Raw genomic sequence first — 64,063 nt, 5'->3', positions numbered from 1 at the left:
TGTGGGAGGAAACTGGAGTGCTCGGAGGAAACCCATGCAAGCACGGGGAAAACATGCAAACTCCGCACAGTAAGACCGGTAGTTGGATTTGAACCCATGGCCTCAGAACTTTGCTACGGACGCACTTACCACTCGGATGCCGTGCCGCCCATATGTAATATAATACATATTAATATACATATTAAAAGTTATTTTCCCTTATGGAGCATACCCTTTTTTTGCTCAATTGTTTTTCTTTTCTGAACTGAAAATAACAGAATTATGTATTTCTTATTCATCTCTAAATTTGACTTTTCCCTAGTAATTTAGGAAAATGAATTAAACTAAAATAATAATGCCATACGTTAATATATTAAGGGTTACTTTTCTTCACCTCATTCATAATACTAAGGGCCCGGTCACACAGCCGTTTGCGGCTGAATCACGGCCAGAAATTTCTGCCTGTGAGGCGGACGCTATTGGACGCTATGAGATCGCCGTACAGACGAGATACAGCAGTGCTTAACACGCGGTCGAAAATTCACGCTCGGTTGGCAGCGCGAAAAAGTTTTGCGCTGCTCAACGCTTTAGAGCACGGGTACACAGCCTTTCACGGGCGTATCGAGGCTGAATCACGGCCAGAAATTTCTGGCCGTGAAGCAGACGCTGTTAGGCGCTGTTGGACGCTTTGAGACCGCCATATAGACGAGATACAGCAGTGCTTTACTCGCGGTCGGAAATTCACACGCGGTTGGCCGCGCGAAAAAGTTTTGAGCTGCTCAAAACTTTGAGCACGTGTTAACCGCGGGCGGCACACGAGGTAACGACGCGGAAATGACGCGGAACGACGTGGAACGACGTGCTCTGGCCGCGGCCAGGGCGTGGTTACACATGGGTAGGACGGGAAATTTCAGCGGGTAATCGTGGGTGGAGCATGGTAATAGCATGTTCTGCGCCTGTATCGCGGTGTTATTACGTGAAATTAGCGTGTTACGCGTGTGACGGTCAAACGCCTTTCTCCGCGTATATACAGCGCGATTTGCCGAGCACACGTCAGTTGTGCTCGAGACGTCAAGGGGTGGACATGGATCCCTGTCACCGTAGTGACCTCGTCTTAATCCATTTTTATTTCTTGACATTTCTTTTCATTTCATAACAAGATAATAAAATCCAAATGAAAAACTATTACAATAATAACATATTGGCTTCTTCGGTGCCATAGCTTGAAATCTTGATCTTCACGGGACTGTGTCTTGAGCGGTTATGATTTCTACAGCCCGGTATTATGCCGAGAAATGCATCCCTGCCGAGATTTGCATCCCCTCGCTACTACAACCACTTTTACCTCGTTTTATCTCACTTTTATATCACTTTTAGGGAATGTAATGGCGAACATATAACCAAAACCACTTCGTCTTGCATTTGTTGGGAATGTAATACAACTTAAACCATTCTGTCTTTGTTTTTGTTGTGAACGTAATCGAACAGTAATGCACACCGTATATAAAATCCTCCCTCCCTCGCGTGAACGCGCATTCTGCTGCGCTTCCAACAAAAGCGATCGTATTCTATATAAAACGCTTATTAAAACAATAAAGCGAGCTAATTATAACAATTGGGAGATCCTAGTCTATATAACGCGTTTATTTAAACAATAAAGTGCGATCGTATTCTACAAAATGCGTTTGTTAACGCGGATGAAAAAGTCACCAACGTCAATGCACGCTTCCAACAAAAGCAAAGGAGTCGGATTTGGACACAACACCGGCTCGGGAGCTTTTATACCCGTGGTCCACACGAGAAAATGACACGCAAATGACGCGATGAGGAAGCGGAACAGTCGCCGGCGTCTGTTTTGCGGGCATACCACCGATGAACAGCGGGTTGGCCAATTTTGCGCATTTTCCATCACGGGCAACCACGGGCAAAAAAAAACGCAAAATTTTACCCGCGATACAGACGCAAACGGCTGTGTGACCGGGCCCTTAGCTGCATTTATAGGATTTTAGTAAAATATTCGGACGTTTTGACTGTACACAGCATCGCGATAATAGTTTCTAATGGTGAACAATTATTGTTATTAATATTATACCAAGGAGATTCTTTCATTTTCAGTAATTTCCCAAGCATTCTTTATTCAATGGTATTTAAAGAGGTGCCTCTCGTACCACATGACCTGCCTTAATTCATTTTAGCCTGCAAAGAAACTGGATGTGTGCCACAAAGCTTTCTGGAATACTAATGAGTTCACTTAGTGAGTCAAAGTTACTGACCTGAGGTGTCGAGATGGAGCACAGAGCAAGAAGTGGGGGTTTGCAAGAAGTGGGAGCTTGGGGGCCACAGTCGGGTTTCTATGCAAATGGACTCAAGGAGAAGATGACGGGTATTGTTCATGCACCAAGTAATGGCGGAACAACAGTTTTAACTAAATGTCACAATATAGGTCTATGTAGTAAAAAGTGTTTTTGGTTAATGAGAATGGAACACTAATAGAATGTGATTTTTTTTCCTGATATGCCGGATGGATATCAGAAGTATTTATTTCATACAAATGTTGGAAAATACTTAAATACAAACTACCTGGGCTCTGTTTATAAATCCTTTTACGGATCTAATGTGGTTTGTGAAAAAGGAAAGTCCAGTCAGAAATGTTCAGACGAAACTTACTTTAAAGCAGCTTTCACTCAAAATTTAGAGCTTTCAAACTTCTTGAATTTGAAAGAGTTAAATATTTTAAGTTAAAGCAGCTTCAAACATTTAAAAAGTTGAAGCTTTAACTTCTGAGGTAAAGCAGTTTTAACTCTGGAGTTAAAACTTCAAAGTTTCTTCAGGGATGAAGCTTTAAACCTGCTTTAAAGAAAATCAGTTAAACTACAACTTCAAAGCTGCTCTAAATGTTTAGTTAAAGTAGCTTAAAAATATTTTCACCTTTTTTAAAACCTAAAATATTTCACCTTATTGGCAAAAAAATGTGCTTATTGTGCTTGTATTTTTTTTTAACAGCAAAATATGTGTAAACTAAGCAAACGTGTCTACCGAAGCAAAACAGGAAGTTTGACAGTGCTTTATTCAATATTTACAAAGTACCTATGTCCTCAATTTATGCATTCAAATTGAACAGCAGGGAAAATTACAGGCTACAGTTCCCTTAGATATCATCGGACTTAATGTCTAACCACTGGAGCTCCCTTTAATCGTTAAAGGTGCTGTACGGAATGTGAAAATGTTCTACTTGGTTACGCTATCACCTTGCTTAAATCATCATTGCAGACTCTGTCAAGCTGCTTGTGTGGCGCGTGCTGGTACTGTTCGTGCTTTTCTTAGACACGCTAGAATAAAGTCTTCTTCTTTAACCTCTTAGGGAATTTGGGTTGGTTTTTGTACTGTATTTGAAAGAGTTATCTTCTTACCTTCACCATTATGATGCTAAACTAACAGAAAACCGCAAGCACGAGCATGAAAGCATCCGCTACTCTCCCCCTGCCCCCTTTCCTACTTCCTAATGTGTTGCAAGTCCCAAAAAGCTCTGACTAAAGTAAGGTAAAAATTAGTTGTGCACGGGGCTTCAGCCTCAGCAGGCATGATTTTGGCTATATTCACATTCCCATCTCAATCTGAATACCGTAGAGTAGGAAAGAAATATATTTGACGTGCCCTTTGACTGGCCCTGATTGAATTTGCTGGTGACCACTCCCATAGCGGCGCAGTTCAGAATCTTGAGTCTTTCAAACAACGTGTGTCTTTGTGTGAAAGAAGAAAATGAAGAATATCTCCAACTTTTGATGCCCTCATCTCCCCCTACCCTCGCTCATCCCATATTGAACCAGAAAGATTGCTTCGTTGCTTGTTTTCTCATCTACCAACTCTAGTTTTAATTCTCACCGAACGTACGACTCCCCCATTGTCTGACAGCAGGTGGCAAAGCCAAGATTGAAAACATGAACACATGCATTCTCTAAAAAATAAGATTAAAAAAAAGGGAATGCTCTCAGTTCTATTCTAGTGGTGCTTGTGAGCTTGTCGGGCGATGAATGTAGCTCCTTGTGGCGATGAAGAGACGCTCGATTATAAACAAAGTCTATTCATGAGGAGGGAGATAACCTCTGTGCCTTCATTTGTATCAGGGGAAGAATAATTACCTACTCCGTGCAACTCATTTATCTCTGCAGCTACTGTGTGGCCGTGCACTCCATCTGAGTAAGGAGCTTGCGCCGACATTCATTGAGGATTTCTTTAAAAATAATTTGCATTGCAAAGAACTGTTGGACCAATGTGCCATTATTGGAGACTTGCTAAAAAAACTCATTACATATTATCATAATTACAATATTGTGATCATCCCTGTTGAACTTGGCTGATTTAGAATTTATACATTGCATTGAGCTGAAGTATTTTATCAAAAAATTGTGTATTATGTTCTCATCTATGAAATAGGCTATTATATCAGAGTCACATTGGTTTAAAGAGTTTTTACAACGATGTAAAATTGCAGTAGTGAGATTTTCTTGGAAAGAGCAGCATTGCCATCTAGCATCTGGACAAAGAAATGCAATTTTTTCAAATCTCTGGATGGGACGAACGAGAATGGGTTTTTGGTGGGTTGGCTAATTAAAGTAAAGTGATGAACAGAAGTGCCTCGAGGTTTTTTAAACTCGAGTGAGCTTCCATAATTTTTTTGGAATGCAAATTGTTCTGAGATTTTCAATGTGAGTTAAGAATAGCAAAAAGTATCAAGGCACTTCTACACTGAAAAATAAAAAAAGTACTGGTCCACTGTCATATACATATGTTTAATTTCATTATTAAAAATAATATTTTACTGACCCTACATAACAGCATAAATTAATACATTAAATGAGTCAGAGTTTGGTTTTATTTTATATTTTGAAATATTCATCCTTCAGTTTTACGATTCACTTCAAATAAACGTTTTCAGTTAAAGATAATTTATCTCAAACTCTTTCATTTCAAGTATGATTTTGCTTTTTTTTTTAGTTTTATTTTTTACCAAAAAAAAGTTAAATATAAAATAAGAACAACAATTTTGAATTGAATTTTTTTAATGAATGTATTTGTTTTACAATTCAAAGTATTCTTAGTAAAATATGTAAGATATTGTTTTTCAAATACACATATACATTTTTAGGTCGTGGCTCTTGGTAAAAAACAACAAATCTTTTTTAAAATGAGTTTTTTTTTCCATTTCAGATAATTAATTTCAAAATTCTTAATTTTAAGTATTAAAAAGTTTTATAAAATGAGCAAAATTATTTTCAAAAATAAACGTTTTTATAAATGCAATCATGTTTGTTTCACAATTCCTGAGAGAGAGCAAAAGCGACTGATAGCTAAATAGATTTTTTTCTTGAATCTTGCACTACAGTTCTTTGACAAAAAGCCTTCTCAATGTCTTGACTGTACTTTTTATTTATTTTGCAACGCATTTGATTGACAAAACAGAGGTTGACTTTTAATCGATAACACACCATTGCCAGGGTGACTTCCAAACCTGTGGCTGCCCCGTTGGCGCCAACAGCCCTGGTCGCTGACTGGCTCCTTCCCGCTTTTTAACGCGCCGGCTCCCTGTTACTGGCATCAGACCGTCCTGCCAACCTACGCTTTTGCTAGGCAAGCACCGTACCCTCCGACAATCTCCTGCTCTGTTTTCTCCTGCCTGTTACCCGTTGCCGACCTGTTTTTGGACCCGTTTCTGCCCTGTTCTTCCGTCCCGGCCATTGACCTGTTTTGCCCTGTTTACTCCCTGATACTTGTTGCCGACTTTTTTTTCTGGACTCGATTACCACCCTTGCTCCCCTGTCCGGCTGTACCAGCTTTCCTGCCATCCACGACTATCCTCACTCGACGCAGAAGTGCCACTTCCGCTTTCCTGCCATCAGCCACCCATGTCCAACGATCATCGGATCGTGGAAGCAAGCACTGCTCTCTATTTTAAAAAAAAATTGAGTTTAACGAACGCTATTGGGGGCAGCACGGCGGCGCAGTGGTTAGCGCTTGTGCGGCACAGTTCATGTCATGGGAACCTGTCGTGGGTTCAAATCCAGCTCCAGACTTCCTGTGCGGAGTTTGTATGTTCTCCCCGTGCTTGCGTGGGTTTCCTCCGGGCACTCCGGTTTCCTCCCACGTTCCAAAAACATGCATTTCAGGTGAATTGGCCGGTCCAAATTGTCCCTAGGTGTGAATGAGCGAATGAGTTGTCTGTCCCTGTGTGCCCTGCGATTGGCTGGCAACCAGTTCAGGGTGTCCCCTGCCCACTGCCCGGAGATGGCTGGGATGGGCTCCAGCCCCCCCGCGACCCTAATGAGGATAAGCGGTACGGCTGATGAGATGAGATGAGATGAACGCTATTGGCTCTTGTCTCTGTTTCTGGCTTGTGACAAAATCCTCTGTTATTTTTCATTTGCTAGCCACAATACAAAGATGCAAAGAAGATCTGAAGATGCAATTGTGTCTCTACGTAAAGAAAAAAACATATATTTTGTATGCGTTGTCTTCACTGCGATCCTTTGTCCAAATCTCAAGCAATCCTTTTTTATTTCTGCAGTCTTGCCAAGCTCGCCTCTATCTTCCCTCCCCTCAGCTCTTTGCTCTTGAGCACTAACAGTCCCTGACAGCTGGAGATGAAATAGAAATTTTGATATCAAACACCTACAGAAAGGAGCTATGACCTTTGATCAATGCATCGTTTGATGTGCTGACGTGAAATTTGCATTACAGGAGCCCGAGCAGCGGACGTTACCACAAAGGACTGGCGTCAGAACTTAGACTGTCAGGGAGCCGCGAAGGTCAAGCAGCTATTAGAAAAGAACAAGCCCTCCCATCCCGCACAAGAGACCGCTGCAGCATTTCATGTCCGGGACGTAGAAATAAAATAGAAATTTGATCTGGGCTTACCGAGTCATCCCACTACGACAATGGTTCAGTGTTAGACGATGTAAGCCAGGATGTAAGCCGGGTGAGACACTCACAAAAACACCAGTCGTGTTTTCAAAGATGGGGTGCGTCATTTGAGGTGTCCTTTAAAGGATTCCCAAATTCTAAAACATACAATATGTAAGAAAATATTCATTTTTTGCACGCTATCTCTCTCTATATACATATATATTATATTATGTATATGTATGGCATCGGTATATATTCCAATTATTTTCCCAGATAATGCATTTTGTAGAAAGTCTTTCTCATTTTTGACTTCCTGATCTGTGACATAATGTGAAGAACACCAACCAGCAACCTAGCAAGCCAGTCACCCTATTGGTTTACATGCTAACTAGTTGAAAAGGTTTTGAGTGTTTTGAGAAAAGTTTTGGTAGTTTTTGTGGAGACGTTGCGTCGCAGATGGGTGCAGCAAAGATACAACAAATGAAGAAAAGCCAAAATGGGGCGAACTGGTAAAAAATAACACACAAGGAGCTAACGGTGTGAACCAGCCAGAACATGTCAGGCTAGCTGGCTGCTAAAGAGGACGAACTGGGACCAATCGGCAGAAAAAAAACGTGAGGCTGGCTGACCAAAAAGCTGTGGAGTGACGTTTTACTTGTCCCCGCAGGTTATTTTTAATTTTTATTTGGCATTGTAGCATGAAAATGTGGTGGTAAGAAACAGACGCCTCCCGACTTACGTACATTCAACTTACGGATACCGGCAGATTTTATCTTTTTTTTTTCGGGACGTCGAAAACTATCCGGACATTGCTGTAGGTTAGATTTTGTAATGTGTGCACCTTTTTCAGAGTATGGGACATTACTGTAGTGCTTCTTTCCGCCGCTACCGGCGTGTGGCGCTGTGAGAGGTCACCAAGCATCCACACCGAAAAAGAAATCCAGCTTCTACCTCCTGGTTCGTGTGTAATCATAACAACGTGTACTGTATTGCTAGCGTGCTAAGAACTGACTTTTTATTGTTTAATATCTTGTGCATCCATTCAATATGGTTGGTGTAAAGTGTAAGGAAGAGGAGAGACATTTTCTTTTGAAATGAACATGGAATAAGAAAGCTTGATGCGTTTGAGAAAATGGTCGGAACGCTTTTTTTCGGCCACTTTTTACCACGGAGGAGGACCTCTTGAGGCGTGAGTAAAAAAGTAAGAAAAACCTCTATTTATCTTTATGGAGGCTATTATTTTATTAAATGTTTATTTTTAGTACAAAACAATACAGGTTACTTATACGAGCCTTAAACATACTTATATTAATTAAAACAAAGCATCGCGATGGCCTTCGGAGCGTGTTGACGCGATCAAAGCGGCGCTGCCAAGAGCGGCTGCCTTTTCCAGTAGCTGCCCTGTTGTTTTATTGTCTGCTCCTATCTTCGGTGTTTTTTCTTCCCGTTTTGACAACTACACTATGGATTACTTCTATCCTATGGACATGGGTTTCAACGCACAAGAAATGCGTGTATTTCAACTCCTTGCCCTGAGGAATTCTCGTGCCGGCGTGATGAAGGGGCCCATGGTGGAAGAAAAGCCGAAGCTAGCGAAGCGGCTAGCGGCGTTATAAGTCTTCGGTACCATCCGTAATCATGGTAAATGCGAACTCACGACCAAATAGGATCATCGAGTGCTTTTTGAAAACATCGAAGCGCACAGGGAGCGCAGTTGCTGTGTTTTGCGGAAACGTGGCTCACGTTTAGCATTCCGGACGCTAACGTGTAGCCACCCGGAGCCACCTGGAGAAATCCGGCTTCAACGTCGCTAAACAGAGACATGAAAGCCGGGGGGAATCGGAGAGGAGGCGGACTTGCTAACACGAGGTGGTGTATCCCTGGATTCTCACAAAGAAAAGATTTCCATCTGCCGCAGGAATGTCGAACTTTTGGACTGGCGTGACGTCATCCACTCCGCTACAAGCACCCTCGGGCATCATGTTAATCTGTTAATAAACAACGGGGTAGACTGCTGGAAGTGTGAATTTCCCTACGGGGATGAATAAAGTATCTATCTATCTATCTATCTATAAACCTTAAATATACAAAATATAGCACTGAAGCAACTTACTAACAAATTCAACTTACGAATGATTGTCTGGAACCTAACTCGTTCGTAGGTCGGGCAGTGTCTGTAGTCTAAAAGCCAACCTAAACCCCAAACAAAATGAAAAAAGAAGAGACGATTTGACCGCATCAAAGAAATACACATACTTGCACGTCCATCATGAATGAGGTGACTGAGGCTGCAATTATCACTTGAAGCCAGGAGATGGCAGTAAAGAGTAACAAAATTAAAAATACGTACAGCTAAAGATAAAAAACTTTTTTTGTTGATTTCAAGTATTAATAAATAAATAACTTAATATAGATTAATATCTAAACTAATTCTTGTTTTAGTCGTTTTTTTACCACCATAATCTCAGAAAATGTATTTGAAATACCGTAGTAATCATTAAAAAGTTGTTTTAATAATCTTGCAATATTTTTGATGATTTTTTATTATAAAATAAGAAAATACAGCATATCTGAAATTTCAAATGGCATATCATTTAGTTAATTCTAATATTAAGTTTTTGCTTTATTTCCAATTTAATGAAAATACACTACACATTACACAATTACATAGAACTACATTTTCATTTTTTAATATATTATTTAATTGCATAAAAATTATTATAAAAAAATCTTAAGTACAGCATATTGCTTATGTACAAGAAATCGCCTTTAATCAGTTCTTAGCGGAGACTAAACTCTGCTCTATCTGTATGTTGTCTATTGATTGCACAGACAGATGGATCGGTCGGCCGATGAGAATGTTTAATTATTCACAGCAACACATCATTTTTCATACGACCAAAATAAACCGGTCGCTTCTAGTGTCCATCTCTCATCCGCTCATCATTTTGCAGCCTCATTATTTACGCAAAGTACACAAAGTGCGGAAGGGGGGTGAGGAATGACTAAATAAGGGTGTGTGCCAATGCCGGAGTGACTAATCGTGAAGAACAGGAGATTTCCCGAAGGGCCGGCTTATGTCAAGGTCAAATTTGGGCTGGCTGAATGAGAAAAATAATTTTAACATGTATCTGTCACTTGCACTATCTAAACCAGGGGTGTCAAACTCAATTATACAGAGGGCCAGAACTCAAACCACACCTTATTGAATACACTTTCCTTTCTTTAAAAAAATAAAAAAATAGTCAGTCAGGTATATTATTCCAGAATAAACAAACTTAAACATTAAATGAATTAAAAATCGTTGCGCTCCATAGAAATATCTCCTGTCAAAACTATAAAAATAAAAATAGGGAAAAACGGAAAATATAAATGAAATTTGTTCTTTTCACTTTGGGAATTTGCTTTAGTGAAAAACATCTTCATATTCTTCTTTAATTCTTCAACGTTCTGTATCTTTTCATTGGATTCAAGGTTTTTCAGCTTGCTCTGAAGTTTAGTCTTGTAGTGCCGTTTTACATTAAATTCCTTTTTTACGGACATTAAATTCCTTAATTACGGCCACAAAATCTCCACAAATAAGACACACGGGTTTACCGGCAATGTCAGTTAACATAATTTTCTCGGCCATTGTGGTTTTTAGTATCCGAGAATAATTTGAAAGTTATCAGGGTTTCATAGACCCGGGCCATTATAGTAGATGTATATAAAAGGGTTTCACGGGCCGGATATAATTGTACGCCAGGCCGGATATGGCACATGTGATCTAAACCTACTCGTGCATTCATTCACTACTCAGCTCTTTGGCTACATTCAGCGCAACAAATGAGGTGAGTTTTACCATCGAGGGGAATTCCCCCCTTCCAAATTTAAAGTTGGTTCGGCCAACCACCACTCTTTTCTGTAGCAGTTAAATTAACAAAAAACGGTACGAATGATAGGGGTCAGGTACGATGGAGGGCGTAAAGGTGCTAGTAAGAGCCGAAAAAGGCCAGGAAAAGAAAAAGAGACACATTAAAGGAAGGACTTTTATCAATTATTACACTCATCTTGCCCTTTTTGCCTGTCAACTGTGTGTCCTTAGCTGTGTGTTATGCCAAATGTTAGCAGAATTTAGCAGTTAACTGCCTTTACTGGGTAGTAGATCCTCTCACTTATATACCGGTAAGCTCAAAGTGATGGGAATTCCGTCTATCTTTAGAGAGACGGCTCTTTCAACTCAGCTCACTAAAAAGAGCCATGACCTTTGGCTCCCCAAAGCCTATTCTGAATGTTTTTGTTGCTTTTATCTATTTATGAAAAATGATTGTGTAACAGGCAACCAGTTCAGGGTGTCCCCTGCCCACTGCCCGGAGATGGCTGGGATGGGCTCCAGCCCCCCCCGCGACCCTAATGAGGATAAGCGGTAAGGCTGATGAGATGAGATTGTGTAACATTATGCACACAATTGGAGGACTAACAAAGCTATAAAAAAAAAAAAGACGAAAGAATGTACTGGGGGCGGTTTATAATCCGGTGGGCTCTATAGTTCGAATTTTACAGTAGCTTACTTAAATTGTGTGTAGTGAAGCTACTTCATAAGAGTTATAAGAGTTTAGTGTAAAGTCTAACAATCTGTTGGGAAGACAAATTCAATTTTGATTTAAGATTACTGATACTGTACATATGTATGTATATATGTTTTTATCTATATTGGAATTGTTATGTAATTTTCCTTTGAATTAAAACGATAAAGTGTTTTCTGTTAACTTATCAACATATACCTGAATTTCTTCCCTATAAAAATGCGTTTCAAGAGTTCCCAACGGTTCCATTCATTCAAATTCCTTCCCCATAGCTACAGTAAGTGGGCCGACTTTGGGTGTAAAAGTCCCACTTCGGCCCTGGTGTGTGCAATTTTGCAAGGAGAGGCTTTCTATTTAGCATTGTGACATGAAAATGATATGACATCATTTAAGACCTTCGCATTGATTGCATTTGGATTTCAGTCATTCCGAGGAATTTGGTGGCCATTTTGGACGACTAATTAGGCGCACTGCAGTTATTTGGATCTGGGACACCCTTGAAGGCACAGTCAAGTCAAGTCATGTTTATTTGCATAGCCCTTAAACACAAAAAGTCTCAAAGGGCTGCACAGACTTACAGACTATTATTACACCATCCCTGATCTAAAACCAACATGAGGGCAGGGAAAAACTCAAAGCCATCTCTGAAAAATAGTAAAGGACATTGCAAATCCTTGCAAATGAGGGGCGGCCATCCTATGTACTCAATGTACTGCTACATGTACTACAAGTATTCAGCATGTAGTATTCCCTACACAGAAAAAGTAGCTGGTGCATTATATATTTTTATGTTCTATACATAGTCAACAGGAAAGATGATGATGGTATTTATTTCATTGTATTTTTTCAACTGCAGCTTTTACAATATTTAATTTTGGACTCCTCTCACTGTTTAATAAAATACTGTAATCCAAAAGGCTGAACTTCTCTCAAAATACAGTGCTGTAGTCTCTCTAAAAATATGTTTTTAAGTAACAGACATCGTTTCAATTTTTTTTTTCTGATATCACTTTCTTTTATTTAGATCTATTTCTGTTTTATTTTCAGGGTAACTGATACTGGTATTTGTCAGGACCAGAACGGAGACAGGACCCACTTGCGTTACGTTTCTCTCAGTTTTATTGGAAGAAAGGAAAGGGTTGCCCCACGATCCGGTGATCGCTGGGCGCGGGAAGCAGGTCGCTCCGAACGCGGGAGTGGGACTTCCGTGGAAAGGGATGCCGGTGTCCGGAACGGAAAAAACGGGTCAGTGGTCGGAAGCGAGTCGTAAGCCAGGAAGGGGTGTAGACGTGGTTGGGGACAAAAAAGGTCGAAAGCCGGGACGGGAGAGTAGACATGGTCAGGATCACAAATGGGTCGAAGCCGGGGGACAGACAGGAGCAAAAAACAGGTTGGAGTCAGGGTCGAAAAAAGGCTTGCCTAGTGTAAACCGAGGTTCGCAGACGGACTGAGCACAGGGGACGGATAGGAGTGGGTTTGATTAGGGACAGAGAGCCAATCAGAGTCCGGGCATAGGTGAAACATATAGGTAATCATGACAGTATTGACCACTTTTGAAAGTACCGTAACTTTGTAAAGGGTGGCATCAGCACAGACACCAACAACTGGTATCAGTAATCACCCATTCTTAATTAGAATTTATTGGTAATGTTATTTAAAGCAGATTCATTCACTATTACATTTTATATATTGTGATGACATAAATATATGTCATTTCCCCTCTGGTATTTCTGATCTAAATCATAATAATCTACTGTATTCCAAACAATCTCCTGGGATAAGCGGTTGAGAATAAGAACAAATGTGTCTGATATTACCTCACTCCACATATTTTTGCCACAATTTTATGAGGCGAGGACCAAAAGGCCAGACGCTTTTAAGACTTTTGCTGCCCTGATCGATAATCTTGTTGCCTGTAATTATCTCACCATGGAGCTCATTAATTACACTTTCAAGGCTCATTTCTTGGCCGCAGATGTCCACTGGATAGGAGCGTTTGGCGGGCCGGGGGAACTCATTAATTTTCTGTCTCTCTTTCTCGAGTAGCTCACCATTCATACAGAGTGAAGCTCAAAAGCTCTGTCATGCGAGAACTTACCAGGTGAAGTGAGATGTTAGGGGGGCAAATCGATAAAAATCCTCCCATATAATGAAAAAAACAAAACAATTCAAGATTAAATTAGCTTGTACTGTTGGGGGAAAATGTTGCTTATTTCGAAGATGATTTTTATTTTCTTTTGTCAATGATTACGGCTGAAAAAAGGTCTAAAGTCTTAAGAAAAAACATGGAAAAAAATACTCTGCGATTTCATCTATTTTTTGTCTCCTCCCACCGTAAGAAAAAAAAACAAAAAAAAATATGAAAACTAATTCGACACGTTATCTTAATAGTTCTACGTTTATTGTAGTTTAATGAAATTTAATTATTTGTGTTTTTAATTTTTTTAATTTATATTACATAAGTAATTTTTTATGTATTTATTTATTCATCTCATGTCATCTCATTAGCCGTACCGCTTATCCTCATTAGGGTTGCGGGGGGGCTGGAGCCCATCCCAGCCATCTCCAGGCAGTGGGCCAGGGGACACCCTGAACTGGTTGCCAGCCAATCGCAGGGCACACGGGGACAGACAACTCACTCGCTCATTCACACCTAGGGACAATTTGGACCGGCCAATTCACCTGAAATGCATGTTTTTTGGAATGTGGGAGGAAACCGGAGTGCCCGGAACATACAAACTCCGCACAGGAAGTCTGGAGCTGGATTCAAACCCACGCAGGAGGTTCCCAAGACCTTAGAACTGTGCCGCACATGTGCTAACCACTGCGCCGCCGTGCTGCCCATTTTGTTTCTGTCGCATTTTATTTTAGTTTTGCCGGAGATCAAAGAGATCAAAGCCAGGAGAGGAAGCTTACCACGTGTTGTGAGTCATAATTGTATTCATATTTAGTTTCTTTTGTCTTTTATTAGCATATTTGGTATTGGAGTAATCTAAAAGTAATTGAAAGTAATCCAGTTAAAGTAACCCTACCCAACCCTGCAATCTACGATGACGATGTCTTTACTACCATCGACCGAGAACGATCCGGATTAGAGCCGGAACGAGAATAGAATACAATAGTATATAATTGTCTTTATTGTCATTTTGTCAACGTTGTGAAACATTGTATGCAACAAGATTAGACAAGACACTCCGGGGTAAATCGTGTAATTGAGTCTTTGGAGAGAAATCAAGATGAGAGTGTTTTGGGCCGGCAGTAGTTCAGGAGGTAAAGCTCTCGTCTTGGGATCAAGAGGTCGCAAGTTCGAATCCCAGCCCCTCCCCATGTTATATGTTGAGGTGTACTTAGGCATGACACTGAATCCCAAATGCCCCTGATAAGCAAGTAGTTGCCTTGCAATTGCTATTGGTGTATGAGTGGCAGGGTTGGGTAGGGTTACTTTAACTAGATTACTTTTAATTACTTTTGTTACTTGTTGTTGACCATGTCCATCCCTTTATGACCACAATTTACCCAATTCCTGATCGCCACTCTCAGCAGGATAATGCGCCATGTCATAAACAGGGCTGGGTAGGGTTACTTTAACTTGATTACTTTCATTTACTTTTGGATTACTCCAATACCAAATATGCTAATAAAAGACAAAAGAAACTAAATATGAATAAAATTACTACATTTTGTGCAGGCTTGGGGAGTAACGGAACACATGGAACGGCAAAAATTATGTTGGCAAGCTGTTTGGATTTATTTTCATTTTGTTTCTGTCGCATTTTATGTTAGTTTTGCCAGAGATCAAAGAGATCAAAGCCAGGAGAGAAAGCTTACCACGTGTTGTGAGTCATCATTTTATTCATATTTAGTTTATTTTCTCTTTTATTAGCATATTTGGTAATGGAGTAATCCAAAAGTAATTGAAAGTAATCAAGTTTAAGTAACCCTACCCAACCCTGATGAGTGGGTAAGTGTGAAGCGCTTTGGGATGGTCTTCATTGACTTGAAAAGCGCTATATAAAAGCAGACCATTTACATTGTGTAAAAACGAGAAAAAATAAATTAAAAAATAATTATACATTTCCCTATGCATAGCCAAGATGATTATATATGTATATTTATAAATATATATACAGTATATAGATATAGATATATACAAGATGGTATGTATGTATGTACATATTTATATATATAGATAGATGGATAGATGGATAGATGGATAGATGGATAGATGGATAGATAGATGGATAGATAGATGGATGGATGGATGGATGGATGGATGGATGGATGGATGGATAGATAGATAGATAGATAGATAGATAGATAGATAGATAGATAGATAGATAGATAGATAGATAGATAGATAGATAGATAGATAGATAGATAGATAGATAGATAGATAGATAGATAGATAGATAGATAGATAGATAGATAGATAGATAGATAGATAGATAGATAGATAGATAGATAGATAGATAGATAGATAGATAGATGGATATACATTTATATGCACACATATACCTGTACTTATTTTTATATAATTTTATACAATCGTGTGTGCTTGTCTCGGGCGCTGATTGCTCTGGGCAAGAAACTGTCTCTAAGTCGGATAGTTTTTGTTTTATAGGATCTGGGGTGTTTTGTGACATTAAACCAAATTGTATTACCATTTTGTCTATTTGCTTGCCAACGTCTGGTGGGTACCATCGTGATTACCTGGTGTCAACAGCCTAAATCCCCCAAATTGAAGCACAATGGAGGAATTGACATATATGAAGTGCACTCTGATGCCATCTGCTGTTCGAAAAATAATTGAGATTGAAAAAAAGACGTTTCGATTATTACTAAGAAAAAAATATTTAAAAAAAAACTTGCTGCGTTTTGAAAACAAGAGAACACAAAATCAAATACAGTATGCAGAATGAGCGAGGGCATTGTGACGTCATAGTGGGATGCACGGATACTTTTCTGCATTCCCTCCTTTGATTTTTCCCTACAGCTCGCTCATTGCTATCCTGCAGTATTACTTTTCCCCCACAGGGTGGCAAACACTAACCATTATTTGCATAAACAACAGTAATCTGATTTTAACCGTAGTTGATTTTCCAAAGGCGACAGCAAACCTTTAATTTACGAGGATAATTTGACAGTGGGCAAACATGTCAAATATGAATGCAGGGGGAATGAAGATTGAATATAATCCAGTCCAAAAGAAAATGTATTTTTTAATGTCTATTCGTGAATAAAATGCATGTCAGATCTGTTTGTATTGATCAAGGAACTGACATTTTCCATCAACAGAAGCTTTTATTCAATCTTTTATTTTATTAGTCAAGTTTGACCTCAGAAATTAATTTTCCGGCCCAATAGACAAACTTGGCCTGTTCATCCCCTTTTAAGCCCCCCCTTTTTTCTTGCTTGAGGCAGGAAGTGAACACAGGAGGTTTTTGTCCTGTTCCCCCCCAACCGAGTACCCAAACCCCTTCCCCTTTTTTTCCGGCGAATCAACTTGAAGTCGGGAGATGAGACGGGAAACAGGTGTCACCCATGACCTTCAGTTTTCAAACACCGCGGGCCTCGCAATGTGGGGTTCTCCAACATCGGGGAGGCGGGTTGACTCACATCCTGCATACTTCATTACACTCACTCTATTGCCACATCAACCCTAGCAATAACTTGCAAATTAGGTTTAAGTGACGTAACAGGAAGTCATTTCTGAAAAGGATGGACCTTTCCACTTTCTTAGCACACCTTAGATCACAGGTGTCAAAGAGGCGGCCCGCCAGATCAGGCCCACCAGTGGTTTAAATCCGGCCCGCAAGACAACAGTGAGAGAAACGCAAGAGGAAAATGAGCTGTAGTTTTAAATATTATAACCGGATGTCACCAAAGCCAGTTAACACTTGCAAAACAATTGTGGTAGTATTTGTCCATTTCTCTTTGACTCACTTCTTTTTTTTTTATTACTCCCTCTTTTTATTTATCCTGTTCATTCTCTCTTTCTCTCTCTTTTTCTCTTTTCTCTATTTCTCTCTCACTCTCTAACTTTCTTTGTCTCTGTCTTGCTCTCTTTCTATTTTCTCTCTCTAATTTACACTTTAATACTCTTTCTTTCTATTTATCTCTTTTTTCTCACCCTCTTTCTTCCCCTTTTTTGACCGCTCTCTCTCTCTCTCTCTCACCTCACTTTGTCTCTTTTTCTCCTGCTGACTCTTTTTCTTTCTGTCATTTCACTTCTCTTATTCTTTTTATCTTTCTCTTTTATCACTTTCTTTTTCTCTATATATTAATTTCCCCCTTCTTCTCCATTCATATCTCTATTCTGCTCTCTCTTTTTCTCTCACTGTTACTCTATCGCCCTTGTTCTCCCTATCTGTTTATCACTCTCTATTTCCCTCCCTCCTTATTTCTCTGTGTTTCTCCCACTCTCTTTCTCTTAAACTTACTAGTCCGGCCCCCGTGAGATTTTTTTATATTATTTGTGGCCCCCAGCTAGAACGAGTTTGACACCCCTGCCTTAGATGTTCCAAGAAGAAATAGAAATAATTCATCTGCCAATTAAGTGTTTACCTTAAGTCAAGTCAAGTCATGTTTATTTGTATAGCCCTTAATCACAAAGAGTCTCAAAGGGCTGCACTGACCGGATTATTGCAAACCACAGACTATTATTACACCATCCCCTGATCTAAAACCTACATGAGGTACAGGTGGCCATTTGTGAGATTATGATGTTACATGTGAGAGCAAGAATGATGTACTTCTCAAACAGCTTTTCATCGAAACACGTTAAATGAAACAAACGGAGAAAGTGCCATCCTATGGTACAAGACAATTTACATAACATACCACAGTTTAAAATAAAAAAAAGTTAAGGGTAACAGAATAAAAATGAGTAATATTAAATTTTAAGAAATGAGAACTGAATGCTTCCTTGCATTATTGAACATTACTATAGTAACCAGCGTTTTATTTTGCAGGCTTGAGGGTTCTTATTGCCTTAGGGCAGAGGTTTTTCAATATTTTAGTTGTAGACTAAAAGTGGTCCTGAATTTTCTTACTGAGGGCAACAATTTGAAATAAGTGTTGTTCGGTTGAAAAGTCCTTCACAATTTTCTGAACTCTCTTGACACAGTTAGCTCATTGCAGTTTATTAAGTGATGGAAGTGATTTGACAAAGTTCTGTTTCGCTTTTAGGTTGGACCCAAGTAAAGGGAAGCATGAACTGAGAATGTATTGCTTGGTAGGAAAACCTTTAAAACTGCTCAATGCACCAACAATAAAAGTTGAAAGAACTCATCCTCGAGATGGAAAGAAAATATTTGGTGTGAGACAAGTCTGTATTCTCTCAACTCTAATCAACATCTAATCTTCCTGGAGAGAATCACGACGGAAGCCCTGGATCAAAATGATGGTACAGTTAGCATTGGGGAACACAACATCCCATTTTGCTTTTGATCAGTGCTGAAACAATATATCGACAAAATCGATGAAATAAAGCGCCGGCAACTAATTAGATAATTGATTTGTTGTATCACGTGATTTATGAGCTACCAGGAACATTAAATTAATGCAAACTAGAGTGCACGCTATTTCGTTGTGACGATGGGAATTGTAGTACCGCTTTGGTCCGGCAGAAAAGACAGTTTTATAAAAAAAAAGTTGAGAAAGTTGTCCAGAGTTCTGTCCTCAGTGGTACCGCGACGACCCAGGCTGTTAAACGATGAAGGTAAGTCCTATGTTAACGATAACCCTCATTTTGATAATTTTTCAATTCAACCTGACCTTTAAGAGTTCCCTAAACTGGGTTTACTAACAATATTATCTTGTAGGGGTATGAACCATAAATTTGGAAAAAAAGAACCTAACCCTAAATACGTCTACCAATTACAACAAACACAAAAAAATATATTGTTGATTCTAATTTAAACAACTAGAAAAAAATCTTGACTCTAGACTAGTATTTTAATCTTCGGCTGCTTTAGCTTGAAGCAAGACTGAGTCTGTGCGTGAATAAACCGCTGCAATGATCGCATCAGATTTCCGTATTGGTAGAAGTTTGCCACTTCTGGTTTTAAACAAGCATGTGTTGTTTCTTTGTTGTTGTTGTTTTTTAATATTTTGGAGCCAAATTGTGTTTTGCGCGTGAAAGTAGAGTGCACAATTACAACTGGCGCTTTTTAATGTCAAAAGGTTGACATGTATGATTACCTGAAAAACACAAAAGTATAATTATCATTAAATTGAGTCAAAATTTGGCTCATTTTTCCTTTTCTATTTTGGCTCTTTTCATTCTCTGTTGTAAAGTGAAATTATTTGCATTTATATAGCGCTTTTCAAGTCAATGAAGACTTCCCAAAGCGCTGCAACGCTCATTTAAAGTTGCAGTAATTTAGTTTTAATGTACAGTAAGTGGTCTCATACCTGTCAATCGCCGCCAATTGCTAAGATCGGCGGTGCAGTGGTCAGTGCGTGTGCGTCACAATTCTGAGGTCATGAGATCGAACACACTCAGAGACCACACTACGCATATTGCATACCTGTCAACCTGTACGGTTTTGCCATACAAAGTACATTTTTTTAATGCTTTTTAAGACGAGTACGACGTACAAGGAAATCTATACGGAAAAACGCAAATTTGTCAATGATGGTTACCATCCGGTATACACCGACTATCACGAAACGGCAAATCAATCAAGTCGCCGGGGTAGCCTCTATCTCGGTATCGTTTTTTTTCGTTGCAAACGAAGCGAGCGGTTTGATGCTAATGTGCGCATGCGTCTGCCGCCTGGGTATTTCCCATCATGCATCATTCTGAAAAAAATATGTGGTGTAGGGTTATTTTGTATTTTGTTAGGCAAAATACGTCAGTTTGTACAGGCATGGAGCCGTGGAGCTTGACAGGTATGATATTGACCAATCACGTGCACCTTCAAAAAAAAAAGCGTGAGAGAGAGAAAATATCCGGCCGGCTCTTGATTGTTGGGGGGGCTGGCTCCCGCTGTTCACTTCAAAAAGTGGGATCATAAAGCCATCACGTTTGCGAACGACACATTACTAACAGGGTTGGGTAGGGTTACTTTAACTTGATTACTTTCAATTACTTTTGGATTACTCCAATACCAAATATGCAAATAAAAGACAAAAGAAACTAAATATGAATAAAATTACTAAATTTTGTGCAGGCTTGGGGAGTAACGGAATACATGGAACTGCAAAAACGATGTTTGGCAAGCTGTGGATTTATTTTCTTTTTGTTTCTGTCGCATTTTATGTTAGTTTTGCCGGAGATCAAAGAGATCAAAGCCAGGAGAGAAAGCTTACCACGTGTTGTGAGTCATCATTTTATTCAGATTTAGTTTCTTTTGTCTTTTATTAGCATATTTGGTATTGGAGTAATCCAAAAGTAATTGAAAGTAATCAAGTTAAAGTAACCCTACCCAACCCTGATTACTAATAGTGAAGATGGCTGTATGTGCTCTACCGGGTGTCATATTGCTTCGCTATGTGCAGATACAGAGCCCGAGGCAAAGAGTCACACCTGGCGTGTGAGAGCAGTTTTCCAGCTGCCCGTGATTGAGTGTCACATGCAAACACGCGTGCACGGAAACATGCGTTCCATGCTCACGGTCACAACTGTAAAGTTTGCTCAGTTCATTCCTGACCAAATTTGCATGAATGTTTAGGTCGAGGAAAGTCACTGTTTGCCTGTCAGTGGGTACATGCAGGCGATACTAAAAATAAGACATTGGAAACAGAATCTTGCCTGTATTTTGATTATGTAAAGACATGTAGACATGCACAAAAATCCAATAAAGGTCTTAGTGCGGGGGCCAGTAGCAAGCAGCTCTTTGGCACTCAGTAGTGAAATGAAATGATCTGCATTTATATAGCGCTTTTCAAGTCAAGACTTCCCAAAGCGCATTACAGTGTGCTCCACATTTCCAAATAACGGCCTTGCAGCCATGTAAGGCGCTAACCTGCTTATTGGGGGTATTAGGGGTTCAGTGTCTTACCCAAGGACACTTCGACATGGAACACGGACGAGCCGGGATTCGAACTGGGATCCCTTGATCTCAAGACAAGCGCTCTACCTCCTAAGTGTAAAAACATTTTAAAACAAAATTCTACAAAACTGGCAAACCTGCTTTCCAGACAAAAGCGCTTTTGTTTTCACTTTTTGATGTTTGATGATTTCCTAAAATATACATATTTTCAAAATGATATTAATAATAATGCCTGAACTCTATATAAAAAACACTTAAAATTTGTCTCCTGCAGTTACTTTAAGGGACACTGCCTAATGTTTTGACTAGTACACGTCGTTGTAGCATGTATTGCAACAGAAAATTAGTTCTACAAAGCACAAGGAAGAATACAAACTGTGGAGACTCAAATTGAACAAACTGCACCATTTCTCCTCATATTTTTTTCTACCCAGCTTTTTGCAATGTTTTTGGACGTCAGCAGGTACCCGCAGGAGCAAGATGGCGGTCAGTCATGTATGTTCCCTCTAGGTGAGCCTTACTTTAGGTAAAATCGAAACAAATTTCTTGACCTACAAGTCTTTAAAAATGCAAGTTTATATGATATTCAAAACAATAGTGCACACCAATTGGCCATGAGAACCGGGCATGCAGTGAGGACAGGGGTTGGCCAAAATCGCGTCTCCTCCTCCAGGGTCCTCAAATAAAATATGAAATTTGGGGTTTGCTTCGGGCTCCGTCCTGCATATAAAGTTAATTGGTCGGGCTCTGGCTGGGTCGGGTTCCGGCTGGGTCGGGCTTTCAAACCTGCCAGTCCGGGTCGGGTCAGTTTATTTTTTTTAGACCTAATCTTACCTGTACTATACACTAATAAATACTGTGTAAGCAAAAATGAGGCACTTTTTTTTTCTTTCCATGCGGCCCGGTAACATTTCGCGGCCCTGTGATTACCAACTGCTGCAGTATTCTATAAGATTCTGTACAACACGTATCCATCCGTCGATCCATCCATCCACACAGTAGTCTGTAATAATCTTTACTGCATCCATCCATCCAGAATATTCTGTACAGCATGTAGTCATCCCTACTGTAATCTATGATACTCCGTACACCAGCCATTCATCCATCCATCCATCCATCCATCCATCCATCCATCCATCCATCCATCCATCCATCCATCCATCCATCCATCCATCCATCCATCCATCCATCCATCCATCCATCCATCACTCTATAATACTTTGTAAAGCATGTACCTAAACTCTCCAAACTTTGACGGGTTGAAGTGGGGGGAAAACGTTCTCTTAAGTAGGATGCATTTTAGAGTTAGATGGCCAAAGAGCAGCTGGCTCCCCTATGCTCCCCAAAGATTCGTTTTTCTCACGCCACTTTGGTGCTCCGTGGCACCTGTTAGTCCAACCTCGGGCAACAGATGTTGAAGTTACATTCCTTCCAAAAAGCATGACTATTGATTTGGACCAGAGCCCATTACACTTGTATGCTTTGAATCACAAATCTGCTTTCTCTCTTTCCATTTCTTACTACCTAAAAAGGAGGAAGGCATGAGCCAAAAGCTAGGGAACTTTTTGAAACCTGTTTATTGTACAGCGTGAAACTTCAGGGATGGATTGCGCAAGCTGTCTTAGAGGATTTTATGGGCAATTAGTCGCTGCGGAGTATAAAGATACATATTCAAACTCATGTCTGTGAATAATTTCTTTTTTTTCCCTTTTTTCTTCTTTTTTTTATAAGTGGCTCTGTTGCCAGAACTGAAAGTGTTTTAATTTATACTGCTAAAATATGGTACGTTTATATTATTAATATTTTTTTTCAATCTTTTATAAGTTCTACTCAAAGATAATCAAGGTACTTACTTTTTCAAAGGGTAAGAGTTGGGGGACTAGCTCGAATGATGAATGACACTTTTCCTTTTGTGACTCCAACGGTTAAAAAGACAAAATGTGGCAGCCACAATACACATGTATTTAGTTTTTACAGATCACAATGCTGTTTTGTCCAAAAAGCAGACATAAAAATGGGTAAGTAAATCAGTCAGGCAAGTTTTCCTCATTAGTTAGCATGCCAAAGAAGCGAAACCCAGGCTAAAGTGAATAACGCAGGAAGATTGCCAATTTAACCAAGATGAGAGGAGAACAATTAATTGGAGATGCTTTTGTTGCATTTGTAAGCTTGGAAAAGGGGAGGCCCAGTCCTCAATCTCTTTCCCCTTATCTCCTCTATTATGGCCACTGTCCGAAACGGGGCTCTTTCAGACAAGTGCCATTGCAGCTGCAAGTTCTAAAAGACCGTCGGACAATTGTAGGCCATAGCGGTTGCCGTGGCGATACTGTCCTTTCCTTTCTGCCACGCAACTTGTCTTGTGTTCAAGCAATAGTCTGAATAACGGAAGGAGAAAACCAAGCAACAGCCGTTGCTCTACTTTGGAGTCCTCAATGCAATTTAGCCATGAAAGTCTGCAAGTCTTTGATTGACATATTGTTGGGTGGGGAGTTAATCTGTAGGTCCTTCTCTTGTTATAGTGCTGATTTTTTTTCTGGGGTTTGAGGGGTCGTTTGTGTGTAGTGGGTTATTTTTGCATACAAACCCCGCTGTGTGCTAACTGGACGTGGTATGGGAAAGTGCGCATTCACACGCGGCACAAAGGTCCAATTATCAAGCCCCACCGACAAGGAAAATGACAAATGAAGGCGTCTTGTAAGGCATGATATGTTTCTTGACTTCAGCTCAGCTCTCCTCCCAGAAAATAATTATTGATATGGCGGACCGCTCCGCGGCGGCAGCAATGCGGGCTGGGAGGGGAACAAAATCCATCGCACAGATCCTAAACCAGGCGTCACTTAAAACCTGTCTTTTGTACAAAATCTGATTTTAAAAGACTGTATAAACATTTGCTTATTTTTCATTTCTTCGTCTGCAGAAGATGTATGGTGAAATGTCTAACAAACAGTTTTGGAGCATAAAGAGTAAACATAATGACATGTTTGGCTGCCCTGGGGCTGCTTTACTCTGCCAGCCCTGTATTTTTCTGCCAATATACCAGCATGTATGCCAGGGGGTGCAGCAGCCCTTGCTCCAAAAAAAAAAGAAAACTAGACTGAGGAACTGAAGAATTGCAAAACTTCATTCTAAATGGGCAAAATAACCAGTCAAGAGACTGCTGGGTATGACTAAAGCTAGACAGATGAAAAAAATGCATAATATCATGTTCTTTAATGCTTTATTTTCCCATCGTGGTATCGTGAGCTTGATCTTGATCAGATGTGGACGTTTGCAAAGAGGTATGATGTTTCACAGAGAGGGAATTGTAAAGTCCAGTTGTTGGTTTTGACAGCTTTAGGTAACAGCTGGTCTCTGCCTGTGAATTAGTGCAAGTGTACAGCCGATGCATGCTTGTCAAGTGGCCAAATCCCTTTTATTTTATTTCTATTAAGCTGATACAGTGCAAGTGGTTGGGATTTCTGTCCATCAATCTTCACCAGTGCACAGTACTGTACACCGCCTCATGGATAACTCACTCTTTCTCTTTTTATGTAGCTGTCACTCTATAATGCAGTAAAAAAAAAATCCCTCGAGTCAAATCGATATCATTCTCATAGGAAATTTCAACCTCTTCTAAAAGCCCACCCCTGAGCCCTTTCTTTTCAGTAAATCTCCTAGGATACAAAAGCAGATCCGCCCTTAAGGGTTTGGGAATCAAAGAACAGCAAGAGGATTGGCTGATAGTGACAACAATGCAAACAGTGCATTCTAGTCAAAACAATGAACAACAATGAGGTAGAATCGTGAAAATAATAAACTGGCACCCTATGCAGATGTCCAATATTAAAATCAGAATAATCTTATCACTTCACATCTCATTCGTCATTATTAAAATGAACAAGACTAAAACACAATAATACTTTTACTGCACAGAGATCCTTCGGTTTTCGCGTTTAATGGGGTACCAGATCCACCCGTGAAAGGTGAAAATCTACGGAGTAACGTCGCAACTTCACGAAAGACCCTAATAGTTAAATGTACCTCGAGATAATTTCACTACTGACAGGGAATATACGACTGTAACAAAGTAACAACTCAAATTGAGACAGTTTCCGCAATGATTAAAATAAACACGTCCTGAATGTAGAGGTTTTCCACGAATTGTAGCTAATGGACCTGGCGTTTGGAAGATACAGGGTCTGCAGCGGTGGCTTAGGTTAGTCGTTAGCCTAGCCGTAGCAGTGGGCCAGACCTGCAGCACCGCTCTTCTACAGTGAGTGCTGTCGCGTATGCGCCAATGGCCGATTTGCAGCACCTGGTATTCCCATCCAAGTTCTAACCAGGCCTGAGCCTGCTTCACTTCCCAGGATCCGGCGTTCTCAGTGTCGTATGGCTGTAAGCAGGTCGGCCGTTAACTAGTCTAATATCAATGACAAGATAATTTTGCTATTTGTAAATTATTTTTGTTTGTAAGAGGTTTGTAAACTAAACATATTTTCTGTACTTACAGCTCTTACTAGAATAAGCGATTGGACACTGATTTAGTTGTTTTTTTTTAAACTTAGTTTTCTTTTAAAATGAGAAAAAGTTCTTTAAGTGAGGAATCGCTTAATATGGATGATGGGAGAAAGGTTTGCTCATATCAAGGATTTTGTTTTAATCTTAGTAAAACCTAGTTCATAAAAGAATAATTTTTCTCATTTTCAGAAAGAACAAGTTGAACATTATGGTAACATGAAAAATGTTCCTTAAAATGGGCAAAATTAAATTCCTGTGGAACGTGTAGCCCTGTCAACTAGATTGTTGAAGCTTTTACCAAAGAACACATCCATCAATGGGGCGGCAGTAGCTCAGAAGGTAGACCCCTAATGTCCCCAATAAGCAGGTTAGCGCCTTACATGGCTGCACGGTCGCTATTGGAAAATGTGAAGCACACTGTAAAGCGCTTTTGGAAGTCTTGACTTGAAAAGCGCTATATAAATGCAGATCTTTTCATTTCATCCATCCATTATCTGCACTGCTTATCCTCAGTAGGGACGCGGGGGTGCTGGAGCCACTCCTAGCTATCTTCAGGCAGTGGGCAGGGGACACCCTGAACCGGTTGCCAGCCAGTCGCAGGGCACACAGAGACAGACAACTCACTTGCTCATTCACACCTAGGGACAATTTGGACCGGCCAATCAACCTGACATGTATGTTTTTGGAATGTGGGAGGAAACCGGAGTGCCTGGAGGACAACTACGCAAGCATGGGGAGAACATGCAAACTCCGCACAGGAAGATCTCATAATTGTGCCACCCCCAAAGAACAAAACATCAAAATAAAATTGACAGTATTTATTCAATGTCCTTCAAATTCAGTTCAATTCATCATCAGATACACTAAAGAGTTGTTTCCCTGTGTTGTGTTTTTTTGGTATCTTCTTTCAGGACGTTCCTGCTTTTTAAAACAGGCAAAAAATAATCCTTAAAATGAGAAGCTTTAGTGCATTTTTTCTGTATTTCTTGGTCTATCCCAGTCAATGTTTTCACTTATGTGCCTATTTGTTCCATACAATAAGATTTAAATTAAAAGTAGATTGTTGAAGCCTATACCAGTCATTTTTGGTTCTCAGTAGAAAGGGGACAAACGTTTTATTGCACGCTACAAAGATAAAGTACTTACAAAGTATCATGACATGCTGCTGGCACGCCATCAGAACAGTAAGACCCTATGTTAGCCTGCGGGAGGTCCGTCAGGGTTATCTTGCTTTCTGTCAACTCCTCCAACGTTGAGGAAGCGGTAAGAGCCCAAGATTTGATGATGCTACGTCCAAGCAGATTCTATTACCTTTAAAACTGATAAGTATCGGACAAATGACGAGGGGGTTGCTGCTTTTCAGAGTGTCACATCAATTGTTGACTCTGTAGCTTTATTTTGTGTGGTGTAATCTGCAAATCACTTCGAGTGAATGTGGCCCATATAGTGTTACTGAACGCTTGCAGTGTTGACTTTGAAGAGGAGACCACTGTGTATCCTCCCTATTACCTTACTTCATCTATCACGGGCACATAATCAGGACTTCTCCCAGGTGCTCACCTACTGATGGCAGAAGGTGAACACCATCAGTGGCCTTAAATGGGGCCCATAATAGCCAGGGGTCTGCAGGGAGGAAAGAAGCCACATTGGCACAATAGAATCCGTACATTTTAGACCCCTGAGAGAGCAAAATCGGTCTAACCCATTGAATTTCTCCTAGTCGTAGACAATAATGTAGACCCCTGGTATACTACATTTTATACATTGATCTGTTCTGAGGTGGGGAACGTAAAGTGAAATTCTTATTGGGTAATTAGACAATTACTTTCCCAAGTAAGTACAAAATAAATGTAAACACACATTAAACATTTGTTACAATATAGTATATAGTATATTGCACTAATACGATCCTGTCAGAACCTGATACAAGACCCAATCGCGTGACGTTCTCAGACAAGCCTTTATTTTACGGGAAATGGCGAGTTATGCATTTTAGGCAGCCGGTCTGCCGTGGAAAGACGGGAATCCAGAGACCGACGAGATCGATAACAAATCAGGATAGCAAAAATAAACAGGAGAAACTGACGGGAACAAAAACCGAAGTAACTAACAAACAGGACAAAAACAGATGGAAACAAAACTGGAAGCCGAAATTAAACAGTACAAAAATAAACGGGAACAATACCGGACTGGAGTTATCACAGGAAAACAGGACCGAGTCAGAACCCACGTCTTGTGGGGCAGAAGTTTGTTTGACGGGCTGACAACCCAAGCAAGAGAGCGCTGAGCTTTATATAGACAGAAAGTCAATCTCTCAACGAGCCACAGCTGGCGCCACGTGGGCGTGGCCAATTGGGCACCATGGCAACCGTGACACACACGGGCGGGGCCAATTGGGCACCATGGCAACCGTGACACACATTCACGGGTGTGGCCAATTGGCCGCCATGGCAACCATGACACGATCCCAAAACTGAATGTAAACACCCAATGTAAATATCTTCTGCCTCTACATGCCCACACTTTCTTGTGTAAATTATCTTTTATTTTTTTTGTTTTTTTATCCTCACAGTAAAATGTAAAGCTGGAGTGCCACGTCCAATTTAGTTGTCACAATATGTTCATCCCATTTTGTAACAATGATAATAAAGGTATATTCTATTCTATTCTATTCTATTCTATTCTATTCTATTCTATTCTATAGTAAGTACAATTAATCTGTTTGAATAACATTATAAATAAATATGAAGGAAAAACAAAAAGTAATTTAACTTAATTTAACTGGAGTTAATGGGTGGATGTAAAAGGGGAGGAGACAGTAGATTAAAATTAAAACACCCACCCACTGAGGACTGGATAAAATTTAAATGCTGTGTTCGCCTACTTATTCTTAATAATTGTCTCGATCAACTAGTTATGGCAATGTTCCTTAGAAAGGATAACGATGCGAGTGCCTTCTATGTATTTCTCGATAATTGAAAGCTTCATTTCCATGGTTATTATGTTTTGCTTCTCCAGTTAGCATCACTGTAAGTCTTGGACTCCTAGGTGATAGTAACAGAACAAAAATGCTATATAAGTCCACGAACTCTAATAAATGTTTTATTTTTTAATTAGCTCTTTCGGACATGTATTGTTACATAAAAAAAAACATTCTGAAGTACATCTCCTGATGCACCTGAACACATAATCAGGAAACATTGCTAATTATTTTTTTTACTTAGCACTTTAGGAAAACTATTGTTGCACAATTAAAGTTCTAAAATATATCTACTGAAGCACCTAAACACATCATCAGGAAAATTAAATCAGCAAACATCCTTTAGCGTAGAGGTAAGAATGTAATTAATTAAAAAAATATTGATTTGAATAATAATAATAAATAATAAGCAATAGTAGTCTTTTGTTTTGCAAAACTAGCTCTTACTGTAATTTTAATTACATGCAGATTATAGTCCAATGCGCCCTTTATAATGATAAAGTCTATTTTTTTGGGGTGGTGGGCCTTATAATCTGGTGTGCCTTATAGTGGGGAAAATATGGTAAATACATTTTAACTGGAATCTCCTCGCATTCATATAGTTTCATTCGACATTTCTATCAGTTAATCAGCATTTAGCTTCTTTTAAGGTGGCATTTCCTGTATCCATTTGTTCAGGACCACCCTGGAAAGAAATGTGTCAGTTTGGTGAAAGCCACAGGACAGCTGGGGGTAAAAATGCAACACACCTGTTTTTCAACCTTGTGTGAGGTATTTTTTTGGTGGTGGTTCTTGGTCCTAAAGGGTGAGGACAGTGGAACTGTCATCCATTTAGAGGATGAAAGGACACGTGGCTCGTCTTTTGGAATGTTTGTAGGGCCAAGTGTGAATGAAGCCCCGCCCGGGTTAGGTCGGGGTGGCAGGTGCTTCGACGGATGCGGCGCGGGTGCCAATAAAAACAGCAAGGACGAAATGCGGTCATTGCGTGGCTGCACAAGAATAAAATTGGGAAGGGTGAACTGTGCTTGTGCAATGCCCACATTTATGCTGAAAAGCTTCTTTTTGATGAGTGAGTACGGATACATCAGTATCGCAGTTGATATTCTAAGGCAGTGGTCATTAACCTTTTTGAAGTTTAGGGCTACTTTTTGTTACTGATTGAACGGCTGCCAGTATATTAAACATTTCTTAAATAAAATGTTATTACTATGTTGTTACAATGTTATTATCAGTTGTAATTATTAGAAGGTAAAATAGGATTTGTCATCCACCAAAAATCATGCCTTTTAGAAATCATATTTCCTAGAAAATCACAATGACCCATGACATATATTAAGAACCAGTTACAAGTGGTGTTTAGGGTCTATCTGGTGCCGGCAGTCACCACGTTGGAGACCCCTGTTCTAAGGTATTAGTACATGCAATGGTGGCTAATGCCCCAATAGAAAAAACATTTTCTAAATAAAATAATACTGCTCCATTCGTAGACAATTTAGATTATTTTAGGTATTTTTTCTGGTTTTTCATATTTCTCTTGTAAAAATGAAAAAGAAAAATTATGTTTTATACATGTTTTTTACTATCAAAAAAATAAATATATAAAAGATTGCATAATGATATAAATATGTATACAGTAATGTGATGTATAAAAATATGCAAAACGGTCATAGATGGACAAATTCTCAAAATCCAAGTTAAGATTTTTTACTATGAAATTCTCTAATATAGAAAGTAGTGGATATTTTTTCTAATTTTAACCATGATATTTCTCTTAAAAAAAGAGAAATATCTTATGTCAGATCGTTTTGCCTATTTTAGTTATATATTTTTTTCATCAAACAGTATTTTCAATTGATTTGACTACTTGTTATCATTATTTATATTTCATATTATTATTATTGTTGTATTATTTATTAACTCATTTCTTTGGTAAAATGGGAACATTTAAAATTTAATTGAATATTAACCTATATATAGAAGTTTTTTTGTTCTCTTTTAGCAGTGGAGAGAAATAATGTGGAAGATTTTCTTTTGTCTGTCATACAAGTTTTCTCAATTATATTTCTTTGCTTATGAATATAGTAAAATTCAATGAAAAATACTTGAAAACAAAGGGAAAAATGCCAATGGGATCAGATTTTGTTTTGGGAGTATATAACAAAGTCTGAATCAATAAAGAGGTCAACCACAGGCGGCTTTACCTTTTTTTTTGTATCTTAACTTTACATTTCTCTCAAAATAATTCGACAAAACTAAGTCTGTTTTTAAATCAAGTCAGAAGAAACACAAATATAAGGAAACCTGAGGAATGAACTCACAGCTGCTCAAATAAAACGAACAAACTCCTACATTTGCGACTGTTGTATTTTAATCATCAGAAGCACCTGGCTCAATCTAAGGATACCCGGTGCTGGCGTGCGGCTCGCCGGGTGCTCTTTACATTGATTCTAGCTCTGAAAGGAAAAAAAACCCCGAATTCAGTGCATTATTGTATAATAAGAATAAAGACCATTCATTCATTCAAATATTTACACTTTATTGAAACCAAAATGAAAGATCCAATTCTGTTGAACTCTCTTGTGTATGGCTGGCAACCACTCCAGGGTGTAACCCAACTCTCGCCCAATTATCAACCAGGATGGGGACAGGCTCTTGCTTTCCTTGCCAAAGTGCAGCCACGAGTGCAGCAACAGGCACAAATATGACTCCGCTCAAATTTCACCTGTTGAATTTGATTGACTGGCCCTACGAGATTTGCACGGAACGTGTGCACAAAAACTTTACAAGTTATGCAACAGAAAGCGATTGGGTCCATCTCCTGCCCTCTGTACCCTCACGCTGTAAAGAGGGTGATGAAAGATGGGCGGAACTAAAATACCAGTCTTCAACCTATTCTGGGACCAGTACATATTGGTCAGCTTGCCACCCCATGTGAGTGTAAATCAAGCGCATGAATGAACTTTATTATTTTAAAGGCTTTGGCCCATCCATCATTTGAAATGAGACTTGGAAATGGCACATTTGTACCTTAAATCTCTCTTTCTGAACTTTCTGATGCAAGGACTACTTTTGCATTCTCTGCCTTTTTCTTTTCCTTTTTGAACTTTTTATTGTTGTTATTTTTACAATCTATCCTGCCAAACACATGTTAAGAAGATTACTAGAACAGCTTTTTTCCATCTTCGCAACATTGCTAAAATTTGTCCTATGCTGACCCAGTCTGATGCTAAGATTTGTTACCTTCCGTCTCGATTACTATAATGTACTACTCTCCGGTGTCACAAAGTCCAAAATCAAGAGCCTTCAGCTGGTACAAAATGCTGCAGCAAAGCTTTTAACGAAGACAAGAAAGTTTGATCATATTACTAACTTGCATTAGCTCCCTGTTAGCTCAAGATGTGATTTTAAGGTTCTGTTGGAATGATACAAAATCATGCATAAACTTGCACCCTCATATCTTTCAGATCTAATTTCCCCCTATGTTCCGGTCCGAAAATGCTCGTGTACTAGTGATCCCAGGAGCCAAGGAGATATCCTCAGGTTCGATAGCGTTCTCCATTCGGGCCCCGGTGCTGTGGAATGCTCTGCCCCCTGAGATTCCATTTGCAACCTCGGTGGATCTTTATAAATCTAGGCTTAAAACATACTTCTATTCTATTGCTTATGAATGACCAACATTTCCTGTTGACAATATCTGTTTATTATTTGTTATTGCAACATTAGTTGCAGCCTGGTCATTCTTGAAGGGGATTACCTCATGTGCGATCCCTTCTCAAGGTTCATTTACCTTATGTTGAGGTTTTGAGTTTTTCCTTGTCCTCATGTAGATTTTAGATCAGGGGATGGTGTAATAATAGTCTGTAGTTTGCCAAAAAAATTTGATCTGTGCAGCCCTTTGAGACTCCTTGTGATAAAGGGCTATACAAATAAACTTGACTTGACTTGACTTGAATATTTTAATGCTATTTTTTTAAAACGCACCAAACTCAATCAAGCCAGAAATCACACTGTGTGTTTACTTTATTATTGTTGTTTTGAAGGCTTGTTTCTTTGATCGCAGTTGGGATTTAATCATTTTTTTCTGGAAAATTATTCGTTTTATTCACCACACAACCTTTATTTGTAAGTATTTTTTTTCACGTTTTATGTATGTATTGCTATTTTTGATACACATATCTATAGCCTATTTGTAATCCATTATATTTATTCACCAAAGTGTTGTTAAGGAAAGTAATTATTTCCAAACCATTTATTTTTGTTTCACAATTATTTGTTTTATTTATAAAACAATATATTTATTATTTACACATATATTAAAAATTAGAATTTTTGGATTGTAAACAGTTGTTATGCATTTACATTAATTTATATATATATATATATATATATATATATATATATATATATATATATATATATATATATATATGTATATATATATATATATATATATATATATATATATATATATATATATATATATATATATATATATATATATATATATATATATATGTATATATATATGTTTATATATTTTTTTTATCTATACATTTATTTATATTTTTTCTGTGGTTGAGAAACACTCTTAGAATCAATTTTCTGTATCTACCAATTTAAAAAGAAAAGTTAAACTAGCCCTGCAACCCTAGTGAGGATAGGTGTTTCAGAAAATTAATGAATGAGTGTTAAAGAAGCTGTAGGGAAGTATGATTTTTTTTTTTACTTGTGGTTGTCATCTGCTGGTCTGTGTCTTAGTTGCACCCTATTTTAAGCTCCTTATGATGCTTGTGCAAGTATGTGCATTTTTAAGGTGCGCTCAAATAAACTTTTCATCTTTCTTGGAGGTTGGGTTGGCATTTGGACTGTACTAGGTACAGGCTTTAACCTTCTTTCACCATTTTCATGCTACACTAACAAATAGAAACAAGCACAACCACAGGGAAGAGCATGAGGTGACACATAGCACGTAGTACAATAAAAGCAGAAAAAAAAGCATGAAAGTTTTTTTTACTCAGTTGGGCATTGTTATCACATACTTAATAGAGCTAACATTCTACTTTCAACTTCAAACTGGTGCTTATCTTCAGTAGGGTCGCGGTGGTCCTGGACCCCATCCCAAGTATCTTCGGGCAGTGGACACCCTGAACTGATTGCCAGCCAGTCGCAGGGCACACAGAGACAGACAACTCACTCGCTCATTCACACCTAGGGACAATTTGTACCGGCCAATAACCCTGACATGCATATTTTTGGGAGGAAATCGGAGTACCCGGAAGAAACCCACGAAGGCATGAGAAGAACATGCAAACTCTATATGGGGAGGCTGTGGTAGCTGGAATTGAACTGTTGACGTTTGCACCGTGGGGCTACACGCTGACCACCCAGTCGGCATGCCGCCTGGTGCAAACCATTTAAAAATGATTTATAAAATTTATAAAACAAATATATAAACATTATATTCCACTGAGTGGGACAGGCTATCCAGAAATGGGCCATAAATCCCCCCTAGGCCAACACCACGAAGTAACGAAATCCTCTTATGTCGTCTGTTACCACGCAGGCTAACAGCTCAACTCTCGTCACACTTGGATCCATTCGGGTCAGTTGCGAATGAGGCCCTGCCCACAACGGAATCAAAATCACATTGAGAGATTTACGGCGTATTCGCAGAAGCCACCACCTATCCCCACCACTCTGTTCTCGCAGCGCCGTGTACCGTTCCAAAACTGGAATTTGCAAGCAGTAAACATGGGCTAGGGAACGTCTGATAGAAGTTCAGAGGTTATATAGAAGCATGCCTTGGCAGGGACGGAGGGACATAGCCACCTGGTCATCCAAGTTAATTATAAATGAGGCGAGCCACAAGGGGGGAAGATGAGCTGGACAGCTGCCTCTTTACACTCAAATTTTAAAACACACACATGCACACAAAGTCCTGACTACAGACCATGTGCATTGTCCACTCCGCTGAGCACCGGATCCCAGGGGCCCAACATGGCTGAGAAACCCTTCAAAGCAGCCAGGTGGAACTAGGAAGAAGTTCAACAGAACAGCCGCTAAACTCTTTTCATTCCACCGTTGAGAAGAAACAAAATATAGAGTGTTCCAAAAGACTCTGGCACAAATGAAGCCCCAATATTTCCTTAAAATTATTGGTAGTCAAATTAAAGTTGTGCAGTTTTAAATCTGATTTAATTTTGGTTCTTTGTAAGGTTATTGATTTTATTATTTCTTTTCAGACCCATTAATTGCGTTCACTCAACCAGAAAAGGAGTTTTGTGTGCTTGAATGTGCAAAAACTGAATCACACTGTTGTGCATTCTGCAGAAAATTTGGAAAGAGAGGAAATCCATAGTAAGATGGCATGCTAAATTCATAAAGGACGGGTGCTTAATCCTAGCTAAAATAACAGAGCACCCCTAAACTTTAGAAGTTAAAGAAGCACAAGTTCAAACACCCCCCCATGGAGTCACCGTAAATCAATAAGAGGAGCCAGTAAGGAACTCCAGTGTCCTGCATCAACTGTTAAGAAGATGACTTCACATGGCACCTTACAAGCTACAGTTAATACAACAGTTGAAATACACGTCCATTGCAATGGAACAGAAGATAAAAGGTGACAGATTTGACAAATGGCTTGTTTTTAGCGACTTTTCACATAAATGGCAAAGTTTAAAGGCATAATACTCCCATATAGGGTACTGAGAACCCAAATGACTTTCTTTAGCATCTGCGAGATTACCTAGTGACCGTGTTTTGTGCCATGCCGAAAAAAGCTGTCCTTAGGCTTCTTTAAAAGAGCAATAGTCAATGGTGAGAGATACCTGGACATGATGGGGAACTGGTTCATGGATACATTGAGTAAGAAAGAGTCTGGTGACCTTATTTTCCAACATAATGGGGAGCCACCAAAACTGGAGCTTCAGGGTAAGACAGTTTCTGAACACAACACTGCTGGACAGATGGATAAGACAGTCCAGGCGTAATGATCACAATCTCATGTCCTGCCCACCCAGATCTCACACCATGCGATTTAGTTTTTGGGGAATTTGTGAAAGGATTGGTTTATGTTTCCTTTTTTTCAAAAGACATGGATGAGGTGAAGGCATGAATAACAGAAGCTTTTGCAACTCTGGGTTACGCTTGGCAAGAATTTGGATATCGGCTTGATGTGTGTTACGTGACCAATGAAGCTCACTTTGGACATTTTAGAAAGTTCCATGTAAAAATTGAGATTACAAGATTTCTGAATTTAACAGATGTGGTTTTATATCCGTAATAGTTTCCAAGATATTCAATGTCAAAATGTTTTCAAGACTTTTGGAATCTCCTGTGTAACGTTTTTTTTTTTTGTTTGTCTGTTGTAGTTTTTTATATAACAGAGGGGGGAAGCCCTTGACTTTGCATTTTTGGTCGTTTGAAGATTGTTTGTCTTTTTTCGTCAATAAAATGGAATGATCATCTTTCATGGGAAAGAAAGAAAATACACGTTTTCTGAAATGAGCATCTTTTTTAACACCTAGAAAAGACAATTTTTGTTTGAATTTTGTCAATTTAAGGAAAGATTTACTACCAAAATAAAAAATATATACTCAAAATAAGCAGACTGTTAGTTGAAACATTTTATATTTTTTCAGGTGCTTCTAATCTTATTTTACTGAAAAAGGTGAATATGAATCTCGTAATTACAAAAATTACACACAAAATAAGCAACATTTTGCAGCCAAAGGGTATTTTAATGTCTTTACAGTACAGTTTTAATACAATTGCAGTGATCATTTTGGAAGGCTCTAGTGCTAAATCTAATAGAAAAAAGCAATATAATGATAATCAATGTTTTTTAACTACCCTAATGTGGATACATAAAACCATGAATTAATAATTTCTAAATCGTTTTTTCAATAAATGTGAGAGGATACTGCTCAGTTTTTGTTGATGTTTTTTTAAAATTCAGCTTTTTTTCAGAATTCATTTAGATTTTTCCTTATTATAAACAAGTATAAAGAAAAATCTTGTTTAAAAAAATTAAAAGAAAAATGCAGTAAATAAATCTAATATTTTCAAATATTTTTCTGAGTAAAATCATGTGACACTATCAGATATATTCCTTATTTTGAATACTCTCACTTTTCTCATTTTAATTTTTACCTTGAGAACTACCATAAATTCCGGACTATAGAGCGCACCTGATTATAAGCCGCACCCACCACATTTTAAGAGGAAAACCGATTTTGTACATACACAAGCCGCACCTGTTTATAAGCCGCATGCGCCCACATTTAAACATGTAACACAAACACAAAATGAACCCAAACCCGACTTCAAGTCCCGCGATTGAAACTAATTGTCCTTCATTAAAGTCCACAGTCCAAAAATCACAGCCGGCAAAATGAACGGAAAATGATACCGTTACTTAAGGTTTGATGCAGACCTGCAGAGTCGAGGTCCCGTTGAAAGTTATCCAAGGAAAAAAGTGTATATTTCCAAAGGTAAGGGTGGGAAAATATATCAGATGAACACATTTACTCACGCAACTCCTTTTTCTTTAACCAACTTTTTACCCCCTCTTCTTTCCTTGTCTGTCCCTCACCTTTAGCGGTCCCCACTTAAACTCGGCACCCCGTGTTTGTTCCGCCCCTCATTTTTCGTTCACTTGTGCAAAACATATCAGAATAAGTGTCTAAAATAAATACAAATAAATACATTAGAAAAATATACAGTTGCAAATACATATTATACATGGGTTACAAATATTTACAAAGAAAGACGGTACACCGAGAGAGTTTTTAAAGCTTTAATTATAATAATATAGCTTTGACAGGGCAGTTAATGGTAGCAACACTCGAGCGCCGCTAGCGGCCATTAGAAAAATTACATAAATTGGCCGCATCACTGAATAAGCCGCAGGGTTGAAAGTTAGGGAAAAAAGTAGCGGCTTATAGTCCGGAATTTACAGTATTTATAAGAAACATATCACATCTTCCCCTGCCATATCCAATCATTTTGCTCTTTTTAAATATCATTTTCTCATGCTACCAGAGAAAAACAAGTGAGAAATGTAATGACGTGAGACAAATATACATCAATCATGCATTTTGTTTTTGCAAAAGCAATGGCAAATTTATCTTTTAAAGCACTGTATTTCATATAAACAATCTAAGAGGTTTTATCAGGTAGTCCCTTTAATTAAAAAATAATGAGTCTGTATCATGTCCTTGATAATGAAGACAAACAAATCTTCCATAGACTTCAGCTTCAACTACATGCCCATAGAGAAAAATAAACATATCACAAATACAATTGTAGAAGAAAAAATAAAACAGAATCACATTAAGAGATTCAAATGTGATTTAGGACATCGGTAGCAATTCCCTGGGCCTGAGTATTCGGAATTGCCCTTTGGTTTTCACTGAGGCAGATTCGGAATGAAACATACAAATGTTGGCAATTGTTCGAAGTCAATTCAAACTCCAATTTGTCATCACTTCTCCCTAGCAACACCCCTGGGACTATGTCCTGAGAGACATTGCTCTGTCTAATTACTGTCTAAGCGTTTTTGCGGAAATCTGACACCACACAGGTGGAACTGACAGCACATACACGAGATACTACCAGTACAAGGAAATCAGAGTCTAATTAGACTAAAACGCAAAGTCACAGTTGTTTGCAAACAAACAAGGTTTAACAGTGTAAATGTGATTTTAAGCATCATGTTGAATTGAATTAGACTCCCAGAAAGTGAGATGGCGAGAAATTTGATAAGCTTGATCTGATACCACCCACTCTATGATCCCTTCGCAGGTTACAGTATGCGACCTTTCCAAACGTATCACTCATTTTCAGCACTCCCATTTAGACTTGATAACATTTCACAGGCTGAGTGGTGACGGGTGTAAAATGATGATGCGGGCTGATTATTTTGTGCTGATCCTGTGTAAAACTCAGCAGAGTCGCAGCGGCGAGCGGCCTAAAATACTTCTCCGGTTTCCCTTCCAGATATAAGAGATCAGAACATTGCACACTTGACCTTTGGGGGTAGAATCGTGCAGAAGAAAGTGCTGACAGAAGGAAAAGACTTTCGTCAAAGAACGTCCTTGTTGGTACGTTAAGTGTCCTACCACTGGAAAATACTTTGGAGAAAATATGTAATTTAAGAATTTTAGGGGGAGTGGGTGCATACGGTTGTTTATGTCACTTGGACATGAAAGTGAGGAAACGAAGAGTATGCACTACTTTTCATTGCACTATTGTTTCGATGCACTATTTTTATTGCAACCTCGGCCAGTCTCCCCAGGCCAGTCTTGCACAAACTTTTTCACTCATTTATCCTGATAGTCTTTGATCTTATTTTCTCTTTTTTACAGTCTTTATTACGTGTTTACCCTGAAGTCCCATGTCCAATCTCGTTGCAAACAAAGTTTATTATGTTGTTATCAATGACACTAAAAACAATTCAATTAAAAAAAATAAAGTAAGAACAGAAAGGATGACCGGAAATAGATACATTTGAAGAAAACACTTCATGGACAAACCTGGACCAAGAACTTTGAACTGGCTGGATGAAAAAGTAAAAATTGACAGCCAATAAAGCTAAATATAGATGGTATTGAAAATAAAACACTTAATAGAAAAACTTTGACAAATTAATTTAAGAAGCTGAATGCATAATTCAAAAGTAGGGATGCATGATAACAGTTTCTTCCTCCCTATATCAAACAAATTCTGCTTCTGGAGACAGACAGTGACACCAATAGCCAAAATCTTTTTTACACGGCACGCTTATATTTACAAGCAAAATCCAGTCCAATTTGGTCAAATTCAATCTGGTATGGCTCAGTTTTAGAAAGTATGATGCAATTATTATTGTTGTTTTTTTTTGTAGTTGATAAATGCGTGTGCGGAACAGGTCTGAAGTCATGAGATCGAACCTTCCTGTGTGGAGTTTGCATTTGTGGGTTTCCTCCGGGCACTCCGGTTTCCTCCCACATTCCAAAAATCATGCATGTCAGGTTGATTGGCAGGTCCAAATTATCCCTAGGTATGCATGAGCAAGTGTGTGCCCTGCGACTGGCTGGCAACCAGTTCAGGGTGTCCCCTGCCCACCTGCCCGAAGATAGCAAGGATGGGCTCCAGCACCTCCTGTGACCCTACTGAGGATAAGAGGTGCGGATTATAGATGGATGGATAAATGATAAATGTAAATCTACGGCTATGGATTGATGGCTTGGTTAAAAACAATGTCTCTTTGACTCTGATTTCAAACACAATAGCATCCATCTTCATAGCACTCCTGCTTGAAGTGACAGTGTTTAATAATTCTCCTATGGAGGTCATTGTAGATTAATATGGAGCTGTAGCATGTGCGTCTGATGAAGACACACCTGAATTATACCACTTTACAAAATTTGGAAGCCTACTTACATATTTTTAAGAGTAAAAATGTATTTCAGCTGTTGTTAATCCTTGCGAGCTACAACACAAGGTCGAGCAAGCTGTATTCACCTGGAGCGGCTGAGAAGAGAGAACAAATGGAGTTGGTCAGAGCAAGTGTAAGTGGTAAACCTTAGCAGCTGCTGGAAGATAGATAGATAGATAGATAGATAGATAGATAGATAGATAGATACTTTATTCATCCCCGAAGGGAAATTCACTTTTCCAGCAGCATCCCTGAGCTGAGAACAATCGAAAAATAACACGGGAGCTGCTGGAGTGGCTGCCATTCGTGACGGCGCCGGAGAAACGATTCAATTTGAATCATGTACAAACAAACAAACAATTGAATCATGTACAAACAAACAAAATATTTATGTTTCAATAAGTGGAGTGTTAATAAAATGGGGGGAAAATAATTTAAGCTACTATAAAGGTAAAAGATTGCAGGGGCAAGCGTTCTGACCCTGAATCACGGAAAAAAGCAAAGTCCGCTTGTATTACTTGACTGGACAACATGACTTGCAAGAGAGCTATCGAAGAAGATTGTCTTTCTTGCAGTTTAGGTAGATAGATAGATAGATAGATAGATAGATAGATAGATAGATAGATAGATAGATAGATAGATAGATAGATAGATAGATAGATAGATAGATAGATAGATAGATAGATAGATAGATAGATAGATAGATAGATAGATAGATAGATAGATAGATAGATAGATAGATAGATAGATAGATAGATAGATAGATAGATAGATAGATAGATAGATAGATAGATAGATAGATAGATAGATAGATAGATACTTTATTCATCCCCGCAGGGAAATTCACACTTCCAGCAGCATCCCTGCGCTGGAGAACAAAACAATAATAAAGCAAAAAGAATACAATACACAAATACCCAATGTGACATGTTAATACCCAATGTAGTGTGTTATATAGAGTATTTAGATAGTGCTACACAGAATACACACTGCAATAAAAATACGGTAATATGCAATGTGGGGGCTGTGGTTGAATGTGGGCCTTTACTCCGCCGGGTGGAGTTAAAGAGCCTCATGGCATGAGGAAGAAAAGATCTCCTCAGTCTGTCCGTGGTACAAGACTGTGACGACAGTCTGTCGCTGAAGCTGCTCTTCTGTCTGGATATAATGCTGTGTAGTGTTTAGCACGACGAAGCAGGCTCTATTCACACCGAGCAGTTAACAATAACAATAGCGGCTAGCGACGGGCCATAGCCTGCAGCTAGACGGCTAGCATGAGTCACTAGATAAGGAGACAGTTAAAAACTGTCTCAAAACACACTTATATTCTATAGTTTATGAATGACTTATATCATTAATGTAGACAATATCTATGTGTTGTTTGTTAATGCTACATCCATTGTTTTTATTTGGCGTTTATTTTTATTTTATATTATACTTCAATTATTTTATATTTTATTTTAATTGTATTCTTTGTTAATGCAACATCCATTGCAGCCTGGTCATCCTGGAAGGGGGATTACCTCATGTGTGGTCTCTTCTCAAGATGTTTTCATTTTCCTCATGCTGAGGTTTTAGAGTTTTTCCTTGCCTTCATATAGGTTTTAGATCAGGGGATGGTTTAATAATAGTCTGTAGTTTGCAATAATCTGTGGTCTGTGCAGCTCTTTAAGACTACTTGTGATTAAGGGCTACACAAATAAACATAAGTTGACTTTACTGGAAAAAAGTTTTGGATGCCTGAATCCAGTGACACAGTGACCATTAGGTGCAGGGGCTCTGCTGTTCAAGCTTAAGTAGAATTTAAGTACTAAAAGCACCACCGGGACAGCTACCTTAGAAAAATTGGCATTCAGGCTTCCGTAGTAGTAAGATGACTGCCGAGCAAGGCAGCTTCTTTAAAGTGGGTCTTTAAGATTGTCCATGGTTTTTTATTCAATTCCATAGGTTTTTATTTAAACGAATGAAGTATTTTTACACCACTAAGAGTCACAATATAATACACACAGGGGCTTTAACCAACTCTTACCCAGTTTTGTACTAAACTCAGTCCATACTATTAAATCTTTCATCAGCCTTTCATCAAGCAGCACCAAGATTTACTGCATTTCTGTAAGAGACATAGCCAGCTACTTTCAAACTTGCCGTTTACGGCGAATGGCTCGGAGCCCGCGTTACCAACAGCATCCAGCCAAAGATAAATAAAGAAAAAGCGTCCATCAGCTGCAAGTTGAGACCAGCTGTTGCTAGCGGCAATAGCGCAGGGAGTGACAGCTAGCTACAAGTTCCACGCAACCATAAGGCCGGAGGTGAAGAAGCAGCTGTGGGAGTGTCGAAGGAAGCATAAGGGATGAAAAGGGATCAGCCCGAGTGTTGGATGCGAGACCGCATGGTGTTTGGATGAGGCCTCAGGAAGTATCGTGTGGCACAGTCACATGACCGACTGTAGGATGAGGTGGTCTTTAGAAATAATGACAGATTCTATAAAGCAGGGACACAACAGCTCAGTATATTATAATATAAATATTACACTGTCTAAATGAATGAAGTGTAGTGCAACTGGTTATTCTTCTGTATTAATCCAGTAAAAATACAAAAATATTAATTCTTATTTTCATTTAAAGGAGTTGATGATGTCACTGTACGCCCTTACTTCACCTACAGCAGAACCTCTACTTGTGAAGGTCTCTACAAAAGTTTCAGGTTACAAAGTAAATATTGGGTAAATATTGCCTGTAGTTACAAAGGCGTTTCAAAATAGGAAGTCGAGAATACAGTACAGTACGCAGTATCACCCTGGAAAAGTGTTGACAAGTCAGGGTATCGCTACGTCTGCCTCGCCCATTTCCGATGGATTGTCAAAAGCCGGCAAAAGCAGACGTCATTGGATCAGTTTCTTAAGAAACGTAAATCAAAAAGGTAAATAAATATTTTTACTATTTAATTTGTTCTTTTTTTTTAATTATGTGCCTCTCAATTTATGTTTATTATGCAGTAATCTAATTTTGACATGTATTTGTTTCTGATGTTCTGATGCTCTCTTATTATTTATCAAAAAAATATCATACTGTAATTATGCTGGGCTTGAAAAAGATTAGCGCGTTTGCATTCAAAATGCGTATCTACTTACAAAGTTTACAGGTTACGAAGCTACTCCCAGAACGAATTAAATTTGTAAGTAAAAGTACCACTGTATAAATATTATGTTTTACTATATTTTTAGCTTGTTCTCTGATAAGAAAAAAAATCTCTAAAATGAACTGAATGATATGTCAGTTGAACACTATTATTATTATTAGTTTCTTTAATTTCGTAACAGAAAACATATGCGCGTTTGTGTTGTGGATAATTTTGCTTTGCTAAAGTATAGTTTTTTTATATTATCATAATTGAATGATACTTAAACAAGAAATGTTGATTTGTAAAGTTAAGAAATGTTGTAAAATGAGTCAAAAAATCTTTTTCAAAATAAGAAGTCCTCGTTCCACTGTCAAATGTTCTCATTATAAGTATTCTATTTTTTATTGACAAATATATTTCTTAATTTGAAAAAACAAAATTCTAAATGACAAGCAATATTTTCTTACTCCACACAGTGCACAGTGCAATGTATCTAATATTAAATACGGGTTATAAATTAAAACCGCACAACTGTAAATGTGTGTAAGATTCAAGATGTGTAATGTCAGTATGTAATAAGTAGCCAAAGTATGGCTAGCTGCCACCAAAAAATAGAAGCAAAGAGTAAGTCATATTTATTTGTTTAGCCCTTAATCACAAAAAGTCTCGAAGGGCTGCACAGACCACCATTACAACATCCCCTGATCTGAAACCTGCATTAGGCAGTAAAAAACTCAAAAACCCCAGGATGAGTACAATGAAGAAATGGAGGGGACCAAGTACTGAGAACGCCACAGGTAGTACTAAAAGGCTCAAGGGTCACATCACTGTATCTAACACAATGTCTTCTATCTGAGAAGTAGGATCTAGAGTAGACCATGAGAGGATAATTCCTGGGAGACCAATCCATTTGTTCAGCCGATCTAGTACAATATTGTGGTCCACAGTGTCAACGGCAGCACTGAGATCAGTCAAGTCAGTCAAAAAGTGTGTGTTTAACCAGGGGTCGGGAACCCATGGCTCGCAAGTCATGTATGGCTCTTTTCATGAGTAAATATTGCTCGTCGATAAAATTCTTCGTCTGCAAATTCCATCAAATTTCCTACAGTACGTCATAGAAGTGAGTACACCCCTCACATTTCTGCAGATAATTCATGATAATATTTAATAGAACATCACTGAAAAAAACATTTCTTTGACAGAATGAAATGTTGTCTCTGTAAAGCTTATATAGCAGTTTAACTTTATTTTTCCACAAAAAAACAAAAGAGAGTGCACCCGAAGGTGAAAATTCTTAACGTGTCAATATTTCGTGTGGCCATCATGATTTTGCAGAACCCTCTTAATCCTCCTGAACATCGATTTCACCAGAACGTCAGAGGTAGCCACTGTAAAGCTCTTCCACTGAGAACATGACAGAGCTGCGGGATATTGAAGATCTTGTGCTTCTCCACCTCCAGCTAGGCTAGAGGCTGCCACAAAGATGTTATATTTGGTTTAGACATCGAGACATGCTTGGCCAGTCATTCCCCTTTACCCTTAGACCCTCTAAAACAGGTGTGTTTGGGGGTCATTGTCATGCTGGCCTACTGCCCTGCGACCCAGTTTCTACTCTATAAATTCACAGTACATGCTTGAGTTCATTTTTCCCTTTATGTAATGCAATTCGCCAACTACAGTTGCACTTATCAGTCCCAAACCATGACATTCCCACCAGCATGCTTGACTGTAAGCTCGACCCAAAAATCTTTGTACTCCTCACCTAGTTGTTGCCACAGATGCTTCACACCTTTTGAGCAAAATAGATTATTATTTGTCTCGTCGGACCAGAGGATATTTCCCCAGTAAGCCATGGCCTTTGTTAACATATCTTCTGCAAACGTTTTGCGGGCTTTCTTGTCGACAGCCTTTAGAAGAGGCTTCTTTCTGAAGCGACAGCCATACAGACCAATTTGATGAAGTTTGCGGCGAATGGTCCGAGTACTTACAGGTCAACACCCCACCTTTTCAATCTCTGCAGCAATGCTGACAGCAGTCCTACGCTTATCTTTCTTAGATAGCATTCAGATGTGACGCTGTGCACGTTCACTCAGATTCTTTGGACGTCCAAAATGAGCTTTTTGTGAGTGCATCCTGATTTTTCTATAACACTGGAGGATCTTGGCCACTGTACTGCAGCTCAACTTGAGGGTGTTGGCAATCTTCTTGTAGCCTTAGCTAGCCTTATCTAGTGCCATAATTCTTTTTAAGGTCCACAGAGAGTTCCTTGCCATGGTGTGCCATATTGGGAGTTTCAGTGGCCAGTTTGACAGAGTGTGAGAGCTGTATTTCAAATGTAAAAATATGCTCCCTATTCACACCGAATACCTAGTTGGAGTAACAAGTCACATGGTATTTTGGAGGGAAAACGATGAGGATTGTTTTGTTTAGCAACTATTATTGCCAGGGGTTTAGCTATTGACAGCTATATTCTTAGTTTCTTTCAATGGAAAACACAAATTTACGCTGCTATGTGGGCTTTACACAGACTTGTGTGAAAGCCAGGTTACGCCAGTGTGACATACTGTTTCTAGTGTTTTAATTCTGGCAAGCTCAGCATTCTCTTGCCAAGGCCAAGTGTTTGGTCCAGTCTTAAAAGGCACGGTCTTACCTATAGCTAATGGTCAAGGTGTCATACCAACAGACACCGTTTTGGCTGTACATTGGTAAATTAATTTGGAAGCTCATAAAATTATGTATGTTCACGGTGAAACACTTTATGATAAAAACCCAAAACACACTGTAGTTACCCCAAACTGCTTGAAAAGCACACAAAACAATTTGGGCGGCAGTAGCTCAGGAGGTAGAGCGCTCGTCTTGGGATCAAGAGATCGCAGTTCTAATCCCGGCTCCTCCGTGTTACATGTCGAAGTGTCCTTGGGTAAGATACTGAACCCCTAATGCCCCCAATAAGCAGGTTTGCGCCTTGCATGGCTGCACGGCCGCTATTGGGAAATGTGAAGCATATTGTAAAGCGCTTTGGGAAGTCTTTATTGACATGAAAAGCACTATATAAATGCAGATCATTTCATTTGGTGAGTGGTAGGGGTGGGTGGAGCTATTCACACATGCCCAATGCATTGAAGGGAAATACATCTATGAACCTTTTGTTTGCAGTTTTTTGTGACATATTTACAAAATAACTTTGCTTGCACCTTGTTTTAAAACCATTTTTTCTGAAAATAATGAAAGGTCAAAATGAATCTCAATAATCTTAAGAGAAGTTTAAAGTGGTATATTTGTTAATGAGGTACGCTGGCTCTGGCATTATCATTCATTCATAAATCTTTTCAAATCATCTAACATCACACATTGAAATAAAATTACCTGAAAAAATTTGGTGGTTTTGCTAAATTTGGTCCTAAAATATACGGTATAGCTCTCTCAAAAATAAAGATATTTTGCTATTATGGCTCTATGAGTCAAAAGGGTTCCCAACCCCTGGACTAACCCAAACAAGAAGCAGCTGAGTTTTAAAATTGTAACGCTCCACCCAAACAAACCAAAGTATGTTACCTGATCTGCCGCTCCCATGTTTTGGATTGAAGACCCCCAAAACTGCTGTTGAAACCCATCGATTATAACATCGCCATGTGTTGGTAAGCATTTAAAGCCAAGTGATAATACAAAACAGACATCAGGCAACAAAAACATTTGGCATACGAGAGCATTCTCCATGCTGAACTGATAAAAGCATTGAATTAACCCCAAATGTCAGGCCATATGTATAAATCACCCAACTTCAAAAAAGCACCTTCTTTTAGTGCTGTTTTTCTTTTTTTCCGTCTTTGTAGTCATCATTTTGAACCTGTTTGTCATATTAGCCCAATTAGCATGCAGTAGCGTCACAAGTAAGATTTGCTCATGAGTCGTGGTACTCACATCGAGCTTGTGACTGACAGCTTGACTTTCAATAATTCATCCGGGCAGGGCCTCGTGAAGGTCAGGAGATCATCTGCAAGGGGCTGCGGAAAAGAGGAGGAACCTTCATCAAATATTCATTAACGGGCTGAACTGCCGATACGCTCTCAAAATACACTATCTCGGGTTCGTCAACGGGAGGAAAAGGAAAGCGTGGGGAATTATGCTAAATGGGGAAATCGATGGAATGCTTTTGTTTTCACGCAACAATCAAATACAGAACAATCAAATAATGCAAGGACCAATGCATACTTGTGAACCTCAGCCCCTTATTAATGATTGATATTCTGCTTTTTAAGCGATAATAAGCCTTAAAACACAACACACAACAAACTTATTACATCTATTCCGCAGGGTTCTGATGGACAAGTGTTTAATTGTTATCAGGTCATGATTTAATTTTATTAAAACATTTCTATTTCATTTGTTGTGCATATTCATTTGATTTTATGTTGGGTGTGATTGACCCTGAAAAAAATCTTGCTTGTAAAATTCAATATTTGTAAACCCCATATTTAAAAGACATGTGAAATCCAAACAACTGACGAACATATTTGCATGTCTCAAAAAAAAAAAAAAATCAAGATGCCTAGGAACAAATGGCCACTGAATTGTGTGGGTTTTTTTTTTTTTTGCACCATAGGTTTTCCAGATTGGAGGCCATGCTACAGTTAGACCCAATATTCAAGGCATCCATCCATCCATCCATCCATTCATTATCTGCACCGCTTATCCTCAATAGGGTCGCGGGGGTGCTGGAGCCCATCTCAGCAATAATTGGGCAGTGGGCAGAGGACGCCCTGAACTGGTTGCCAGCCAGTCGCAGGGCACACAGGGACAGACAATTCTTGCTCATTCACACCTAGGGACAATTTGGACCAGCCAATTGGACCTGGAATGCAAGTTTTTATAATGTGGGAGAAAACTGGAGTGCCTGAAGGAGACCCATGCAAGCATGGGAAGAACATGCAAGGCTGGTGGCTGGTTTTTATCCCATGACCTCAGAACTGTGCCGCGGACGCACTTACCATTTAGCCGCCGTGCCGACCTATATTCAAGGCATTCATTTAAAAATGGGAGCAATCATAAATAGTATCAATGTCCAATTCACCATACACTCACTTGATTAGCTACACATGCCCAAATACTCTTCAACACTTAATTTCTAAACAGCCAATCACATGGCGGCAACTCAATGCATTTAGGAATGTGGACATGGTTAAGACAATCTCCGGCAGTTCAAACCGAGCATCAGTGGGGGGAAGAAAGGTGATTTGAATGACTTTGAACATGGTTGTTAGTGCCAGAGGGGCTGGTCTGAGTATCTCACTAACTGCTGATAAAGAGAAAACGAGATAAAGAAATAAGACAAAGAGGGAGGGAAAGGGAGAGAGGGCAGGACAAAGAAAGAAAAAAAGAGAGAGAGAGAGAGAGAGAGCGTGAGAAATAAAAGATAAAGATGAAGAAAGAAAGAGAAAAGGAAAAAAGGTTGGAACAAAAGTGGTCAAAAGACACAGAGAGAGAAAGAGACAAAAGAGCAACAAAGGAAGAGAAAAAGAGAGACACAGGTAGTGAAAGAGACAGAGACAGAGTGGGAGAAAGGGGATGGAAAAGAAAGAGAGAGAGAAGGAGAGAGAGAGAGAGAGAGAGAGAGAGAGAGAGAGAGAGAGAGAGAGAGAGAGAGAGAGAGAGAAAGATAAACACAAGTACAGTGTCTTTGTGAGAGGCACCTGGCTTTGGCAATATTTGACATATTTCAACCTGCAGCTTGTTTTTCTCTTGCGCTTCTCTGAGTGTTGTCTCACGGGCCGGATTCAATCCCTTAACGGGTCTGATCTGGCCCGCGGGCCGCCTGTTTGACACCTGTGCTATAGAGCATCTCAGAACGCACAGTATTTGAGACTTTGAGGCAGATGGGCTACAGTGGCAGAAGACCACGCCGAGTGCCACTCCTTGCAGCTAAAAACAGGAAACTAAGCCCACAATTTGCACAAGCTCATAAAAATTGAGCAATGGAAAATTAGAAAAAATGTTGCCTGGTCTGATGAGTCTCGATTTCTGCTTCGGCATTCGGATGGTAGAGTCAGAATTTGGCTTTAACAACGTGAATGCATGGATCCATCCTGCCTTGTATCAACGGTTCAGGCTGGTGGTGGTCTAATGGTGTGGGGGATATTTTCATGGCACTCTTTGGGCTCCTTGGTACCAATTGAGCATCGTTGCAACGCCATAGCCTACCTGAATATTGTTGTTGCCCATGTCCATAATGCGCCATGTCATAAACAGGGCTGGGTAGGGTTACTTTAACTTACTTTAATTACTTTCAATTACTTTTGGATTACTCCAATACCAATTATGCTAATAAAAGACAAAATAAACTAAGTATGAATACAATTATGACTCACAATATGTGGTAAGCTTTATTTCCTGGCTTTGATCTCTTTGATCTCCGGCATACAACATAAAATGCGACAGAAACAAAATGAAAATAAATCCAAACAGCTTGCCAACATCATTTTTGCCGTTCCATGTATTCCGTTACTCCCCAAGCCTGCACAAAATTTAGTAATTTTATTCATATTTCGTTTCTTTTGTCTTTAGCATATTTGGTATTGGAGTAATCCAAAAGTTATTTAAAGTAATCAAGTTAAAGTAACCCTACCCAACCCTGGTCATAGAGCTGGAATCATCTCAGACTGGTTTCTTGAACATGACGATGAGTTCACTGTACTCAAATGGCCTCCCAGATCTCAATCCAATAGAGCATCTTTGGGTGGTTGAACGAGAGATTCGCATTATGGATGTGCAGCTGACAAATCTGCGCCAACTGTGTGATGCCATCATGTCAATATAGACCATACTCTCTGAGGAATGCTTCCAGCACCTAGCTTAATCAATGCCACGAAGAATTGAGGCAGTTCTGAAGCCAAAATGGGGTCCAAACTGCTACTAGCACGGTGTACCTACTAAAGTGGCTGGTGAGTGTATGTGACCAGTATCATGTCTTGAAACAGCCTCTGTTGTGTTCACACTTTGACTTTGGAGTTGTTAAATTGACAAATGAGATAGATGTCTACTTGGCCAAATGTTCTGATGAAACTTTACAGGAGGGTCCCTTTATACAACCCGCCAAGCAGCTGGAGAGACTTTGCAAAGATCTAAGACTAGTCCACACACACTCAAAGTGCAAATACAAACTTAATCAGCAAAATATGACCCTCTCCTTACTTGAAGGGGCGGCAGTAGCTCAGGACGTAGAGCGCTCGTCTTGGGATCAAGCGATCCCAGTTTGAATCCCGGCTCGTCCGTGTTACATGTCGAAGTGTCCTTGGGTAAGACACTGAACCCCTAATACCCCTAATAAGCAGGTTAGCGTCTTACATGGCTGCAATACAAGGCCGCTATTGGAAAAATGTGGAGCACATTGTAAATCGCTTTGGGAAGTCATTGACTTGAAAAGCGCTATATAAATGCAGATCATTTCATTTCATTTCATTTCATGAGGGGCATTGTTTTCCTGGGAATTAGTAACCCAAAACGTGAGCACTTCGATGCATCTGCATTAGCTTGATAAGAGCAGTGACACCCCTTACGACATCCCTACAGGACAACATTTTCACGTTATGATGTGTAGAGTTCATTCAGGTGCTTGGAATCTTTTGAAAATGCTTACATTTTAATGTTGTGTCTGAAAAGTGCCTGAATTTTGGGTGAAGTGGTCCTGAAAGCTTGAAATCGTTGCCACGTTTCTCAGCAGTCTGACCCGATAGACCTGGCATCAAATGAAGAAAAATAAAACGTGTCTGCTTAAATGAAGACGAAAAAGAAGAGTTCATTCCAAAAAACGCATGTACTTGCACACGCATCATAAATGATCTGAATGAGACTGCTGTGACACAAGCCAGGAAAAAGAGGCTGAGAGTAACAAATTTTGTTCACCTTTAAAGTTTAGAAGAATTTACTTTCCTTGCCTTGCACCCACCTTAAATACATTGTTAGTGTTGGCGGGATCAATGATAATAATGATAACGACACTCACTCTTTAATTATTATTATTAAAACTATAATAATGTATAATTTATTCTTTGAATTGAACTGGAGAAATTGGAAAATTAACTTTGAAAGTCCTTAAAAAGTGCTTGAATTTGGCCTTGAAAGAATTGTACAAACCCTGCATGTGGAATATGATATAAATTCGTAAGTGCGTATTACATGCCTTATATGTCTCTAAAATGCCTGGCTTCTATTTGTCAATGTCATATAAGTTACGGGTCAATTATCAGTTTGTGGCTTTGCATCATGAAGATGCCGATATGCTATTGGTGGAATTCCTTCCCATTATGCCCATTCTTTTAGTTCGGTTATGAATCTTGTGTGCTTTGTAAATCCTTTGCAAAATAGTGCGACAAAATGCTGTATTTTCAGAACTTCATTTATTAGCCAGTGATGCTAAAGAGAGAATCCCAAACTTCATGGAAATGAATTTTGGGCGATCGGACAGGGATTTAGAAGAAAGACTTAGGTTGATGATTTTAAATTGACAAATGGGGGAATATTGTGGAAAAAAACGGTCAACTTTTTATAAACTTTTAAGGAGAACATCTGCAAAAAATGTCTCACTGTAAAAATGCTCATAAAATGATTGTGTAACTGATGAAGGTTAACACGCCCTGATTGTCTGAATATGGTGACTTGCACAGATTGGAATGTTCTCGTGACAAAACAGTCATACAACTAGCTCTTGTATATATTGGCCTACGACCAATAAATGACATCTTGGGTCACGTCACAGCAGTGGTGGGCCTTCTGTTGGCCTGAAAACTATATAAATCATGTAATATCATTATATTTTGTCACAGAATATTTATTAAATAAATTTAAATTGTCTATCAGCTGCATTACATGGCTTTCCCCCCTGGTTGCGCTACGTCCAGATATGTACTTTTTCTTTTAAGCATTCAACCAATCATATTTCAGCCATTTACTACTTGTTGCCTGGGTCCATAATCTGCCCGGAGGACTTCTGAATAATGTTCCCTCTAATTTTCCACGGGTCTTAGCGTTCACGCAAAGTCGGTGAGCAACGCTTGAAACAACAGTGAGCAACCATAATCCCAAGTGTGACAAGATAATTCATTATCAAACATGTCCAAAACTTGACATCAAGTTACATTTTGCTGAGTTTCCGGCAATGTAAAATGATTTTTCTCTTTTGAATGAATTGACTCGTGTACTATTGCAAAGGTTGTACGGCCTACAAACATCGTTTGTTCTTACAATTCTTTCACAAGATATCCATTTCTTTTTATTTCCTGATATATTTTGTCGCATAATATTAACATTTTGGGGGGCTTATTTAGTCGGTTGTAAGACACAGAACTGTACTTAATCACATTTTTTAGTGGAAGTACAATGTTGGCAACAAGATTCACTTGATATAATTGGAAATTATTTGAATGCAACTCAAACTTTTTCTTCTTTTTTACGTGTTTTTTTTCTACTTTTTTAAAATTCCTTTAAAAAAATCTCATTGTGTTTATTTTTTTCGAGCTTTACTTTTTTCTTTTTGTTCTCTATTTCCCTTTTTCCTACATTTCTTTCTTTTCTTTTTTTCTGGCTTTTTTCTAAATTTTTCCTTCTTTTTTTGTCTTCCTTTTGTTTTTGTTTTTCTCAGCTTTTCACTACTTTCTCATTTTGGTATTTTTTTCTTTTTTGTTCTATTCCCCCATTCCTTTAAGTCATTTTGCGCATAATTTTACATAATATTTGGTCATGTTGGGATTAAAGAAGCAAAAACAACCTGAAAAGCCGTTTAGGACCCGAAAGAGCCGGTTCCTTTTAGTGAGGAAAAAAGCGCCTGGGAGAGAACTGGCTCTTTGTTAGTGTCATTCACTTCCAAGAGCTGGTTCGTTCGCAAAGGCCTAAGTGTGAAATGCATGGCCCGCCCACTGTGTCACACCACCAAAAGAAAATAAATTAAATTTTTCCTTTACATATTTATTCAAACATAACAATATTCAATCATATACAAATATATTGCATTAAGCTAATAAATGGTAGTCATTTTAATGTTTTAATCTATGGTACGGGGCAGCACGGCGGCGGAGTGGTTAGCGCCTCTGCAGCGGCACAGTTCTGAGGTCATGGGATCGAATCCTTCTGTGCGGAGTTTGCATTTTCCCCCCGTGCTTGCGTGGGTTTCCTCCAAGCACTTCGGTTTTCCTCCTTCCATTCCAAAACATGCACGTCAGATTCATTGGCCGGTCCAAATTGTCCCTAGGTGTGAATGAGCGAGTGACTTGTCTGTCTCTGTGTGCCCTGGGACTGGCTGGCAACCAGTTCAGGGTGTCCCCTGCCCACTGCCTGAAGACAGCTGGGATGGGCTCCAGCATCCCCGCGACCCTACTGAGGATAAGCGGTGCAGATAATGAATGGATGGGTGGATATCTCTGGTATTGAGGGTTAGCTATCTACCACAGGTTTCCATCCCCAGCCATACAGTGATTTCCTCTTAAAACCTTCACCTTGGAATGGATTCATGTCATATCCCGGGGGTCTACTGTACTTGGTATCCTGCAAAATATTTGTTCGTACAACAAAGTCTGTGAGTGGATCTGCCGTACTTTGATGTAGGCTGGAAAGCAGATGGGTTATTACTTTTGAAGGAAAGTCCGTCCCCTTCGGAGGGAACCACCATAGACATATCCATCTGCAAAAATGTCCCAACTTCTATCTGGGAGACACCCAACGAAATCTGTTCAGAAGAGGACACGTAATCATGAAGGCTTAACAGCCTTTCTTTTGTGTCATCAACTGAACTAATCCACTGTGGAATAACGCTTTGTTGTTTTTATGTGTTCCCAGAACAAAACTACTGGGAGGAATGACCAATGAGCTGCTTTGCCAGTCGATTTCTTACCAGGGAGGAAATTCAGCACCTGTTCTCTTTAACCACTCACAAATCTTGTGCAGCAATTTTTGACACCCATCAAAAAATGGAATAAAAATAAAAATAAAAAAGAATTAATGCCATGTGTAGAGATGATAAAAGCTATGTTGCGAGCGATTTTTGTAAGCAGTTTTTGTTGCGCAATATTTAAACAAAGGAAAGATGTGCATCACAATGGTTGGACTCGAAACAATTGTAACAACTCCTGGAACAGATTTTTGGAAGACGAAGACTGGTAAATGCATCTGCCATTTCAGATAAAGTTGCTCATTTTAAGTACTGATTTCTTTATTGCTGGATTTTTTTGAAAGTACTCTAAGAAGTAAAACACAATTTTAAAAAGTCAGAAATAACAGTCACTTTTACTTCGAAACACTTAAACACTGAAAAAAATGTTTTAAATATGATCAAATGGAAAAATAACACTTTTTCTTTTCTTTCTTTCTTTCTTTCTTTCTTGCTTCTATTCTTGCTCTCTCTCTTTTTTTACCATTCTTTATTTTTCTTTCCATCTTTCTAACTCGTTCTGGTTCTTTCTTAGCTCAGGAGGTAGAGCGATCGTTTTAGGATTAAGGGATCCCAGTTCGAATCCCGGCTTGTCCGTGTTACATGTCGAAGTGTCCTTGGGTAAGACACTGAACCCTCCAATACCCCCAATAAGTAGGTTGGCGCCTTACATGGCTGCACAGATCACGGCCGCTATTGGGAAATGTGAAGCACAATGTAAAGCGCTTTGGGAAGTCATTGACTTGAAAAGCGCTATATAAATGCAGATCATTTCATTTCATTCTTTCTTTCATTTATTTTTCTTTCCCCTTCTTTCTCTCTTTCTCTCCTCTATTTCAATTGCTTTTTCTTTCTTGCTTGTGTTCTTTCTTTCTATATACATTTTTCTCTCCCTCTCTTTCACTCTTTTTCTCTTTCTTTCTACCATTCTCTCTTTCTGTATTTCCTCCTCTCTTTCTTTCTTTCTGTATTTCTTCTTCTCTTTTTCTCTGTCACTCTATTTTTCTCTCCTTTTTCTCTATATCACTCCATCTTTCTTTCTCGCTGTATTGCTCTCTTTACAACTATCTTTTTTTTATCTCACTGTTTTCTTTCTTTCTCTCTTTCACTTCCCTTCTTTCTTTTTATTTCCACCTTATCTTATTGTATCTCAACTTACTTCTAATCTAAAACTTGATGAATGATACTTAAAACAAGTAAAATTATCTGCTATTGTATTTTTAGTGAATTTGTAAAAAAATACAATGTCGACTACCCACCATATCAGACAATGTTGTTGAGTTCAAATATTCTTCTTTTGATATATTTTATTTACAAAGCAAGGTAAAAATATTTAGTGAAATAACAAAAATAATAAACAAAATGAGCAACATTAGCTGCAGTGAGCAAGATTTTTTGATTGGTTAGACCTTTGCATCGTTACCCCAAAAAATAGTTTATTATCTGATGATAACTTGAAGAATGAGACCTGACAAATGGCCGAGCTGTCTGAGGATGTGCGGAATATGTGAGCAGTTGGAGCCACAGGTGTTAAACAGCTAAGCGCTTTAGCTGCCCGGGCGGCAAGGAAAAATGTTATTGAACCAAGAAGGCTTCTCGTAAAAGGTCAAAGGACACGAGGGGGAAGCAATGGAAGCCATTTGTTTGCCTGTCGTGGCTCAACAGGTGAGCGCCGGCTCAAAACATCTTTACCCGACAAGAAGAAGAAAAAAAAAGACCACCAAAGTCACTCACTCACCGCGTAAGCGTCACAACAAGCTGCTGTTCACACTGCAGTGTTTGTTTTGTAGCTTTTTTCCTGCTTGGCAAAAAGAAAAAAAAAAGGTTACAACAGTGAAGAAAAGAAAAAGAAGATCTCTGTGTTTGTTTTTGTTTGAATGTCACAAGGTCCGAGTCTTCCCCCACACAAACTCACCCCTCCATCACTTGTCTCTTCCAGAGCTGCACCTGTGAAGAAACGTTCCACCACTGGTAGCATTGTTTTCAACACCCCGAGGCCCGGTCCGGAAAAGATTGGCGTCTTCAACAAGTTTCTGCACATGTTCCTCCTCAATTTCAAATTTTTTATCTATTGTATGCTTCCTTAAAAGGACAATGTGAAGCGTATTTTCCGACTATAAGTCTCTCCGGAGTGTAAGTCGCACAAGCCAAAAAATGCACAATTAAGAATGAAAAAAACCTGTATAAGTTACACTCGGAGTGTATTACTCATTTTCGGAGGAATTTTATTAGATAAAACCCAACTCCAATTACATAAATATCATCTTGAAAAGCAATTGATAATTAAAAATAAAATAGAGAACACGGTATTCTAAGGTTACATGTATGTGCATATCTCGGACACGCTCATATTTGTCAGATAGATAGATAGATAGATAGATAGATAGATAGATAGATAGATAGATAGATAGATAGATAGATAGATAGATAGATAGATAGATAGATAGATAGATAGATAGATAGATAGATAGATACTTTATTCATCCCCGCAGGGAAATTCACATTTCCAGCAGCATCCCTGAGCTGAGAACAATACAATAATAAAGCAAAAAGAATACCATTTACAAATACCCAATGTGACATGATAATGCTGTGTAGTGGCTGTGTCAGTAACATTGTAACATATTCAGCATTATTTAGATAAAGAACATTCATCCATTATCTGAACCGCTTATCCTCAGTAGGGACGCGGGGGTGCTGGAGCCCATCCCAGCTATCTTCGGGCAGTAAGCAGGGGGACACCCTGAACTTTTTGCCAGCCAGTCGCAGGGCACATTGAGACAGACAACTCACTCGCTCATTCACACCTAGGGCCAATTTGGACCAGCCATTTAACCTGATATGCATGTGAGAAAACCCACGCAGGCACGGGGAGAACATGCAAACTCTGCACAGGAAGGCTGGTAGCTGGATCTGATCCCATTACCTCAGAAGTGTAGGGCAAAGGTGAGTGTTTGTGGACGCGGCAGACAATAGTGGGTATATATTCTTCCCACCCTTACCTTTGGAAATATACACTTTTTTCCTTGGATTACTTTCAACGGGACCCGGACTCTGCAGGTCTGCATCAAACCTTAAGTACCGGTATTATTTTCCGTTCATTTTGCCGGCTGTAATTTTTGGACTGTGTACTTTTATGAAGGACATTCAGTTTCAGTCGCGGGACTTAGTTGGGTTTGGGTTAATTTTGTGTTTGTGTTACATTTTTTTAATGTGGGCGCATGCAGCTTATATACAGGAATTACAAAATCGGTTTTCCTCTTAAAATGAGGTGGGTGCGGCTTATAATCAGGTGCGCTCTATAGTCCGGAATTTACGGTAGTATTATACTCCCAGTGCAACTTGTACAAATTTTTTCCTTCTTAATTGTTCATTTTTTGGCTGGTGCACAACCCCTGGTCTACAGGGTAGGTCTCAAGGTTTGGCGTCATCGCCACATTTTTTTAAACCAATGTAGCCCGAGACTCCAAATAGTTGCCCACCCCTGACCTAAAACCATAATCGTTTGTTACATGGTTCTTCATAATCCAAATACCGGTTATAGTCTAATTTCAATCATGCATGTAAGCATACCAGTTGACAGAAAACCCCATTAGCACCCATCATGACAGATTGAGATGACGTGGAAGGAAACTTGTTTAACACATTTATCCCATTTCTGACTCACAAACTTTCCGCTGAGTGTTGATAGCGGCCTTGAGGCTTTGCAGATTGATGGAAATTAGGCAAGTGACAAGCATAAGTATGACGTTGAAAAAATGAGAGGGCACCTGTACATGAAGAAAAGGACTGAAAAATAGCAAAGGTGAAGAACTTATGATTTTTGTTATAACCACACCCGAAGATTTTAGATAAGGGACTAAGTTGTATCATATTCAGGGCCGTAGTCCCACAAACGCACATAAGGTGCACTGCGTAGGGCATCGAGTGTCCAGGAGGGCACCAAAAGAAATCAAGGTTGTGAAAAAAAAGTGTAAAGTGTTAAAATGGTTAAACGATACAAAAGCAGAAAAAACTAAATTTTTTAAGAAAAGGGGTGTATCTGATTTGTGCCCCGGCTTATCTCCAGTCTCATAGTTCTCCCTTCCCAGAGGTATGTTCGATTATGCCTCATTCGCAATTTGGTGAAAACCTGTGTGAACATGGCCTCAAAACAGCAACAAGAGTCTAGAGGGGAGAAAAAAAGAAGAAACTTGTTTTCAAAAACTGCTCTGAACATTGACAAATGTAAGATCACCCAACGTGACTCAGTTAAAAATTTAGGTGTCATATTTGACCCCGATCTGTCCTTTCAAACACTCGTGAAGAATATTACTAGAACAGCTTTCTTCCATCTTCGCAACATTGCTAAAATTCGTCCTATGCTGTCTCCGTCAGATGCAGAGATTATAATTCAGGCGTTTGTTACTTCCCGTCTCGATTACTGTAAGGCACTACTCTCTGGTCTCCCAAAGTCCAAATTCAAGAGCCTTCAGCTGGTACAAAATGCTGCAGCGAGGCTTTTAACTAAGACAAGAAATTTTGATCTCCTTACCACGATTTTAGCTAACCTGCATTGGCTCCCTGTCAGTTAAGATGTGATTTTAAGGTTCTGTTGGTATTATACAAAATCACACATGGACTTGCCCCCTCATATCTTTCAGGTTTAATTTTCCCCTATCTTCCGGTCCAAAGCCTTTGCTCTGAAAACGCTGGTCTACTGTGATCCCAAGAGCCAAGAAGAGATCCGCAGGTTTGAGCCCCGGTGCTGTGGAATGCTCTTCCCTCTGAGATTCGATCTGCAACCTCAGTGGAAATGTTTAAATTTAAGCTTAAAACACACTTCTATTCTATAGCATATGAATAACCTATATTTTATGTTGATAATATGTGTATCATTTGCCCTTATGTAGGTTAATAGTCTGTAATAATAGTTTGCAATAGTCTTTGATCCGTGTTGCCCTTTGAGACTCTTTGTGATTAAGGGCTATACAAATAAACATGACTTGACTTGACTTGAAACGAGATGAAGCTCATGAAGCGCTTGCCGGTAGTCAATGTTAAAATAAAATAGCTCATTATTGTACCGGATTTCCACACCCATTTGGCGCACTGTTTTAAAGGGCATACTCTCCTTGGTTCAAAAAATTAGATGCGAGTAAGAAAAAAACTAAACTGTTATCATTGGTGACGCAGTGATGTTTGGTAACTAGTGGCATTATGACGTTGAGGGATGGGTATTACGAAGATTAGTGTAGAAAATATGTGATTATTGTAATTATTATTATTATTGATATCTGACCTTATGTAATAAGTATATCCGTGAGATTTTGCTATATTAGACACAAAAGGAGAAGAGGATTTGTAAAATGTATTTAATAGGGAAGATAAAGGGGTAGGGAAAATAAGCATCTGCTTCTGACTACCCCTTTTCGAACATGTTATATAACATTATTTTGTTGTTGACTCATTGTTTTTGTCCTGTTTTTTTTTTTAATGTTCGAAATAAAGTTTTCATTCATTGATTTTCATTCAATCTCTTAGAGGCGCCAAATAACACACACTGTCTGTTTAAAAAGAAAAAAAAATCAGGTGGCAAAATTATTTCCTAAGTCAGTGATTTTCTATGTTGAGCTAAGGCACAACATTTTCTTTTGAAAATCTTGGGAAACACTGTCTCTCAAAAATTTTAAAATGCATTCCCGGAACCAGTTTCACTTTTTTTTTTAAACTCTGCATTGTTATGTTGCAAAAATTGACATTTTTGCGATAAGGTAATACAGATCATTCATTTCCATTAATTATGTTGCTGTAAATTAGTATTGCACGATAATTTTAATCTGTTTTTCAAGAGCTATTTTCATCTTGTTTATTCTAGACCAATAACATAAGTAATTCTTAATATGAGCAACAATGCTCTGCTGGTTCTTATGTATTTATTATACCGTAAATAAAATGACAAAATAATAATTAAAATCAGAAAAATTATGTGAACTATTTTTAATTTATTTGATTTATTGTATAAAAAGTTCAAAATTTAGTAGACACTGAAAATGTCTGCACAATTTCTGTTCAGCATTCTGGAAATAGATACAGAAGCCTCTGCTCCCGCACTACCAGGCTTACCAACAGCTTCACACACCAGGCAGTGAGACTATTTAACTCTCTCCATACCTGGTAAGAAGAAATAAACACTCATGACTGCATATAAACTTGCACACACCTGCTGCTTGTGTTATTATTTGACCTATTTTACTTTTTATATTTCACATTTCACTTATAATATTGCTACGACTGCTGCTGCCCTGAACACTTTATTGTATGTTGTGTCTTATGTCCTGTATATCACTTGTATTACTTGAGTATTAGCCTTCAGCTCACTTGCACTTATATTTAGTATAATCTTCTGTTCTCGTGCATCTGCACTTATTTGTCGTCAGTGTTTGCCAGGGGAGAGTGTGAAACATATTTTGATTCTTTGTACTGTATATCAACTACATCTGAAGAAATGAACCAATAAAATTGACTTTGACTTAAAAAAAAATGTAGAAACGACGTCAATGGATTTTGAACTTGCAAGGAGAACAGTGGAAAGCACACAACCTCAAATAAGAAATGAAATGAAATGATCTGAAATGATCTGCATTTATATAGCGCTTTTCAAGTCACTGACTTCCCAAAGCGCTTTACATTGTGCTTCACATTTCCCAATAGCGGCTGTGATTTGTGCAGCCATGTAAGGCGCTAACCTGCTTATTGGGGGTATAGGGGGTTCAGTGTCTTACCCAAGGACACTTCGACATGTAACACGGAAAAGCCGGGATTCGAACTGGGATCTCTTGATCCTAAGACGATCGCTCTGCCTCCTGAGCTACTGCCGCCACCAAAGAAATTCCAACCAGTTCTAAAAGTCCTTCCCAGTTTCCTTTCTTTTAATAAAATCAACTAGATTACAAAAGCAGATCCACTCTAAAGGCTGAGGATATCAAATAACAGCACCATGATTGGCGGGCAGTGACAAAAATGTAATCAGTGGGTAAAAGTCAAAACAATGAACAACAGTGAGGTATTGTCGTCAAAATAACAAACTTTCATCCAATACCAATATTAAAAACATAATAAAGTTAACACTGATTTTTATTTTTTTATTTTTTGCAGCGCAATTTTAAACAGCTTCATCAAACAAACTATTTTGTTGATGAATTCTCCTGTACTACCTCGTGAGTGGAAAATTAATGTACCGTATAACGAGAAAAAAATGAAAATGTACTGCCACGTACCTATAAGGATGATTGTTAGTTACTCGGCCGATCACCGGAAGAAAGCAAAGAAAGCGGCACACTAAACAAGGTCTCACGGCACCTTTGTGTACCTGGCACACGAGTTAAAAAACATTGCTCTTGGTAACAGGTTGATCGTATGAGGGCTTTCCAAATAACTTATCCCCAGCGCAAATCAAATGTTTCTGCTCTGACGAACTGCTATTTTGTATTTCCACATTCCGCCCGGCTGTAACCTCGTCTTTCATTACAATAGTTTAAAAGTCGGGTGTTGAAAGAAATACCTGAACACTTGATACGGAGAGTTCTTGACGGGGTTAACGTATTATTTGGAAAATGTGGATTTTTTTTGGGGGGGGATTTGTGATACCGTATTACATTACACGGATAATGACTTTGGAGAGCTTGTATGATTTGCCTTTGTAAAAGAGCTTAAACGTATGTATAACAGGATTTTGTCTACTTAGCGCGGACTGCAATAAGGAAAGAAATCCGTGCGGTATAATCTTCTCCGGGGCAATTAGATTTAGGACAAAAAGTTGGCAAAGTCGTATGACTCCAGCTCGATGCCTCATATTTCTGTCATCGAAATGTTGATTTGTCATTTTAACCTGTCGCGTTTCAGTCAACGGAAAAGGAAATGCCATACAGATTAGTCCTGTTGCAAACTAGCACTCGTCTTCAGAGTTTAGCACAGGCCAAGAACCTGCCATCTACCGTTGCTCTTGAATATGTTACTTCGCTAAATAGACCGACACAACTTCATGAGTGTCGCCGTCAAAGAAAATAATTCTGTACAATTTGCACTAGCAAAACGTAACTAGCTTTTGTACAAATAAAAAAGTCTGTATTAGCTATCTATACTGGTAGCGTGACTTCATACTGTCAATGCTACTTGATTCACCCTGAAGGCAACACAACCAGGAAGTAGATGTTTTTTATATACTTTAACACAACTCAAGTAAATAAAATTAAAGCACTTCATTACATCAACATAAAATGTACGATATCCAAAATACTCACACCCAAAAATAAATAAGTAAAATAAATAATCCTGACTGTTTGGAATTTTAAAAAACTGTGTACAAAAATTAAACAACCCGGAAATAAACGTCTCCGAGCAGCAGCCCCACGTTGACACCAACACTATGCTACAGGTATGGTTTCTTTTTTCTTTTTTATAACAAATATTAGTAATTATTAAGACACATACACAATAGCAATATATTTATTGATTTAAATTTTTGTTTCTAAGAAAAATAAACCTACTTAAGAACTGAATTATGTAAAGCTTTCATAATATCGCAGCACTAGCAAAATACAGTCACCAAAAGAGAGTCCATCCATCCATCCATTATCCGTGCTGCTTATCCTCAGTAGGGTCGCGGGGGTACTGGAGCCCATCCCAGCTATCCTCGGGCATTGGGCAGGGGACACCCTGAACTGGTTGCCAGCCAATCGCAGGGCACACAGAGACAGACAACTTACTCGCGCATTCACACCTAGGGACAATTTGGATCGGCCAATTAACCTGGCATGCATTGTTTTTGGAATGTGGGAGAAAACCAGAGTGCCCGGAGAAAACCCACACAAGCACAGGGAGAACATGCAAACTCCACACATGAAGGTTTGATCCCATGACCTCCAAACTGTGCCGCGGATGCGCCAACCGCTCAGCCGCCGTGCCGCTCAAAAGAGAGTCCGTACTAGCTAATTAGATGAGTAACAAGACTTAACATAGATAAAAAACACAATAGCACTAAATGTATTGAAAAAATATACCATCACTAGCAAAATTACACTAGTATCATCTATCTTTATTGATAACAAGACTTAATTTACATAAGACACACAATAGCATTAAATTTCATGATTTGACAGTTTATGTTTTTACAAATGCTTAGTATGTTACGATGTTACTTACAAATAACTAATAGATATTCTAGATGATAGCAAAATTACACTAGCTTTAGCACTTAAAAAAGTCCATGTTAGCTATCTATATTGGTAGCATGACGTAAATTATAAGACACACAATAGCACTTAATGTTTTGATGGACTTATTTTGTATCAATCATAAGTCCTTTTCACTGTTTGTTTGCTAACTTTTTGACTGGTCGTTGGCAAATAATGAGCTTTCTTTCACATCCGGAGACAGAAATGTCAAAATCAGCTTTAGAGTATCAAGAAGTTTGCTAAATATGTCACATGTACATGAAACTACAGTAAAAGTCTTATTTTAAATCAACTCCCAAGGACTTGTAAAATAGTTTTTTCTTGAAAAATTATGGTTTGCTCTTGCTATCTTATACTGGCCTTTTTTAGTAGCTTCTACTGCTAGCCGCTAAAGTTAGCCAATTAAACCAGCCCTGACCAACTCTAGCTATTTTCTCTTTTCAGCTGCTCCGGGTATACCCAAGCTCACTTGGTC

The 64,063-nt window shown here is 38.9% G+C and overlaps 1 long non-coding RNA gene across 2 annotated transcripts; it reads right to left on the bottom strand.

Annotated features, from left to right (window-relative positions):
* Positions 1-47,377: 47,377 nt before the first annotated feature.
* Positions 47,378-61,761, bottom strand: LOC148364549 (uncharacterized). Of its 2 annotated transcripts, XR_015850639.1 has the most exons (5): positions 61,633-61,761; positions 56,289-56,320; positions 56,112-56,171; positions 51,092-51,190; positions 47,378-47,462 (listed from the first exon to the last, which is right to left on the bottom strand). It is a non-coding gene; the product is annotated as an uncharacterized LOC148364549 (long non-coding RNA). The 2 variants fall into 2 exon arrangements; XR_015850638.1 differs by lacking the exon at positions 51,092-51,190.
* Between the last annotated feature and the right edge of the window lie 2,302 nt (positions 61,762-64,063).

This window comes from Urocampus carinirostris, chromosome 6 (genome assembly GCF_059441175.1).
Source record: "Urocampus carinirostris isolate Australia breed hairy pipefish chromosome 6, RoL_Ucar_1.0, whole genome shotgun sequence".
Classification (NCBI taxonomy): Eukaryota; Metazoa; Chordata; class Actinopteri; order Syngnathiformes; family Syngnathidae; genus Urocampus; species Urocampus carinirostris.
Note: the sequence above shows the minus strand (reverse complement) of the source record. Positions and strands in the feature narration are given on the sequence as shown.